Genomic DNA, 72089 nt, shown 5'->3' on the forward strand with positions numbered 1-72089 from the left:
AATATGTCACAATTCTAAGGACCTTACAAAATTGAATATCACATCACCAGATGGCGTCAAACTGACCTCAGATTCGGATTCAGCGACCCCAAAAACCCCCGGGTACCATGTTTTATTTGAATATGCTGAATTTTGAAATTTTTGTGTTCGGCATACATTTTTTGCTAAGATGCCTACATATAAACGCACCCCCTGTCCTAACGGTGCATGCGAAAAATTTGGCATGGAGCTCGTTAAAGATCACAAATCAGCCTTTCATTTCCATTTTGAATTAGGTTTGTAACACATCAGAATTTTGCGGTACGATTTTTCGAAAATGGCCAAAAACGGCGTTTTTCGACTATTCAACCGTTATTTTCTCGAAAACCTGACGTGATGGCGACCAACTGACCACGGATTCGGATTCAGCGACCCCAAATACATATAGGAGGTATGGTCTGATCTCTGAATTTTTTTTTTTTTTTTTTTTTGTGGAGCTGTGTAATAAAAACATTGCGAACTCCGACTTATAGGTAAACAAATTAAATGCATAACATTAAACTTAAAAATTACAATAATATTTTAAAATAATGTTTAGGCTGGCCATTTCTTCTCAAGGGCTACCCCAACCTCTACTGGATGTGCCAACAAGGTGGAACTCCACGTACACTATGTTGAAAAACGTATGCGTATTCAAGGAGTTTTCAGAAGAAAACCTAAGTGAAACGGTTAACGGAATCAAATTGGGAGGAAATTAACTTGCTGTTGGCGGCACTAGAACCGATTTTTATAGCCACTCAAAAATTGCAAAGCGAACAATTATATTTCGGCGATTTTTATAAGCTTTGGCTTGAAACGAAGTTATCCATTAAGTCTATGGAGAGCACTCACTCTAAGAACCTCGTCGAACACTTAGAGAACCGATTCCGCCATTTATTTGGATCCACGGATTCGACGGGTTTTAATTAAAAATCCAATTCAGTTGGTATGTGCTAAAAATCACTTAGCGGCATTAATGAGAAAAATACTAGCCCTAAATAAAAAGGTATTCGCGTATTGTAAAAGTAATGCAATAACACAGTGCGACAAAAAAAGAAAAGTTGGAGGAACTTTTGAAGAGACCTAGTACGAATTGTTCATTAGGTCGAGTATAGTATAAAACCATGTTTGAAATTTTTCCTACACCCTCAAATCTTGATTTATTTCGAAAAAACGGTTTTTCGAAAGTGTTTTGCTCTTAAAAATTCCTGAACGCGCATTTTTAGGCCGATTTTCAATTTTTTAGAAAAGTTAACAGAAAGATAGAAACTCAATGGAAGATTATTCTTGTCAGTCTTATTTTTATTGATTTCATAGCTTTTATCAATGTTTAAAAATGCTAAAAATGAAAAAATAAAAGCTATGAAATCAATAAAAATAAGACTGACAAGAATAATCTTCCATTGAGTTTCTATCTTTCTGTTAACTTACATACTGGTACTTACATACTGTTACGGTGCGCTCGAATTTGAATTGACTTGTTTTGGGAAAAGCGTAATAACTTCAACAATTTTCATAATTTCGTAATGAAATTGGTCTTGTTTTATTCAGGATTAATGAGACAATATTAATATGTGTTAAGAATGATACCATTTCTTGGAAGTTGTACCGAAAAAATGGCGTCAAAGTTTGAAAAACGTGACAAAAATTCAAAAAAGTCAGTTTCTTTTGTAGAATTTGTATCCTTGCTGTTTAAATAAATTGCAGATGTATTTTTTTTTTCAAAAGCTACAACATTTAACTATTGAAAAACATAAAAAAATTTAAAATCGGCCTAAAATTGCGCGTTCAGGAATTTTTAAGAGCAAAACACTTTCGAAAAACCGTTTTTACGAAATAAATCAAGATTTGACGGTGTGGGAAAAATTTCAAACATGGTTTTATACTATACTCGACCTAATGAACAATTCCTACTAGGTCTCTTCAAAAGTTCCAAATCACTGTCGCACTGTGTAATTATTCTAAAATAATTTATATTTATTTTTAGGAAAGCATAGTAAGAAAAGAACTGGAAGTTGCATCTGAAAGCCAAAGTTCGTCGTTAACTGAGATTGATGGAGCATCCCAGAGTTCTCTACTGAAGGATTTCCTTATCTCCATTGAGGTGAACTCGGAAAATGAGGAATCCGATGACGACGATGATCCTGAGTTAAAGTTGGCTATGACAGAGATCCATACATACTCTCCTAAGCAAATTGGACTGCAGGAGAATATAATGAAATACTGGGAAGGCAAAAAGTTTACTTATCCTCGGCTCTACCAACTAGCAAAAGTGTTGCATAGTGTGCCTGCTACCCAGGTTTCTGTAGAAAGAGCATTTTCTGTACTTAAATTGGTACTTTCGGATTTACGGTGCAACTTATCATCGGAGTCCATAAAGAAACTGTTGTTTTTAAAACTAAATAAATAGAAAATTAAAAAAAAAAACAACAAATATTTCAATATAATCGAAAGAATCTTAAGAAACTCGGTGTGTACTTGATAATGGGTGTGTACAAAGTTGTAAATTTCTAGTGGAAATATAACTAAATAAATTGAATAATTGAAAAATCCTTGATAATGTCCTTTGAAGACGTTCGATACATCATTTGAAAGGTACTGCGCCACAGATCATAAATATGTAAGCGGTTTTTTAATAGTCCACTCGGTTCAGAAGTTATTCGCATTAAATTTTTATTTTCAATTTTTATAATAAAAATTGAATCATAACACTTATTTTCAATTTTTTTTAATTAAAATTGAATCATAATTTTTATTTTTTTTTTTAAATAAAAATTGAAAAATAATTCTTATTCTTAATTATTATTATAAAAATTGAAAATAAGAGTTATATTTTAATTTTAGCAATAGAAATTGAAATAAAAGTTTATTGTGTTTCTGGATTCACCATTAAAAAATGGTATATGTGTCCTTTTCCCACTCCCCATAAAGGCTTTTTTGTCGTTAAATTTTTTTGAACTAATAAGTCTTATTTGCAGTCCCTGGTTAAAAGATTTCGACAATCCAGGAACTAATTTCATTAGGATTATTAGCACTATTGAGGTGAATAGGGAAAACACGAAAAATTGTTATTGTAATTACCCTTTGCCTAGGCTGAAAACCACACATGTATATGACCTTGTATTTCCCATATGAAGACCAATCCAACAAAAAAGTAGGAAGAGAGCAATGGGAGTGGCCACCCCTAATCTACATAGGCGTTGCAAATAAGGTTTGGAAATGCCGACAGTTGTTGATACCTCTATAGCTGATCGTTACCTATTCGTAAGGTGAAGGCATGCCAGAATATCCGACTAATCAAATGTATCAAAAAGGTTATAATGTATTAATAAGGATTGTGAATGTCAGCTCTACGGAAATAGAAACTTTAGTATAGGTAATTTTGGAGTGACAAGATAAAAATATTTAAATACGCAACTCTCCGTTTCATCCTGAACAGCACGAAATCCATTGCAAGAGTGGAGACCAGTTTGACTGGAAATGACATGAGAACAAGATTCAGAACAAGTCTAACTTAAATAAGAGGCGGAAGTTGAGACCAGCATATTGCACGAGTTTAACGAATAAGCGGCTGGAAAATCTATAACAAGTCAAAAATTACAGATAAAAATGAACCTTCAAACACTGTTCAACAAGGGTAAAAAAATAATTTACAGAGAGCCAGATTTATTTTATTTTATTTAAAAGAGAGACAGAGAGAGCTAAAAAAAAAGTAAAAAGTGTTTAAAGATGAAATTAAAACAAAGGCATTGCACTGTTGTGCAGCGAGATGGACATACATAACAAATTTATTAGCATAAAAAAACCAGGGACCGTAATTGTTATAATTTTTAAAATAAAAATTATAAAATAAAAATTATTTGTTGATTTTTATGACAAAAATTGAAATATAACTCTTATTTTCAATTTTTATAATAATAATAAAGAATAAGAATTATTTTTCAATTTTTATAAAAAAAATAAAAATAAAAACTATGATTCAATTTTTATTAAAAAAATTGAAAATAAGTGTTACGATTCAATTTTTATTATAAAAATTGAAAATAAAAATTGAATGCGAATAACTTCTGAACCGAGTGGACTATTAAAAAACCGCTTACATTTTTATGATCTGTGGCGCAGTACCTTTCAAATGATGTATCGAATGTCCTTAAAGGACATAAGGCATCATTTGAAAGGTACTGCGCCACAGATCATAAAAATGTAAGCGGTTTTTTAATAGTCCACTCGGTTCAGAAGTTATTCGCATTCAACTTTTATTTTCAATTTTTATAATAAAAATTGAATCGTAACACTTATTTTCAATTTTTTTAATAAAAATTGAATCATAATTTTTATTTTTATTTTTTTTATAAAAATTGAAAAATAATTCTTATTCTTTATTATTATTATAAAAATTGAAAATAAGAGTTATATTTCAATTTTAGCAATAGAAATTGAAATAAAAGTTTATTGTTTTTCTGGATTCACCGTTAAAAAATGGTATATGTGCCCTTTTCCCACTCCCCACAAAGGCTTTTTTGTCGTTCAATTTTTTTGAACTCATAAGTCTTATTTGCAGTCCCTGAAAAAAACTTAAAAAGTCCGAAGCTTGTATCTTTAAAAATACCAAGTTTGGGTAATTTCCGATCATTAAGTTATATTGATTCAAGAAGTGATCCTGATCAGGAATACAGTTACTTTATAGGGTCGGAGATATCTCATTCACTGCGTTGCACACTTTTGTTCAAAATAATAATACCCCCGCAAGGTTTGAAAAAAAAAACCGTTTGAAAAGAGGAGTGATGTTAATACATCAACATCAACTTCGCCTTAGCTTTTCTTTCTCATTTAATTTTATGTTAAACAAGAAAGGAAAGCTAACTTCGGACGGAGCCGAAGACGATATACCCTTTCAGTTAAAACCGGAAACATCGGATATAGTTCGTCGATCCTCATGAGAATATCAATATATAACCAATTAATTACAATCAAAAATCGAAAAAAAATTCCAAGCTTCTTTCTTCAAAAATACCATAGTTGGTATTTCTAACAAAAACCATTTCCGATCGTTTAGTTCAGTGGTGGGCACGAAATCTAACGGTCGGAGCCGCAGCTCGGCCAAACAACAAATTACAACAACAACCACCTCCGTCGCGATGCGTCGCTGCCACGAGCCAGGCAGAATGTGCGAGCAAAAAGAATACACTGACAAAAACAGTTTCAGTACATTTAATTTTTTATTATTTTTTAACTTATTTATTATTGTCTTGAATTCACTGCACAGAATGACTTCCAAACTTTTTTGGCTGTGCAGAAGTCGACGACAACTGCGCAGTTCGCTTTAAAATTGTTTTTGTTTTAAGTTGCTTGTGCGCAAACCCACCCTTATTTTTTGTTGTTGCAAACTCGGGACCGAGGAGTCGGGTCCGCACCTGCTTCGAAATTCGTGTAGCATTGTTTTTGTAAATCTCCACGACTCACTGGCCGCGCGACCCGACCGTCTGGACCGATTTGCTGACGCCAAAAATTACGAATAACGGAGGGAGCCTTGAGAGCCCGAGGAGCCATGGGCTTGCCCACCCCTGGTTTAGTTATATTGCAGCTATAAGATATAGTCGGCCGATCGTTATGAAATTTAGTAGGTCGGGTTATCTGACGAAAAATATAATCTTTCCCAAGTTCCAGCTTTCTATCTTAAAAAAAACACGAAAGTTGGGTCATTTCCGATTGTTCAGTTATCCTTATAAAATTTGGTAGGTCGTATTATTTTGCCAAACATAGCACTCATGCAAAATCCGAACTCTCTAACTTAAAAAAAACAACAAAGTTACAGCATATCCGATCAATCAGTTATATGGTAGCTATATAGGATATAGTATATAGGATATAGTCCCGGCAGTTTTGACTTATATACTGCGTGCAATACATTGAAGAATTTATTTTTGCAATTCATGTCGGCACACTGAAAAAAAATATTGTAACATTCACAATGAGTTGAAAAAAATATTATTAAAATAAAAAATAAATTTTAAACAGTTATCAATAAAAAAAATGCCCTCTATTTTTAATGGAAATAATGCATAGCTTCTTACTTAAAAATGTTCTGCGAAGAAGAAATTCATCGCTTCACGTCGACCATTCTGATAGAAGCATAAACAACAATGTATATCTTGCAGTTAAAAGCAGGGACCGTAATTGTTATAATTAAAAAAAAAAAAATTATTTGTTTATTTTTATGACAAAAATTGAAATATAACTCTTATTTTCAATTTTTATAATAATAATTAAGAATAAGAATTATTTTTCAATTTTTATTTAAAAAAAAAAATAAAAATTATGATTCAATTTTAATTAAAAAAATTGAAAATAAGTGTTATGATTCAATTTTTATTATAAAAATTGAAAATAAAAATTGAATGCGAATAACTTCTGAACCGAGTGGACTTTTAACAAGAAAGGAAAGCTAACTTCGGGCGTTGCCGAAGTTTATAGTATACCCTTGCAGTTAAAACCGGATATAAAATAATATAAATTGGGTTTGTGTAATTATGTTGTTGTTGGTTATCCCTCGCTGCAGTCGGTGATGCCGTAGATGCTGGAGATATGTTGCAAGGTAATTACCCCTGGCGGTTGCCGGGGGGTGTTGCTACTCCTAGAAGGTAGTGGTTGAGATCCCTGGCGGTTGCCGAGGGAAGATCGGCTCTGTGACGGGAGTTATGATGGGAGCACTTGCCCCGTTGTCACGGCCCTTGAGGCGCGGTGACCAATTCAACAAATGAATTTACAAGTTAACGGCAGTGCCGGAGATTGGTTTTATGGTGCTCTTTATTGTATGAGACTCTGACACAAACTGAAACTTAAAGCTAATAAAAAATATTTCATAGCGGCCACGCAAATGTGCAGTGCTTGCCGCTATGCATGGGCTTCCGGCCAGACGCTGTGTCAGCAGTTTGGCCAGAGCGAGCTCTTAAATAATCGGACATTGCCGCTGCTCGGTTAACTTCAGTTAACTACTCCCCCTTCAAGAATGAGGCCGCCCTCGGCCGACCCTATTTGGGCAATCATCTCCTTCAGCTGGGCCGCGGTTTTTCGGGCCTGAGTGACTCGCCGATAGGTCAAGCCGATGCCAATTAAAGCGCAGCATATTGCTCCCGCTATGAACACCAACTGATGTAACTGATGGTGGTTAATCTCCTTCCCGAACTCTTTGATGTGCTCCAGATTACGTTCACTCAGTCGTCGAAGGTAAGGAAGGCTAAGAACGTTACGTTCCATGGTGACGTTCAGGGAAGGTGAGCTGGCCACTCCTGGAGCCCTCTTCTGGGCTGTGTCATGATTGACCAATCGGGTTTCGTTGACAATGGCACTCTTTTCAAAAGTGATAAGATATGTGCCCTTTATATGAACACAGGTGCCATTATCCACACACACGTGAGCCGAGCGATCATTTACAATTACTATCCCTTCATAAACGTAAGTGATGGGGTGTAAATCGCTTTGTTAGATCTCGCAATGCGCCGTGCCTCCTGCTCTTGGGCGCATGATCTTCTGCGAACCACTCGGCAAAATGTAGCTCCTGATGTCGTTGAGCACTTTTCCACGGTGTGGATCTCACTGTCGCATTCGGCAATGACGTTGTCTTCCAGCCTGAGCATGGTGTTGTGATGTGACACTGGGAAAACGGTTATCTTGCTGCAGGCCGACTTTATCTTTGGAAACTTAATAATAAAATGTAATAAGTCATCGGACTGTAAGATCTTAACGGTGGGCTCTTCCATCCACACACCTTCCAGGTCTGCATGATCTAGGATGCTGGGGCCAACAATATTAACTTTGGCAAGTGCCACTGCTAGCATCAACCCTTGCAGCTCCATTGCTATCATTCTATTTCGAGTTAAAAGCATCTCGATCACTGGGCACCTACCAGTATCAATTTGGGACTTTTTTGCTGACCTCAGAAGTTGGTTGACGGTAGTGGAAATTTTATTGATTTGAATTTGTACTTTGTTGTTAATATTAACCTGCCTATTGTTTGCATTTGTTAATTGGAATTATTTAAATTTAATTCTTTCAAAATCTTTTGCGTCCGGCGTTCCTGTCACTACTTTTAGCGCAGTCCCTAAGAAGTCTAAACTTCTTGCTGCCCTATGATGGATGCTCAAAGAGTCGAGCACGTCGCGTAGGTGGGTGACATCAACAACTAGGAGTTTCTGCATGTGAGATTGCGGGAACATGACGGTCATCCCATTTGTTTCTTCGATGACGCGCCTATATTTCGAGTGATTCGCTAAGTGCTTTATGAAAGCGAATTCCTCCCATATCAGGATTCGACCATCAATGATGGGAATGTATTTGGCTTTGGAATGGTCCAAGACGCGACGCGTGTTGCGGCCAAAAGGAAAATTAGGAATATGGTTGAAAACCTGTAATTTGGATGTGTTGTGAATTCAATTGAAACTAGGTAGCACACCACTAAAGCATGATTAAAATAATAATGGAAGCAAAAGCTTATGCCAAGTGGCTAGGAAAAAGACAATAAAAAAAGATGAAAACTTATTAGGCGGGCGATAGTTGAGTCACGCTCAGTTGTCTTTTGTGGACCACCCTCCCCTTAATGAGGACTGTGGTCCCCATGTCCGCTTCCACGGGTTCTTTCTCGAACAAAGGTGACAGTTTGTTGCTCAGTCGCCTGCTAGACTACACTAGGATCTTTTCGCCAGCTTCGAAACCCCTGTTTTGCCGGGAAGCATTTCTCCTGTCGCGGAACTTATTCTGGGCGTGTTAATCGTATCCTGTATCGCGTATTGTGGGTCATTCGATTCCGTTTGAACCCCGTCGGCTTGTCGTTGGCCGACGTGTAGCAGGGATATTCCCTTAAAAAATTAATGACGTCCGAATCATAATCTTGATTGAAGTCGTCGTCAATTTCCTGAGCCGTGCTTGAAGCTGCGGCTGTATATTTCTTCCCGGTTCCGCCTGCGCTCTGCGCGACGTGGTTAACCTTCTGCTTGTTGTGTAGGCCCGATCGATCGGACACGGTTGGCTTCCTGTTTTGGAATGACGGGGCCTGAGATGGATTAAGAATCTTGGACCGCGATGGGTCGATGTCCATGGGTTCATGGGTATTTGCCCTGCGTGGAGCAGAGTGTACCTGCGCCTTGCGTTGTTTGGCGTAGTACGTAGGATTTTTGTCTTTGTCCTCCTGGCTTTTGGCAAATGAAGCCGCGAAGGAGTACCTCTCGTGGTTAGATTCCACTTCTTGTGCCAAAGCGAGAGCTGAAGGCATATCTTTCGGCTTTGCCGAGAAAAGGACATCCGTGAGGCTGCGCTTAAGCCCCGAGATAAATACTCGGAGTGCGTCATCCCGGAATTTGTCACACAAAACTTTTGCCGCCGAGGCTTCGTACGACATGGTAGCTTTGTTGGTGAGCAAGGTGAGTTTTTTCTCGACCTCGTCGTAGTATTGTAGGAGGGTTAGATTTCCCTGCCTGAGAGTACCCATTTCTTGCTCGATAACGTGAATCTGTCACTTATCATTGTACGTAAAGTCGAGTCGATTTATAATCGCGTCGAAATTTAGTACAGTGCTAAACAAAGACAGTACGGCATCGGCATGGGCCCCTTATTTTATTCATTATTCATTTCGTCTACGCTGGCTTTCTTGAAGAGCTAGGCGCATTTCGTTTTCCCTACGCTGGTGTTCGATATTGGCTTCCCGAAAGGCATGGTTAACGGCCGCCTGTATAGTGGCCGTCATTTGTTCCATGCTGAATGCCATATTTGCGGCCTCGGACTCAGAGTCGCTGGAGAATTGTCTTATACTCCTTTAGTGGTGAAAAGGGCTGCTCATGTGGAGCTGCACCCATAATAGCGCCCAAAAGAATTAATGCATGCTCGAATTGCATGTCTATAGAGACATTTGGGCTTGTGGGGGGGTCGCGGGGGCTGAGCCGCCGCTTCAGTTATGTGTGCGAGCTCGTCGAACTGCGCTGTTGCCTTGCCAAGTAGAGACAAGGTGAGGGATGCGCGGGGACTGACCCTCCGCTTATTATAAACAGAGAAAAAAAAAATTAAGACAACAAATTGCCACACACTGCATGTGCGGCCGTATCGTGATCTCGAAAATGGAGTGGGGAAACAAAGCGGAAAAGAAAAATAAGTAACCAAAACTGCGCGGCTAATACCAAGAAATCTTGTGTAACAAAAAAGACATATAAAAGCTGAATTAAATACACGCGATTATATAAATTATTTCCGATTGAAATTTAAATTTAAATTAAATTCGGATTAAATTTAATTTTCTGCCAGCGATTTTTTGGGTTTGGTTAGGAATTTTTATTCCGCACTTTTTGTGTTACGTAGAAATATTCATTTATTTATTCACAAAAAACAGAAATGCAAACAATATTGGGACAATAATTGGTTCACAAAATGAAATGGTTTAAACATTTTATAATAGATAAAAAATGTTAATGCTAAACCGTCAGCCAACTAATAAAGATTATTTAAATTTTAAAAATTTTATGGGGCTGCAGTTTTTTGTTAGCGTAAGGCACAATATTTCACTATTCTTGTCTTTCTTTCTTTTTTTTAGTACACAACAAAAAATTCATGCAGACTTAGAAGTACTGTGTAAATAAAAGTGCTCACTTACATGGTTTTTTACGTTGGGCGCCAAGTAATATAATTTGGTGTTGTATTATGATAATGTTGTTGTTGGTTATCCCTTGCTGCAGTCGGTGATGCCGCAGACGCTGGAGATATGTTGTAAGGTAATTACCCCTGGCGGTTGCCGGGGGGTGTTGCTACTCCTTGTAGGTAGTGGTTGAGATCCCTGGCGGTTGCCGAGGGGAGATCCGCTCTGTGACGGGAGTTATGATGGGAGCACTTGCCCCGTTTTCACGGCGCTTGAGGCGCGGTGACCAATTCAACAAATGAATTTACAAGTTAACGGCAGTGCCGGAGATTGGTTTTATGGTGCTCTTTATTGTATAAAACTCTGACACAAACTGAAACTTAAAGCTAAGAAAAAGTATTTCATAGCGGCCACGCAAATGTGCAGTGCTTGCCGCTATGCATGGGCTTCCGGCCAGACGCTGTGTCAGCAGTTTGGCCAGAGCGAGCTCTTAAATAATCGGACATTGCTGCTGCTCGGTTAACTTCAGTTAACTTATATGCAGATGCAATGGTGATTTTTCCCAAAGGAGTGGAGACGAAAATTCTGGCGCACTGGATCCAGTCTTCCTTAAGTATTGCTATGTCGTTGTAGTCAATGCTGGCCTTGACTATGATCGCCGCTCCTCCGTGTCCTCTTCCGCTAGGATGGTCTGCATGTATTACGTCATATCCGTGCAATTTCTGGAATGACTTATGGGTGAAATGGGTTTCTGCTAAAAGTAGTATGTCGATGCATTGAGTGTGTATAAAATGTTCCACCTCAAGCCTGTTTTGGACAAGTCCGTTAGCGTTCCAAAAGGCTACGTGCAGGCCTATTTGCTGCATACTTGAGAGAGGATGGAGTTCATCATAGCTGTCATTCGCTCGAATATTTTGTCCATTACTCTCTCAAGAAGGTTTTCCACCCTCGCCATAAATGCCGCCAGTTGGTCTGCCTGTGGCATCCCCTGTGCTGTCGCTGGTGTCTGTGAAGGCCAGGCTCCTCCTTTAACTATGTCAGCATAGCTTCTGGCTGTGGTGTCCGTAATTGGATATGGCTGAGGGGGTGGGTACGCTAAGCGGCGTGGTTGAGGTGGTCGTGGTTCCTTAGGAGCCATGCAGGCCTTGGCTTTCTTGTAAGCCGGACATCCTTTGTACGACGCAGGATAGGCCCCGTGACAGTGCACGCATTTAGCCACTTCCTCACGTGACTTCTTACACTCGCTTGTGCTGTAGCAAGACGTCGGTCTTGCTGTACGCTGCGCCGATATGGGCTGCGTCAGTCAGAAGACATCAGGGGCTTAAGAAAAAGCTAGGGGCATCGTACCGACTAGCGGCCCTACGAGTCATATCCGGATTTAGAACCATATCCGAGGAAGCCGCCCTCGTTCTAGCCGGAATGATTCCCATCGATATTCTGGCTAATGAAGCGGAAGAAATTTACGCAGCCAATCGGCAACGGGGAAGGAACTCATCCCGAGAGGCCATTAAGACGTCAGCCCGACAAGCGGCATTATCCTCATGGCAGGAGAGGTGGGACGCAACGACCAAAGGTAGATGGACGCACAGGCTAATACCAAACATCCAGGAGTGGATCGGAAGGAATAACGGTCAGGTTAGTTACCAGCTTACCCAGTTTCTTACAGGTCACGGGGGGTACAGAAAATATCTCTATAGATTCGGACACGACGAGAGTCCAATGTGCCCCAACTGCCCAGGAGCAGACGAGGACCCAGAGCACATATTATACAATTGTAGGAGATATCGTGCCACCGTCGGATCGCTACCAGATCCAGAGCAGCTCGTGGAATTCATGTGTACCTCACAGGAGCAATGGAACTGGGTAAGCAAGTTGATAGCTTATACACAGGGCGACTTTAGAAGACTCGAAAATGAACGTCGCTTAAGGGAGAATGCCTAGATTAGGCAACCCTTCCCCGCGAAGTAATACTTAGCAGTGGTACCGCGGGGTCTGTGGTGTGTGCGGGGGTGTCTTTAGTACGTAGGCGCCGGATAGACATGCCGGTGAATCGTGCATGCTATTGGTACGGGCCAATAGTATCTAGGATAGATTTTCACCTCAATGGCGCAATCCAAAAAAAAAAAACACTCGCTTGTGCTGTGATGATCGCCGCATTTAACATCGATGCTGCAGCTTGCAGTATCGCTGACTGTGCCCAAATCCTTGGCACCGGTAGCATTGCGGCACATCATGGAAATTGCGTGGAGGTTCGACAGTGTCCACAGAGTGGCAGAATCTCTTGACATTGAAGATCTCCTTATTGTTCCTGGATGGCTCCAGATTGACAAAGAAGATCGACATCGGCGTTTTGGAGATGTGCCCTACGACATTGCGCACATCTCGGACCACGTGTCCTTGTCGCCGGAAGTCCGCTTTAATGTCATCGATGTCAGTGGTATGATGCAAACCTTTCACAACAACTCGATAGGCTCTATCTTCCTTGTGCTGGAACGTATAATACCTTTTCCCGGCACTATCGAGGTGGGATTTGAGAGCAGAGTAGGACTCCTTATCCGGCATCATAATCCTCACCTGATTGCCTCTGGCGGCTTTGTAGGAGAAGTCCTTTTTTTTGCCAACGATGTCCTCGATGCAGAGCAGCAATGTTAGAGACATCTGGGATAAAAATCGGTGGTGGCTTGATTTCCTTCTTCTTGGGGGACTTAGAAGACATAAGTACCTCTTCATCATCGACCGCTTCCGTGCCGTTGTCTAAAACTTCATCTTCAAAATCAGATAGAATAGCATAATAATTACTTTCAATATTAGCCTTCAATGCCGCTCTTGCTGCTTTGCTGGTGGTTGGTTCGTCTTCCCTGACGGGTTTTTTAGCCGACTTCCGTTTCATTTCTCCAGGCTCGGAGTCGCTGGAGTCGACAACTTGAAGGTTAGAATAGGGCTTCTTTTTAGGAGGCGGCTTGATTTTGATGGAGTGGGGGGCGTCTTGCCAGCCCATCGTGTTGGTTTTGCCCGAGAATGGCCGCAAGATTAAGTAAATAACAGTGGTACAGTTTATATTTGTTTGGTTTTTGGAAAAAATATTTGATAAAAACGACAGATAAAAACGATACGTTAGGTTCAAAGCAAGCTAGAAAAAAGCTATTCCTTTTGGTTTTTTTGTGTTTCAAATATTACTTAAAAAAAAAACAATTTTTAGCACGATATTAAAGTACTTTTAATTTTTTATCCCTTGTAAAAATACTTTAATTTTTTTCCACTGGTAAAAATAACTTTATCACACTTTAAATTTGGCACTTTTAAAAAATACTTCTACTCTCTTTAAAATTTTTGCACTTGTAAAAATACTGACTGACAGAGTAACGTCATCACTCGATTAAAGGATTTCTAAATATATACCCAAGCTAGGTAATATCCAAACAAAGCCTCGAGAGGCATGCCTTTGCCACACATACTGCCAGGTCCGTAGAGGAGAAACATCTTATTCGGGACCAAAGTCGTCCATAACAAAGGGTACTCGATTCCAACCCCGAATAGATAATTAAAAAGGGGTGGAAAAATCCCTACTTTACCAGGGGTCAAGGTCAAAGAAAAGTTGCTGATAATCATTAAGAAGATGGACTTAGATCTAACATCGTCTAAAATTCATCAATCGACAAACTTCTAGCGCTCTCAAGGTTCTACCGCGCTGCAGGCACTCCATGCACAGAAACAGATTACATACAAGAGACCGATGAACTCTTAAATTTTGTCTGACTTTAGGCGTCAAAGAGTTAAGAGTTAATCTGTTTGAAGAAGATAAGGAGGGTCAAACCAAGGATTATTATAATCGGATTGCTAGTGATGAGGTAGATGACAGGTATATGGCGAAAAGTTAAATGGCGTGGAAAACATGGACTATAAAAGTGATGCCGTGAATGGCCGCAAGTCGCATCATGGGTCTGAAAAAATAGAACACAAATGCCAGTTTTATCTATTTGACGTAGAAAACCATTTCGTCTTATTACCCGGACTTTCAGCAGATGATATATAAATACTCGCGGGCCTTCGCTGACCCAAATAAGAAGTAACCGTTCAGCACAAATGTAGTTGCGACTATTTGGACAGAGGATAGAGAGCCAGTATATTCAAAGCTGTACCCGTTACCATTGAATGCTGACGATTTTGTCAAAGACCTACTAAAAGTCATTCGCATTCGCATTATCCAAGATGGCATTTTTCGACCATCTCGGTCTCCTTACTATAACGCCATATAGGTTGTAGGAAAAAAAGCCACCGACGCTATTTCGGCCACTTAGGGCTTATGACCGGGACTTTGGATTATGTAAACACTGCAACAAAGTGTTACAGTGCCCACCCTTTAAGTACTCTCGGTACAGTGGGTATTCAATATATGTGCATACTACATCTCCCTCCTTTTGAAAAATAACGTAATATAATGAAGTTATTCTTATAATAAAAATTTCTAATTAATACATATTTTTTTTTTTGTTGTTTGTTAGAATCATAGAAAATGAAATTATTAAAAGAATATGTGTATTTATTTATCTATGTATGTGTGTCTTTGTATGGCAATACTAAGTGCAATTTATGAAATAAAGATTTTTAATCAACCCTTATGAACTGTTTGTTTCTTATGTTTATTATTTGTTATTACTATGTTATCTCTATCTCCTATTTCCGTTACTATATACGGACCTGTATATTTAGGATCTAACTTATGACCTGTCTCGTTTTTTAATAAAAACTTTGTCACCTACTGATATATCTATACCCCTTACTTTATGATCATATAGTAGTTTATTTCTATTATTATTTGCTTCTAACATAACTCTAGCTCTTTTATAGGCTACTTCTAATCTATACTTACTTTCCTTAGCATAGTCATCTATATTATATAGTGCTTCTACACTGTCTATGCTATTAAAATGTTTTGGCAAATTACTTTTTTTTACCGAATACTAGCTTATATGGACAATATGTAAGTTAACTGAAGTTAACCAGGCAGCGGCAATGTCCGATTATTTAAGAGCTCGCTCTGGCCAAACTGCTAACATAGCGTCTGGCCGGAAGCCCATGCATAGCGGCAAGCACTGCACATTTGCGTGGCATCAATGAAATACTTTTTGTTAGCTTTAAGTTTCAGTTTGTGTCAGAGTTTCATACAATAAAGAGCACCATAAAACCAATCTCCGGCACTGCCGTTAACTTGTAAATTCATTTGTTGAATTGGTCACCGCGCCTCAAGCGCCGTGAAAACGGGGCAAGTGCTCCCATCATAACTCCCGTCACAGAGCGGATCTCCCCTCGGCAACCGCCAGGGATCTCAACCACTACCTACAAGGAGTAGCAACACCCCCCGGCAACCGCCAGGGGTAATTACCTTACAACATATCTCCAGCGTCTGCGGCATCACCGACTGCAGCAAGGGATAACCAACAACAACATTATCATAATACAACACCAAATTATATTACTTGGCGCCCAACGTAAAAAACCATGTAAGTGAGCACTTTTATTTACACAGTACTTCTAAGTCTGCATGAATTTTTTGTTGTGTACTAAAAAAAAAGAAAGAAAGACAAGAATAGTAAAATGTTGTGCCTTACGCTAACAAAAAACTGCAGCCCCATAAAATTTTTAAAATTTAAATAATCTTTATTAGTTGGCTGACGGTTTAGCATTAACATTTTTTATCTATTATAAAATGTTTAAACCATTTCATTTTGTGAACCAATTATTGTCCCAATATTGTTTGCATTTCTGTTTTTTGTGAATAAATAAACGAATATTTCTACATAACACAAAAAGTGCGGAATAAAAATTCCTAACCAAACCCAAAAAATCCCTGGCAGAAAATTTTAAATTTCAATCGGAAATAATTTATATAATCGCGTGTATTTAATTCAGCTTTTATATGTCTTTTTTGTTACACAAGATTTCTTGGTATTAGCCGCGCAGTTTTGGTTACTTATTTTTCTTTTCCGCTTTGTTTCCCCACTCCATTTTCAAGAACACGATACGGCCGCACATGCAGTGTGTGGCAATTTGTTGTTTTTATTTTTTTTCTCTGTTTATAATAAGCGGAGGCTCAGTCCCCGCGCACCCCTCACCTTGTCTCTACTTGGCAAGGCAACAGCGCAGTTCGACGAGCTCGCACACATAACTAAAGCGGCGGCTCAGCCCCCGCGATCCCCCCACAAGCCCAAATGTCTCTATAGACATGCAATTCGAGCATGCATTAATTCTTTTGGGCGCTATTATGGGTGCAGCTCCACATGAGCAGCCCTTTTCACCACTAAAGGAGTATAAGACAATTCTCCAGCGACTCTGAGTCCGAGGCCGCAAATATGGCATTCAGCATGGAACAAATGACGGCCACTATACAGGCGGCCGTTAACCATGCCTTTCGGGAAGCCAATATCGAACACCAGCGTAGGGAAAACGAAATGCGCCTAGCTCTTCAAGAGAGCCAGCGTAGACGAAATGAATAATGAATAAAATAAGGGGCCCATGCCGATGCCGTACTGTCTTTGTTTAGCACTGTACTAAATTTCGACGCGATTATAAATCGACTCGACTTTACGTACAATGATAAGTGACAGATTCACGTTATCGAGCAAGAAAAGGGTACTCTCAGGCAGGGAAATCTAACCCTCCTGCAATACTACGACGAGGTCGAGAAAAAACTCACCTTGCTCACCAACAAAGCTACCATGTCGTACGAAGCCTCGGCGGCAAAAGTTTTGTGTGACAAATTCCGGGATGACGCACTCCGAGTATTTATCTCGGGGCTTAAGCGCAGCCTCACGGATGTCCTTTTCTCGGCAAAGCCGAAAGATATGCCTTCAGCTCTCGCTTTGGCACAAGAAGTGGAATCTAACCACGAGAGGTACTCCTTCGCGGCTTCATTTGCCAAAAGCCAGGAGGACAAAGATAAAAATCCGTACTACGCTAAACAACGCAAGGCGCAGGTACACTCTGCTCCACGCAGGGCAAATACCCATGAACCCATGGACATCGACCCATCGCGGTCCAAGATTCTTAATCCATCTCAGGCCCCGTCATTCCAAAACAGGAAGCCAACCGTGTCCGATCGATCGGGCCTACACAACAAGCAGAAGGTTAACCACGTCGCGCAGAGCGCAGGCGGAACCGGGAAGAAATATACAGCCGCAGCTTCAAGCACGGCTCAGGAAATTGACGACGACTTCAATCAAGATTATGATTCGGACGTCATTAATTTTTTAAGGGAATATCCCTGCTACACGTCGGCCAACGACAAGCCGACGGGGTTCAAACGGAATCGAATGACCCATAATACGCGATACAGGATACGATTAACACGCCCAGAATAAGTTCCGCGACAGGAGAAATGCTTCCCGGCAAAACAGGGGTTTCGAAGCTGGCGAAAAGATCCTAGTCTAGTCTAGCAGGCGACTGAGCAACAAACTGTCACCTTTGTTCGAGAAAGAACCCGTGGAAGCGGACATGGGGACCACAGTCCTCATTAAGGGGAGGGTGGTCCACAAAAGACAACTGAGCGTGACTCAACTATCGCCCGCCTAATAAGTTTTCATCTTTTTTTATTGTCTTTTTCCTAGCCACTTGGCATAAGCTTTTGCTTCCATTATTATTTTAATCATGCTTTAGTGGTGTGCTACTTAGTTTCAATTGAATTCACAACACATCCAAATTACAGGTTTTCAACCATATTCCTAATTTTCCTTTTGGCCGCAACACGCGTCGCGTCTTGGACCATTCCAAAGCCAAATACATTCCCATCATTGATGGTCGAATCCTGATATGGGAGGAATTCGCTTTCATAAAGCACTTAGCGAATCACTCGAAATATAGGCGCGTCATCGAAGAAACAAATGGGATGACCGTCATGTTCCCGCAATCTCACATGCAGAAACTCCTAGTTGTTGATGTCACCCACCTACGCGACGTGCTCGACTCTTTGAGCATCCATCATAGGGCAGCAAGAAGTTTAGACTTCTTAGGGACTGCGCTAAAAGTAGTGACAGGAACGCCGGACGCAAAAGATTTTGAAAGAATTAAATTTAAATAATTCCAATTAACAAATGCAAACAATAGGCAGGTTAATATTAACAACAAAGTACAAATTCAAATCAATTAAATTTCCGCTACCGTCAACCAACTTCTGAGGTCAGCAAAAAAGTCCCAAATTGATACTGGTAGGTGCCCAGTGATCGAGATGCTTTTAACTCGAAATAGAATGATAGCAATGGAGCTGCAAGGGTTGATGCTAGCAGTGGCACTTGCCAAAGTTAATATTGTTGGCCCCAGCATCCTAGATCATGCAGACCTGGAAGGTGTGAGGATGGAAGAGCCCACCGAGACCGCTATTAGAGATGTTTTGTCCGTATCGTCCGTTAAGATCTTACAGTCCGATGACTTATTACATTTTATTATTAAGTTTCCAAAGATAAAGTCGGCCTGCAGCAAGATAACCGTTTTCCCAGTGTCACATCACGACACCATGCTCAGGCTGGAAGACAACGTCATTGCCGAATGCGACAGTAAGATCCACACCGTGGAAAAGTGTTCCCCGACATCAGGAGCTACATTTTGCCGAGTGGTTCGCAGAAGATCATGCGCCCAAGAGCTGGAGGCACGGCGCATTGCGAGATCTAACAAAGCGATTTACACCCCATCACTTACGTTGATGAAAGAATAGTAATTGTAAATGATCGCTCGGCTCACGTGTGTGTGGACAGTGGCACCTGTGTCCATATAAAAGGCACATATCTCATCACGTTTGAAAAGAGTGCCATGGTCAACGAAACCCAATTGGTCAATCATAACACAGCCCCGAAGAGGGCTCCAGGAGTGGCCAGCTCACCTTCCCTGAACGTCACCATGGAACGTGACGTTCTTAGCCTTCCTTACCTTCACCAACTGAGTGAACGTAATCTGGAGCACATCAAAGAGTTCGGGAAGGAGATTAACCACCATCGGTTACATCAGTTGGTGTTTATAGTGGGAGCAATATGCTGCGCTTTAATTTGCATCAGCTTGACCTATCGGCGAGTCACTCAGGCCCGAAAAACCGCGGCCCAGCTGAAGGAGATGATTGCCCAAATAGGGTCGGCCGAGGGCGGCCTCATTCTTGAAGGGGGAGTAGTTAACTGAAGTTAACCAGGCAGCGGCAATGTCCGATTATTTAAGAGCTCGCTCTGGCCAAACTGCTAACATAGCGTCTGGCCGGAAGCCCATGCATAGCGGCAAGCACTGCACATTTGCGTGGCATCTATGAAATACTTTTTGTTAGCTTTAAGTTTCAGTTTGTGTCAGAGTTTCATACAATAAAGAGCACCATAAAACCAATCTCCGGCACTGCCGTTAACTTGTAAATTCATTTGTTGAATTGGTCACCGCGCCTCAAGCGCCGTGAAAACGGGGCAAGTGCTCCCATCATAACTCCCGTCACAGAGCGGATCTCCCCTCGGCAACCGCCAGGGATCTCAACCACTACCTACAAGGAGTAGCAACACCCCCCGGCAACCGCCAGGGTTACAACATACCTTACAACATATCTCCACCTTACCTTACAACATATCTCCAGCGTCTGCGGCATCACCGACTGCAGCAAGGGATAACCAACAACAACATTATCATAATACAACACCAAATTATATTACTTGGCGCCCAACGTAAAAAACCATGTAAGTGAGCACTTTTATTTACGCAGTACTTCTAAGTCTGCATGAATTTTTTGTTGTGTACTAAAAAAAAAGAAAGAAAGACAAGAATAGTAAAATATTGTGCCTTACGCTAACAAAAAACTGCAGCCCCATAAAATTTTTAAAATTTAAATAATCTTTATTAGTTGGCTGACGGTTTACCATTAACATTTTTTATCTATTATAAAATGTTTAAACCATTTCATTTTGTGAACCAATTATTGTCCCAATATTGTTTGCATTTCTGTTTTTTGTGAATAAATAAACGAATATTTCTACATAACACAAAAAGTGCGGAATAAAAATTCCTAACCAAACCCAAAAAATCCCTGGCAGAAAATTTTAAATTTCAATCGGAAATAATTTATATAATCGCGTGTATTTAATTCAGCTTTTATATGTCTTTTTTGTTACACAAGAATTCTTGGTATTAGCCGCGCAGTTTTGGTTACTTATTTTTCTTTTCCGCTTTGTTTCCCCACTCCATTTTCAAGAACACGATACGGCCGCACATGCAGTGTGTGGCAATTTGTTGTTTTTATTTTTTTTCTTCGTTTATAATAACGGAGGCTCAGCCCCCGCGAACCCCTCACCTTGTCTCTACTTGGCAAGGCAACAGCGCAGTTCGACGAGGTCGCACACATAACTGAAGCGACGGCTCAGCCCCCGCGACCCCCCCACAAGCCCAAATGTCTCTATAGACATGCAATTCGAGCATGCATTAATTCTTTTGGGCGCTATTATGGGTGCAGTTCCACATGAGCAGCCCTTTTCACCACTAAAGGAGTATAAGACAATTCTCCAGCGACTCTGAGTCCGAGGCCGCAAATATGGCATTCAGCATGGAACAAATGACGGCCACTATACAGGCGGCCGTTAACCATGCCTTTCGGGAAGCCAATATCGAACACCAGCGTAGGGAAAACGAAATGCGCCTAGCTCTTCAAGAAAGCCAGCGTAGACGAAATGAATAATGAATAAAATAAGGGGCCCATGCCGATGCCGTACTGTCTTTTTTTAGCACTGTACTAAATTTCGACGCGATTATAAATCGACTCGACTTTACGTACAATGATAAGTGACAGATTCACGTTATCGAGCAAGAAATGGGTACTCTCAGGCAGGGAAATCTAACCCTCCTGCAATACTACGACGATGTCGAGAAAAAACTCACCTTGCTCACCAACAAAGCTACCATGTCGTACGAAGCCTCGGCGGCAAAAGTTTTGTGTGACAAATTCCGGGATGACGCACTCCGAGTATTTATCTCGGGGCTTAAGCGCAGCCTCACGGATGTCCTTTTCTCGGCAAAGCCGAAAGATATGCCTTCAGCTCTCGCTTTGGCACAAGAAGTGGAATCTAACCACGAGAGGTACTCCTTCGCGGCTTCATTTGCCAAAAGCCAGGAGGACAAAGACAAAAATCCGTGTCCGATCGATCGGGCCTACACAACAAGCAGAAGGTTAACCACGTCGCGCAGAGCGCAGGCGGAACCGGGAAGAAATATACAGCCGCAGCTTCAAGCACGGCTCAGGAAATTGACGACGACTTCAATCAAGATTATGATTCGGACGTCATTAATTTTTTAAGGGAATATCCCTGCTACACGTCGGCCAACGACAAGCCGACGGGGTTCAAACGGAATCGAATGACCCACAATACGCGATACAGGATACGATTAACACGCCCAGAATAAGTTCCGCGACAGGAGAAATGCTTCCCGGCAAAACAGGGGTTTCGAAGCTGGCGAAAAGATCCTAGTGTAGTCTAGCTGGCGACTGAGCAACAAACTGTCACCTTTGTTCGAGAAAGAACCCGTGGAAGCGGACATGGGGACCACAGTCCTCATTAAGGGGAGGGTGGTCCACAAAAGACAACTGAGCGTGACTCAACTATCGCCCGCCTAATAAGTTTTCATCTTTTTTTATTGTCTTTTTCCTAGCCACTTGGCATAAGCTTTTGCTTCCATTATTATTTTAATCATGCTTTAGTGGTGTGCTACTTAGTTTCAATTGAATTCACAACACATCCAAATTACAGGTTTTCAACCATATTCCTAATTTTCCTTTTGGCCGCAACATCGGCACGCGTCTTGGACCATTCCAAAGCCAAATACATTCCCATCATTGATGGTCGAATCCTGATATGGGAGGAATTCGCTTTCATAAAGCACTTAGCGAATCACTCGAAATATAGGCGCGTCATCGAAGAAACAAATGGGATGACCGTCATGTTCCCGCAATCTCACATGCAGAAACTCCTAGTTGTTGATGTCACCCACCTACGCGACGTGCTCGACTCTTTGAGCATCCATCATAGGGCAGCAAGAAGTTTAGACTTCTTAGGGACTGCGCTAAAAGTAGTGACAGGAACGCCGGACGCAAAAGATTTTGAAAGAATTAAATTTAAATAATTCCCATTATCAAATGCAAACAATAGGCAGGTTAATATTAACAACAAAGTACAAATTCAAATCAATAAAATTTCCGCTACCGTCAACCTACTTCTGAGGTCAGCAAAAAAGTCCCAAATTGATACTGGGCACCTATTCAAGATGCTTTTAACTCGAAATAGGATGATAGCAATGGAGCTGCAAGGGTTGATGCTAGCAGTGGCACTTGCCAAAGTTAATATTGTTGGCCCCAGCATCCTAGATCATGCAGACCTGGAAGGTGTGAGGATGGAAGAGCCCACCGAGACCGCTATTAGAGATGTTTTGTCCGTATCGTCCGTTAAGATCTTACAGTCCGATGACTTATTACATTTTATTATTAAGTTTCCAAAGATAAAGTCGGCCTGCAGCAAGATAACCGTTTTCCCAGTGTCACATCACGACACCATGCTCAGGCTGGAAGACAACGTCATTGCCGAATGCGACAGTAAGATCCACACCGTGGAAAAGTGTTCCCCGACATCAGGAGCTACATTTTGCCGAGTGGTTCGCAGAAGATCATGCGCCCAAGAGCTGGAGGCACGGCGCATTGCGAGATCTAACAAAGCGATTTACACCCCATCACTTACGTTGATGAAGGAATAGTAATTGTAAATGATCGCTCGGCTCACGTGTGTGTGGACAGTGGCACCTGTGTCCATATAAAAGGCACATATCTCATCACGTTTGAAAAGAGTGCCATGGTCAACTAAACCCAATTGGTCAATCATAACACAGCCCCGAAGAGGGCTCCAGGAGTGGCCAGCTCACCTTCCCTGAACGTCACCATGGAACGTGACGTTCTTAGCCTTCCTTACCTTCACCGACTGAGTGAACGTAATCTGGAGCACATCAAAGAGTTCGGGAAGGAGATTAACCACCATCGGTTACATCAGTTGGTGTTTATAGTGGGAGCAATATGCTGCGCTTTAATTTGCATCAGCTTGACCTATCGGCGAGTCACTCAGGCCCGAAAAACCGCGGCCCAGCTGAAGGAGATGATTGCCCAAATAGGGTCGGCCGAGGGCGGCCTCATTCTTGAAGGGGGAGTAGTTAACTGAAGTTAACCAGGCAGCGGCAATGTCCGATTATTTAAGAGCTCGCTCTGGCCAAACTACTGACACAGCGTCTGGCCGGAAGCCCATGCATAGCGGCAAGCACTGCACACTTGCGTGGCCGCTATGAAATACTTTTTGTTAGCTTTAAGTTTCAGTTTGTGTCAGAGTTTCATACAATAAAGAGCACCATAAAACCAATCTCCGGCACTGCCGTTAACTTGTAAATTCATTTGTAGAATTGTTCACCGCGCCTCAAGGGCCGTGACAACGGGGCAAGTGCTCCCATCATAACTCCCGTCACAGAACGGGTCTCCCCTCGGCAACCGCCAGGGATCTCAACCACTACCTACAAGGAGTAGCAACACCCCCCGGCAACCGCCAGGGGTAATTACCTTACTCCATATCTCCAGCGTCTGCGGCATCACCGACTGCAGCGAGGGATAACCAACAACAACATTATCATTACACAAACCCAATTTATATTATTTTGTATGTGCCATAGAGTATGTGCCTTTTTGGCCAAAGTTTTTGATATGCCAGTATGACCTCATTGAGTTGGATCATCATGAAATGTAGACAAAATTGCTTCTTTTTCTTTTAAATTTGTTATTTGGGTCACCGGGTTAAGTAGCGCTACTCTTAATGTTTTCAATATTTTATTGCCCATTAATTAAAATTTATCTATTGAAGTATACTCAAAGATATTTTCCCACGGTGCCACTTTGTGTTGGCTGATTTTATTTATACCGACTTTTATTTCAAGCCTTTGGAAAAATTGATCTAAATCAATAACTCCATTAGTATATAAATCGCGAACATCATATCTTGCAGTAATTTTTCTGCCTTGTTTCAATTAACATTACATATTTTTTATCTGCAAGGTCACTACTTTACGTACTTCATCATTGTTTATGACGTCGTATACGTTGGGCTTAGAAGCTTTATTTAAAGATGGTATTGGCATTTCTTGTTCTTCGTTTTCCGCGCGGACTTTTTGTCTACTTTGATATCTAGTAGTGACTTTTAATATATTTCTAGTTATATTTTGTAGATCTTTGATGGTTATCCTTGATAACGCATCAGCTACATGCGCTCATCTTTTCCCTTTAAATATTCGACTGTAAAGTCGTATTTTTCTAGTTCGAGCCTCATACTTGTCAGGGTAGAACTGGGATTGGTCATTGAGAAAAGATATATTAAAGGTCTATGGTCTGTTCTTATTAAGAAATGTATTCCATATATATATGGTCTGAAATGTAATATCGCCCAGTGAATTGCAGCTAATTCCTGCTCAGTAGTACATTTATTACTTTCACCTTTTGTAAATGCTCTTGATGCGTATGCAATGGGAAGTTGGAGACCATTATGATTTTGAGTTAAAACCGCTCCACATGCTTTCTTACTTGCATCTGTTATTATACCGAATTCTTTAGTGAAATCTGGATATTGTAGCAAGGTAGGATCCATAAGTTTTATTTTTAAGTATTGGAATGCATTTTCACACTCATCCGTCCATTTAAAAGGAACATTTTTATACCCTTGCAGAAGGTATTATAATTTTGTCCAAAAGTGTGCAAAGCAGTGAAGGAGACATCTCCGACCCTATAATGTATTATATTCTTGATCAGGATCACCTCCTAAGTTGATATGAGCATGTCCGTCTGTCCGTCTGTCTGTCCGTCTGTCTGTCCGTTTCTACGCGAACTAGTCTCTCAGTTTTAAAGCTATCGTCCTGAAACTTTGCACACACCGTTCTTTCCTTTGCACGCAGTATATAAGTCGGAACGGCCCGGATCGGCCGACTATATCCTATAGCTGCCATATAACTGATTGATCGGAAATGGTATAACTTTGACGTTTTTAAAGTTAGAGAGTTCAAATTTGACATGAGAGCATTTACGACATGCCAAATTTCATAAGGATCGGCCGACTATATCCTATAGCTGCTATATAACTAAACGATCGGAAATGACCCAACTTTCGTGTTTTTGAAGATAGAAAGCTGGAACTTGGTACAGATTATATTTTTGGTCAGTTAATTCGACCTACCAAATTTCATAACGATCGGCCGACTATATCTTACAGCTGCCATATAACTGAACGATCGGAAATGTTTTTTGGTAGAAATACCAACTTTCGTATTTTTGAAGATAGGAGTTTGAGACTTTTTTTTAGACTTTATATTATAATAAATTGGGTTATGTTATTACATTCTCATAAGGATCGGCCAACTATATCCGATGTTTGCGATATATATCCGGTTTTAACTGCAAGGGTATATAAACTTCGGCTCCGCCCGAAGTTAGCTTTCCTTTCTTGTTTTAACATAATCTTGTTATGTGCCGTGAATAACACAGTGCGACAGTGATTTAGAACTTTTCAAGAGACCTAGATGGAATTGTTCATTAGGTCGAGTATAGTATAAAACCATGTTTGAAATTTTTCATACACCCTCAAATCTTGATTTATTTCGAAAAAACGGTTTTTCGAAAGTGTTTTGCTCTTAAAAATTCCTGAAAGCGTAATTTTAAGCCGATTTTCAATTTTTTTACGTTTTTCAATAGTTAAATGTTGTAGCTTTTGAAAAAAAATACATCTTTAATTTATTTAAACAAAAAGGATACAAATTTTACAAAACAAACTGACATTTTTGAATGTTTGTTGTGTTTTTCGAACTTTGACGCCATTTTTTCGGTACAACTTCTAGGAAATGGTATCATTTTTGACACATATCAATATTGTCTCGTTAATTCTGAATAAAACGAGACCAATTTTATTTCGAAATTATGAAAATTGTTGAAGTTATAACGCTTTTCCCAAAACAAGTCAGTCCAATCTTCATAGCGTTCTGGAGTAATAGTGTGCCATTCCATTCCGCTTATTCCTTTCTTTCACACACTTTTACTCCGGAGCGCTAGTAAAATTGCACTGACTTTGTCGGTATTTGTTGTGTTTAATAGTCTAATGAAGGCATTATTGGATGTTGCTATGGTATTTGCAACGTAAATACCATGTTAAATTTCCTGATTTGGAATTAATACACTGTCTGCTGTTGAATTAAGTTCAATTTTCCGAATAACTTGGGATCTTGCTGGCAGAAGTATTGAAATATTGCCAGAACTATGAGCTATTGGTACTTTAAGGGGACCCCCCCCATTCTCGGTTTTAAAAAATCGATTTTTTTTTTTTAATTTAATTCGAACTTGTAACTATTCAAGAATGTTCCCTGAAAATTTCAAGTAAAAATTTCAAAAACTCTTAAAGATATAGCCGATTTATGGTGGAAGCCTCAGGCGACGGCGAGAGCCATCTCAAAACTTTAAACGCGTTTTTCTCCAAACAGTGTTTTTACGACTGGCGCATGAGGTTACTCAAAAACTATTAATCCAATCGTTTCCAAATTTTAACACGTTATTCTATACATATATAGCTCTCGTATGAACTAGGATAAATCGAATCGGTGAAGATCTTCCTTACTTTTCAACTCGATTTGTGGCTGAAAAAAATGGAAATTTCCAAAAAAAAATTTCAAAGGTCCACCATTTTGTTAATTTTTGAGCGAAGTTAATAATCCTAGTTCATACGAGAGCCAAACATGTACTTTTTCTAATCCCGTTGGAATTTTTGGATTCAGATGTTCCAGTGAGCGGAAATCACATGCGCCGCCGAAAAGAAGGACTTTTCTTTGATCACAAAAAACAACAACAAAAACAAAACAAAAAAAAATTCTGTGAAATGATTTTCTTCCTTTTTGTGTCTTAATATATGTAAGCACAGTTACAACCCTAAAAAATAATTTATGTTCATTTGCCAGCCCATTGAAAATCGTCAAAATTTAAAATCGAGAATGGGGGGGGTCCCCTTAATTGGGAATTTTAGATTATTGGGTCTAATTATAAGCCAATCTTCAGATGGCTTGAAGCCTAATTGACAGTTGTATTTTTTGATAAAGTCGATGCCTATTATTCCATCGCATGGAATTGGGAAATGTGAATTTAGGATATGAAAATGTATTTGGTTGTCTGTATCTCTATAGAAACTAAACCTTTGGATTTTATTATTTTTTGACTTATGCCTTTTATGTCTATAATGTAATCATCTTGGATGTTTTGGAAGTTATCCGAAGTTTCTTTTAAAATGGAAAAGTCTGCACCTGTGTCTATGAAAAATATAAGTTCTTTTCCAGTAGCTACATTGAACAAGAAAGGAAAGCTAACTTCGGGCGGAGCCGAAGTTTATATACCCTTGCAGTTAAAACCGGATATATATCGCAAACATCGGATATAGTTGACCGATCCTTATGGGAATAGGAATATATAATCCAATTTATTACAATACAAAATCTAAAAAAAGTCCCAAACTTCTATCTTCAAAAATACGAAAGTTGATATTTCTACCAAATACCATTTCCGATCGTTCAGTTATATGGCAGCTATGGGATATAGTCGGCCGATCCTAATGAAATTTGGTAGGTTGGATCAACTGACCAAGAATTAAATCTGTACTAAGTTCCAGCTTTCTATCTTCAAAAACACGAAAGTTGGGTCATTTCCGATCGTTCAGCTATATGGCAGCTATAGGATATAGTCGGCCGATCCTTATGAAATTTGGCATGTCGTATTATTTTGCCAAAAATAGCTCTCATGTAAAATTTGAACTCTCTAACTCTAAAAACACCAAAATTATACCATTTCCGATCAATCAGTTATATGGCAGCTATAGGATATAGTCGGCCGATCCGGGCCGTTCCGACTTATATACTGCGTGCAAAGGAAAGAAGGGTGTGTGCAAAGTTTCAAGACGATAGCTTTAAAACTGAGAGACTAGTTCGCGTAGAAACAGACAGACGGACAGACAGACGGACAGACAGACGGACAGACGGACAGACGGACAGACGGACATGCTCATATCAACTCAGGAGGTGATCCTGATCAAGAATATATATACTTTATAGGGTCGGAGATGTCTTCTTCACTGCGTTGCACACTTTTGACCAAAATTATAATACCCTCTGCAAGGGTATAAAAATGAAACGAATATATTTTGGCTGAGATTAATGGTGTGAGTTCTGACTTCATTTATTGTTAAGTATTTAAACGGTTTTGGGAGTTTTCTGATGTGTTTTGGTTATTATTTTGGGTCATTCTTACATTGCCATGGTTATTGCAATTGTGGCCTCGATTCGAGTTACCACTTCCTCTAAAGTTTCCTCTATATGGACCTCGCCCTCTATTTTTATTTTGATATTTTGTGTTACAATTATCGTTGTTGTAGTTATTGTGGTTGTAGTTATTGTGATTACCACGTAAACTACCTCTATAACTTTCACGTCCGCGATTTGAGCCGCGCTGTGAATAATTCTTATAATATAGGATAGTGTTTGACTGCCCAGTTGCTTCAGTGCAACTATTGACAAATTTGGAAACGGCTTCGTTCATAGTACTGAATATGCCAGCTTGCATGATAAGTTTTACCTTATCGATTGTGCAATTTTTAGTCATTGCTGTGACTGCATGCTGTATGGAATAACTCCTGGCTAGCTCTAAAGGTAAACCATCTGATATATATGCACCTTCTAAGGCTTTCGTCATCTGCTCAATTTCTTGTGTGTATTGGTAAGCAGTTTTATTGCGCTGCTATAGGTTCATCAGCTTCGCTGATAATACCTCAACAGTTTCGGCTAGCTCTAAAGGTAAACCATCTGATATATATGCACCTTCTAAGGCTTTTGTCATCTGCTTAATTTCTTGTGTGTATTGGTAAGCAGTTTTATTGCGCTGCTATAGGTTCATCAGCTTCGCTGATAATACCTCAACAGTTTCGGCTAGCTCTAAAGGTAAACCATCTGATATATATGCACCTTCTAAGGCTTTCGTCATCTGCTCAATTTCTTGTGTGTATTGGTTAGCAGTTTTATTGCGCTGCTATAGGCTCATCAGCTTCGCTGATAATACCTCAACAGTTTCGCCTTTGACGTTGCTTCTTAGTCTGGCAATCACCTCAGTAATTGTTGTTTCATTACCGATTAGATTCCTGGCGATACCTTTTAGCTTTGTTTTAATAATGGAAACAGCTAATTCTTCGTGCTCGCCTTTTATTGATTGTATTATTTGTAAAGCATCAATGAAACTTGTTAAATTTTCAGCCTTACCATCAAAAACTGGTATAAGTTTAGATGCTGTATTAATAAAATCAATATTTGATTGTGCCATTGTGATGGATTTACTTATTTTGTTTTCTATTACGATCTGTCAAAATTAGTTTTTATTATTGATAACTCCTCGTACAATTTGTTCCAATCCATTCCTTTAGTTTAGCCATACTTTGTAAAAAGAATTACGTAATATATTTTTATACCCTTGCAGAGGGTATTATAATTTTGGTCAAAAGTGTGCAACGCAGTGAAGGAGACATCTCCGACCCTATAAAGTATATATATTCTTGATCAGGATCACCTCCTGAGTTGATATGAGCATGTCCGTCTGTCCGTCTGTCCGTCTGTCTGTCCGTCTGTCTGTCCGTCTGTCTGTTTCTACGCGAACTAGTCTCTCAGTTTTAAAGCTATCGTCTTGAAACTTTGCACACACCCTTCTTTCCTTTGCACGCAGTATATAAGTCGGAACGGCCCGGATCGGCCGACTATATCCTATAGCTACCATATAACTGATTGATCGGAAATGGTATAACTTTGGTGTTTTTAGAGTTAGAGAGTTCAAATTTTACATGAGAGCTATTTTTGGCAAAATAATACGACATGCCAAATTTCATAAGGATCGGCCGACTATATCCTATAGCTGCCATATAGCTGAACGATCGGAAATGACCCAACTTTCGTGTTTTTGAAGATAGAAAGCTGGAACTTAGTACAGATTTAATTCTTGGTCAGTTGATCCAACCTACCAAATTTCATTAGGATCGGCCGACTATATCCCATAGCTGCCATATAACTGAACGATCGGAAATGGTATTTGGTAGAAATATCAACTTTCGTATTTTTGAAGATAGAAGTTTGGGACTTTTTTTAGATTTGGTATTGTAATAAATTGGATTATATATTCCTATTCCCATAAGGATCGGCCAACTATATCCGATGTTTGCGATATATATCCGGTTTTAACTGCAAGGGTATATAAACTTCGGCTCCGCCCGAAGTTAGCTTTCCTTTCTTGTTTATATTTATTTTCTGTTATTTCATTTTCTTAGATTTTAGGTTTTGACATTTATGTGTAATAATTTTTGTTTTTTCAGGTTTTTTTTTTAGATTTTGTCCAGGTCATTTGCTTGAATTTTAGTAATACGCTTGCCAACATTATAATAACGATTATCATTTACAATATTGTGATTGTTTGAAGATCGATTTTTTCGGATTCAATTTTATTAACGACATTTGCCGTGGAATCTACAACTTTTGTATCTACCAAACCCATTTTAAATATTGTATCTATTTTTCTTTTTTCAATTTCTATTTCATTTTCATTTGAGTCATATTTTGCAATGTTATATAATTTTTCTGGGAAGTAATAGTCAGAATCATTTATTTGATCTGTTTTACTTATGCTATTACTTCTCATTAGAAAGGAATTTAAAAAAATCTTAGTTTTTCTCTAACATCTTTTTCCTACCTATTATTTGTACAGCTATACGGGCCATACTTTCTAATTGGGCAAAATAAGCTCCTCTCAATTTTTCATAATATTATATTATATAAATAAAAATATGCATCGTAGTGCAATCAAAAAAATTATGCAACGCAGTGCATGGGTAAAAAAAAAATTTTCAGCCCGGTTGGTTTACCTTCTTTCTTCTACGTCAGCTGGTCGTCGCCGGTTTGGCAACGCTGACGTTCCCACGGTGGCGCAGGAGGTGGCGTATTCCCGCACTCTATTTGCTGCTGCTGCTGTCCGGGGCCTTTTGGGCTCAGGCGTTACCGGTGCCGGTCCTCGCACAGGTGTGGTTGCAGTGGGGGCTGTCCAGTGGTCCAGGGCAATCCTTCGGGCATGCCTTTTTAAGTTTCGGTAATGGCTTGGGTGATGGTAATGGCTTGGGTGATGGAGGTTTTGTTTTTATTATTTTTTCATTAATTTTCCTAATTAGAACTGAGTGAGTGGCGGCAATTTTTGGGCGTTTATTTTTGTTGCTTATTAATTGTTCTTTCAGAAAATCTATGTAGTTGTTTGAAGTTTTTGGGCCGTAGCCCACGCGGGAGGTGGAGTATTTACGTAGAGTAGCCACTTTAGGTGTGCTACTCTTTTTTTTATTTTTTTCGCAACTCCTCCGCGATTGCCCATTGCTTTCACTCTACTCACTCAGATTTTTTTTTTTCGTCGATTTATTTTGCATTTTCCAGTTTATCCAGTATGTTTTATTATATGTATCCTCCTGAATATATCTTTGTTGGAGTATCCTTTTTATCCCTCGATGTCCTCCGATGTCCTTCCATCGCTGTCACGGTCGCCATGTCATAGGATAACTGCAGGGTTTGAATTTTGTTGGGTTTTTATTTAGAAGGAGCAGCTGAGGTGCCGCTCCAACGATCAAAATGTCTCCGTTCTTTTACAATATTTCTTAAGTCTAAGTAAGGCTAAGTCTCGTAGCAGCGCTGCTCGCAGGCGGCGGCAGAGAGACGGCTATGTACTTATGTATAAAGGAATATAATAATATACGTTGTTATGCGCTCTCAAGTGGAGGCGCGAGGGGTATGCATATGCTGACCGTTTGTTACGATTGTGCTGACACTAGCACTTTCTGTGTGCGGGCTAAGCCATAACGATCGGTTCATATTTCGTCCACTTAGGGCTTATGACCGGGACTTTGGATTATGTAAACACTGCAACAAAGTGTTACAGTGCGCACCCTTTAAGTACTCTCGGTACAGTGGGTATTTAATATATGTGCATACTACAAGACACCCAAAGCCGAGTATAACTATGCTACTGTCGAATCTGAGAAGGCCCAAATTTTTTTGGACAGGGAAAAAACTTCTTTTGCCGCCTATCTTTCGGACTAAAGAATGTCTCAAGCATTTTTCGAAGGGCAATTTACGATGTTCTACGGGAGAAAATAGGAAGCATCGATTACATCTATGTGGATGTCGTTATTGTCTTTTAAGAAACTCTAATGATAACCATATTGCGGTGGTTTTAAAGAGCCTGCAGGACGCCAACATGCGAATGTCAAAGTAAATTTTTAAGGAAAGTGTCGATTTTATTACTTTTGTTTTTACAAAGGAGGGTACAAACACAAGCTAGGATAAGGTTCAAACAGCCAAGAATTTTTTTCGTGCTAAGATCGTTTTTGGGCATAGCACGTTACTATCGATGCTTCGTCAAAGATTTCGCATTAACAGCGAGATTTTTGACAGAGTTTCTGAAGGGTGAAGTTGGCAGGGTCAGCAAATATCGTTCAAAAGGCATTTCGGTGAGCTTTGATAAGCCCCAGTTAAAGGCATTTCACAAAAGCTAACAAATATCCTTGCTTCACAGGACGCTATCCTTCATTACCCAGACTTTTGGCGACCATTTGATTTAACAACTCATCTTTTTTTATAAATGCAGTCTTGTCTCAGAGAAATTGGCCTATAACGGTGAAAGATAGGGAATTAAATTATGCCACAAACGAAAGGGAGCGTCTAGCAATTGTATGAGTCTTGGATAGTCTTTGCCATTACCTCTATGGGAAAAGTGACATAAAGAGACTTTATATTTGCGGTCTCTGATATGAATCCTAATTCAAAACTCAACCGTTGGAAGGCTCTCATTGAAAAAAGTGGTGCAAAGGTTATAAGACAGAAAAAGAAAACTGTGGGGCCGATGCTTTGCCGCGACAAGGTATTTACGCTTCGCAAAGCTCTGTGAAGTCAGATCGAGCCACTATTCAATGTGAAAAGTCATCAACACTTGTCATTGAGGCCACGGAAAAGCTTCTTAACTGTTTTTAAAACCAAGTCATTTTGGCGAAGGCGTCCACGTCAAATAAGCGACTATTAATAGTGTTTGGTATTAAGACTCGCAATCAAATTGTTTTTTCTTATTGGGAGACATTAGTGGACTTAAGGAAAGATGTAATCACGCCCAACTTCGTGAATGCCATGCATTGTAAGCTTCCAGTCTTGGCCCGTGTTCAAGATCGTCAGGTTTGGCTCTTCCCGGCAATTAAATTTTGGTATTGTAAGTCATGGGTGGCGGACATTGTCAAACCGGACGAGCAAAAAAATAATATAATGTAAAGAAATAATAATAATGTGTAGCATAACAGGGCTCACAGAGCTGCTTTGGAAAATATTACACAAGTCCTGCTTGACTATTATTTCCAAAAATGGGTAAAATAGCGGCTGAAATCGTTCAAAACCGCAGGAATTGTCAGAAGGCAAAATAAAGGGTGTTTTTTTAGAGGTATAAAACTTTATGTTGGCATTACTTTTCAAGATACCGACTGACTTAACAGCTTTATAGTGATTTATGCTCAGTTTGGCTTGGAAATTCATCATGAAAAGATTTGCGCCTGAACAACGCTTGCAAAAAGTGCAATTTTATTTCGAAAATAATGGTTCTGTAGAATGACGTATCGCGCACTACGTCCATTTTATCGTCGACGAAATCGTTCATCAGAGCAATTTATTTGATTATCCATGGAACGTTTTCGCACCACGTTTAATCTTATTGATAATTTGCCTCACCAGAAACGCCGTACGGCGCGTACAGAAGAAGCTATTGTTACTGTAGAGAGTAAGAAGACGCCGAGGAAGACCCAAATGTGTTCATCCGCCATCGAGCACAGGAATTGAATCTGTGTCCATCTAGGGTGACCAGGCGTCCGTATTAATACGGACATGTCTGTATTTTCAGCTCTGTGTCCGTTAGTCCGTATTTTTTTGTAAAATGTCCGTATTTTTCGCGTTTTTGACGAAAAAACAGGTTGCACCTGCAATTTTTCCGAAATGAGTTTCTAGACTTAAAAATTCGAAAGCGCCCGCGCTCGCAGTTGACGTAGAGGACGCGCAATCAGTTTAGCACGCGTTATACGGTAGAATTCCCTAGAAATATGGAACGATTGCGTCTGGTTGTTCGGTTTGCTATGTATGCAAGTTAAATTGTTTGTAGTTCGGTGAATTAAAAAAATTTAAATTTTACTTTTTAATTATACAACTTAAAACTTAATTATTACAAGACACTTTTTATTCTTAATTATTTTCCGTCAACCGTTCGCGGTCTCGATCAAAATAGGACTGCCTTTTTAATTCTAAATCTGATCCAAAGAACCTCGGCCATCAGTTGTGTTTAGATTAGAGGCTTAAGATGAAACTGTCGCATCTTATTGTGAAATTCGATTAAGCTGATCGATGCAATTTGGTGGGTACTTGAAACGCAAAAGGTGTAATTGATTGGGCTTCGGAGGGAAGCTGATGTTTACTTTTGATTTTGATTTGTTTATGGGGAACCGAGATCGGACCTCAGAGCCAAAGACAAAGCCGAAGGCAAATGCAGAGTTTAAAAATATTGTTTATAAAATTCATAAGTGGAAAGCCATAAGTGGCCTGGATTTATGGGTTGGATAATTGAGCCAAAGATCAAGCCAAAGGCAAATGCAGAGATTGAAAATATTGTTTATAAAAGCCATAAGTGGCCTGTATTTAGGGGTTGGATAACTTGCATACTGTCGCGCACATACATTGCTTATAGCGTTGTTTTGTGTATTTCTGTAACAGCTGACTTTTTTATTCTCAATCAGTTAATCTGTAACAAAACAACCAATTCGTAAGTTTTCTGAATGTTTTATAAACAATAATTACGATTAGATTAGTTGAAAGATTTATTGTAAAAAAAAATTTACTTGTTGTTGCAGATCCTGGAAGTTCACACGCAAGTGTACATATACAGAGGAGTTGAGAAAAACTTATTCTCGTAGTTTTTAAAATAAATCTGCATATTTTGCTCATTGCATTGTTTGTGATTGTAAGGTGTCAGTTGCAAATAGTGGTTTGTATTTTTTCTTTTTTAATGAAATATCGCCTGATCGCTCTTGTGATCTGGTAAAACATCTCGCTACACCAAAACATTCAAAAAAAGTGCAAGATGCATTTACTTCGCGTTCCATTTTGCACTTATCATAAATCAGCAACAGAGGAACATGCAGTTTGGGCGGCTGAAGGAACTTTGGCATACCCCACCATAAAACTTCATCAAAGCTACATATCCATGGACTGCACAAGTCAACTCATTCGCTCACTCTTTGGCGATTCTCATGCAGGAAAAAATGTTTCTTGCGGACGTACAAAAACCGAAGCTATTGTAAATCAGGTTCTATCTGTTTGTTCTGTTTGTGAGAGGAGACAGATGCATTTTTTGGCTAGGCTTTTTTAAAGCTGAAGAACTTTCAGGCATCGTTTGCTGCGAGGCGCCACTCAAAGCCTATATAGCTGCTAGCCGAGCTGCATGAAGATGGATCGTGGTTTTACTTGTTTTGGCTGCCGTCTGTGCGGCCAGAGCATAGTCATTGTACAGCAGAGAACACTTTGACTTGTGTTTCATCCTGTCTGGGAATCTTTTGCGGATTACCAGCGCCCACTGACATTTGAGTCCTGGCCGAGGCCCAGGATAGTCTACTGGATTTTCTTCTGCACTGGCAGTTTCTTGCATAGCATTGTTCCGCCAAAAGACAATGTACATGTTTCCGTCTGCCCACTCCCTCATCTGCCGGTCTTCGGCAGTGATCGAGGCAGTAAGGCTCGTTCACTGCTGCTGCCTGATTGCCTTTACACCTCGAAGTAAGCCAACTCCCGAGTCGAGGTTTTCCCAGGCCCACAGCGGCGGGTTGAGATTGCGTACCAATGCCCCTATAACCTACAATCTTAAATTTCGGCAAATTTTTCTATCAGTCTCCGTTTTTGTGTGCGCATATGTCCATCGCCGTGCATAGTCGAGCCTTCTCCGTTAGTCGATTCAGCACTGGCAGTCGAGGAGCTTATGGCGCGTCACGCCGCTTACCTTCTGCCTGCCTTTTTTTGGGTGGGAATTAGTCACGAAAGAATCGCGAGTGACTAGTGAAGTGCCAGTGTGGTGACAAAAGAAGGCTGTTAATTCAAAATACCAAGCCCAGCCGCAGGTGGCAGAGATTGGTTCCAGAGTTCAAGTGCACCGAACAGTCCGCCACGCTGTCGTAATGTTTGTTTTCATCTTCCCTCAATCAGTGTCGTTTTGTACACCTTTTCATAACTTTCTGAGTCCCCAATTACACAGTCCACTTATCCAGAAGCTCCACTGAAGGCGCCCCAGCATGCCCACAGCTGCCATACGTATATCCAGTGCCTGCCTTGCATGTCCACCTACTTTCACGCCTACCAGTTGAGGAAGCTCTGTGACCGATGTCCAACATACACAGTCCACTTATCGAGCTCTACACTGCCTTTCCATGTTGCCTACATGCACTCTTACTGCATGCCATGTCATGATTTGGCCTCTAACACTCACAGCACTACAACTCCAGGAGGATATAGGGGCATGACATGATTAGACATGAAATATTTTGCATTTTCTAAAAACTGCAACTGGTCCTGCGCCGCCATTTCACCTACAAATCACCGAGCGTGTCAGCAAAGCGAAAAGATTCTCGACCTAGACCGCGTTGTGTTTGTGAACAGGTTCTGTTTATTTTTCTTTGAGGTACGTACAGGGTGCCGACGGCATAACCGGCTGCATAACAAAATAGATTAAAAAATCAATTAATTATGAATTTGTGTATTTATAATTATAACTACGAAAATTTATTTAATTCTTATTGTCCGTTCGAGCAAAGGGCCAGGTTTTTTTTTAATTCACCTTTCCGGCCACTCAATAATTAAAGTCGAAAATTTATTTATCGAAAAAGTATAATTATTTAATTTAATTATCCACCTTCTGTCCGAATAGAGCCGCGGTTTTTAATTCCATCTTCCCGGCTTCGTGTTAATTAAATTCAATTAATCAAATATTTAGGTTTCAATTCCACCGTTCCAGTTTCGTGATAATTAACCTCAATTGATTAAAAATTAAGATTTTCCACTCCACCCTTCTGGCTCCATCATATTTAAATCCGACAGTTAGCCAAAAATTAATTATTTATATCTTTGTGTGTTAAATTCAAGCCAAAGTTAAGTCCACCTTCCGGCTCCGCAAATTCGAAAATAGTTAAGAATTTAATCTCTCAGTATATATTAAATTCAGTACGAACCACACAAGGCGAAATATACATGTACATATATAGACCGTCATCATTTTTTTCCGAACAAGCACGAATTTTCCGGTACTTTTTCCATTTTTTCGTGCCTCCAACTCTGCTTCTACTCCGCATCAGGCAACATCCGCCTACAATCCGAACAAACCTCGCCGCACACGACTTTCCTTTCCACATCGGCGCCACTAGTTCGCACTTGCTCCTTGTAATTGCCTTTCATCCGCGATCTCACCGTTCTCATCACATTAGTGCGACCGGCCACCACTTCGTACGGGGCACCTGTTGCGCGAGTCAGTCGACAAGCGCTGATCAGCGAATTGGACTCTGAGAATGCCCACGGGAGACGCAAAAAGCCGCGTTCGATCCCAGCCATCCGTTTGGACAGATCTCAATCCGCATCTCCGCGGACGCCTCTTTTGAAGCCTAAGGCTACCAGTGTCAGTCCAAGGGCAAGGAGTGACGAATCCGTCAATACAACCCCCGGTCCTTCACAAAGGCAGACTCACTCCGTCGCAAAAATGGCTCCAAGTGCGGTCGAAGTGGCGTTGAAAAAGTTCATCGCCACAACAGATCGAATTATCCAATTTGAGGCTAACATAAGTACTCCGGGCGCCCCAGAAACGGAAATAGGCTCCCAATACATGTGCGAAGTTCATCGGGACCAAATTCAGGCACTATGGGAGAAGGTGGAGAAGAGCTATGAGAGCTGCTCCGATTTGCTAGCCGTGTCCGACGACAATGCGGCCGCCTCGACAGTGCTGGAAGCGAAGTACAGCTACTGTTACTCCGTCTATTCGAGATGTATTGCCCAGCTTCGGGAGAAAATTGCTTCCCAATCCACTCAGGCTCCCGTCAATGTCCACACGCCCGCGCCTACAGGCTGCCGGTTACCTCCGGTGGATACCGAGGTCTTCGCGGGTGATTATCTTCGGTGGCCCACCTTCAGAGACTTGTTTACGGCCATTTACATCCAAAACTCGCGGCTCACCCCGGTAGAGAAGTTGTTCCACTTATTGTCCAAGACAAGTGGTGACGCCCACGCCATTGTTTCTAAGGCTCCGCTTACCCATGAGGGCTTTGTCGCCGCATGGCAAAGCCTCACAGACCGCTTTGAGAACCGGCGGCTATTGGTCAACAGCCAGTTGAAGATCCTTTTCAACATCCAGGCTATTTCTCAAGAGTCCGGCGTCGCGCTGAAGGAGCCGCAAGCTACCATTCAGAGTTGTTTGACAGCCCTAGAAATGTCCTCCGTTAATGTTGAGGCTTGGGACTGTCTCCTTGTATTTATGATTTCGTCAAAGCTCCCCAAGGTCACACTTTCTATGTGGGAGCAATCCGTACATAATAAGGCCGAGATTCCAACATGGAAGGAATTAGATAACTTCCTGACAGAGCGCCATCGCACTCTGGAGGCCATCGACGACGTCAGGCCTAGTGGCTCCGTGCAATTTCCGCCAAGGTCGAGACTTCCTACTGCCCCTGCTCGGAGGCTCACTTCATACGAGACTCGAGTGGTTCCGGGCCAAAAGGGCTGCGATCTCTGTTCGAGGGAGGACCACCCCATTCGCTTATGTCCGCGTTTCCTAGAAATGGGCGCTCTGACTACATAAGGAGGAAGCAGTTATGTTTAAACTGTTTTGCCCGAGGGCACCAGCAGCGAGACTGCACGAGCGCCCATACCTGCTCCACATGCCACAGCAGACACCACACCCTCTTGCACCGCGGCAATCCATTCGCAACCACTCCAAGTCCGCCTACGCAGCTTACCGCTCCAAGTCCGCCTACGTCAACAAACGGCCCCGAGGATCAGTCGAATGTGCAGGTGTGTTTCGCTTCCGGGTCAGGAGCCGTCCTACTGGGCACGGCCCTTATCAACGTGTGCCATTTGGGGTGCACCGTCCAAGCACGAGCACTGATAGACTCAGGCTCCGAAGCGACGTTCATAACGGAACGACTGTTCAACCTCGTCAAGCCTCCCTTCAAGACGATTCAAGCCCAAGTTTCCGGCCTTAATCAAACCATTTCCGCGCAGTCTACTAAATTGTGCCATTTCTCTATTCGGTCGCCGTCAAGACCCGGGCTACAATTAGAGACTGCGGCTTACGTTCTTCCGCAGTTGGCAGGAAATCTGCCATCATATCCGATTTCGCGAGATCGTCTCAAGGGGCTGCCCAATATTACCCTGGCGGACCCCAACTTCTTTGAGAGCTCCCAAGTCGATGTGTTATTAGGAGCTGACATTCTTCCGTCCATTCTCCTCGGTAATTCCAAGGCTAATATCTGCAGGTCGCTTCTCGGTCAGGAGACCATTTTCGGATGGGTGCTGACAGGCCCATTATCTCCAGCCAACCCCCGCAGCGTGTCTGTTTTTTCCGCACGAGTTGCCCGCAGCCTCGGTGACTCACTGGTTCAGGGTTTCGATTCCGGATGCGAGCATAATTCTGTTACGACTCCTTCTTCGATTTACACATCGCATCACGCTGCACGGTGGCAATCAGCTGATGATCCGACTGATCCGGGTCTAATTCTAGATTCCAAGGTCATATTCAGCACGATGTCGCCACGCCCACGCAACGCCCCGTCACTGGAAAGCAGATGTACTCGAGGTACACTATCCTACCGATGCCGAGTCTGCAATGGGAGTCATCCGTTGAAGAAGTGTCGGCGCTTCCTACGCCTTAGTGCCGAGGAGCGGCTCCGAGTGGTTCTCGTGAACCGCTATTGCTCGAGCTGCCTGGTCCACGAGCACTCCGACGGATCCTGTCGGCGTGGGGACGGCTGTAAGACGTGTGGTCAGGATCACCACACGCTGCTGCACCCCGGGACCAAGGAGCACCGGTCACCGCCCACGGGAGACAGTACACCTGGTGTCTCGCTCTCTCGTCGGCCGTCATCCGCCAACTCCCGGCGCGGTTCGGGTGCTTCTCGCCCTGCGTCCGCCATTTTCCGGCACTCACAAGCCGATCCACGGCCATCGACTTCCCGGCGCTCGTCGGCAACTCCTCGGCATTCTTCCGCCACTGGCTGGCAGTCGTCAAGCGCTCCACTGCTTTCGTCCGCCACTCATCGGGTGCCGTCCACCGCTCTTCCGCCCGCGTCATCCGCGCCTAGGCAACTTTCCGCCTCTCCTCGAGGGCCCCCGCAGGACGCGCTCGCTGCGCCCACCCTATCGTCGCTGCTGAGACGGAACAGCGTCAACATCGGGACCCGGATTTTCGACACGGGGGCCTTCATCGACCATGTACGCCCTCTAGCTGCAGTGACGCATAGCTAGCGACGAGGGATATGTTGCAACCCGAGCGATTGCAAGGGGGGGAGGATGTTTACGTGAGGGGCCGGTGTGCCGCAACTTTAAGAGCGCACCCGCGCTGAAGAGCGCACCAGCACTGAAGAGCGCACTCGCGCTGAAGAGCGCATCCGCGCTCGCCCCTCTTTGCGCTCTCGCTCCTTCGCCGGCCGTCGTCGATCGTAGTTTTTCTATTACTTTTTGTACTAGTTTTTAAGCAATTAATCTCATGTAAGCAGCCGAATAAATCCGCGTTATACCATCCGAAAGACGCCCCCGACTTATCATTTCATCCCTAATCCTGGAATCTTTTGCGGAACCAACGCCCCCCTACAAACAATTCCATTGAAATGGTAGTGCAAGATTTGAAAAAGACACCTTTCTTTAGTATAGGCACTGATTCGAGTAATCATGGTAATTTGAAAATGTTCCCATTGATAGTCCAATATTTTTATCCTGCTGAAGAAGGGATAGTTGTCAAATTGTTAAATATCAAAGAAAAGTTTGATGAAAAACCTCAAACTATTGCTAACATAATAAAAAGGGAATTGGATAAACATGTTTTGACTGAGAAACAAAGAAGAAGAAAACGTATTGACTTATTTAAGGCGTGAAATCAACCAAAATATCATTGGCATTGGGTGTTCAGGCCATGTCATGAACAATTCAGCTCACCATGGTATAGATCGGTTCGGTTCTTTCGACATTGAATGTATTGTAATGAAAATTTTCAATCACTTCTCGATTTACACTGTTCGGACAAATCAATTGAAGGATTTTTGCGATTTCGTTGATGTGGAGTACAGGAAACTGCTATCTCACAGCAAAACACGATGGCTAACCCTCAAGCCAAGCGTTGATCGAATTTTACAAATTTTTCCAGCTCTGAAATCATTTTTTTTATCCACTGATCCGCCAATTATTTTAGAGAGTTTTTTCAAAGATAATTTTGCGGAATTGCAATTGCTGTTTATAAGTTCACTTATGAATGTCTTTCACAATAGAATCAAAAGAATCGAACGCGAAGACAATTCTGTTCTAGAAGTTTTGTAAATCATTGACGAAGTATGGGAGACTTTGACTGAAAGACTCAATTCGAAATTTATACCATTCACAGTCAAGCAGAAAATGCAAAAGCTAACAAATGCAGGTAAAGAAACTAAGTGTCAAAACTTTACAGAATCCATGCTTGTAGTGTATGAAAGATCTTGTGATTGCTGAAATGGAGCCAGTCATTGCGTTATTTGGAAGACTTCAAATGGTTAAATTTCAAGCCAGGAAAAGATTTGAGGTATGAATCTGTTGAAAAATCTGTTGCATTTCTCGCATCCAAAAATATTCTAATGGATGATTCAAAATTGTTCGACCAGTTTGTTAATTTAAAAAAATTTTTGGAAACGAGAAAACGGTGGTGTCCGTATTTTCCACTTCAGCTAATCTGATCACCCTATGTCCATCCACTCTATGGACGATTTTGTGGAAGGATCTTGGTTTGCAATGCAACTTTGCAAACTTTGCATGCTTACAAAATCCAACTCGTGCAAGAATTGAAATAAACGATCATCAAGCATAGCGTAGATTCGTCGAATAAGCCCAAAACGAGATTGCTATTGTTCCCGATTAAGTAAGTTTTGTGTGCGATGGAGCGCACTTCAGGTTGAATGGCTACGTCAACAAACCAAACTGCCGCATTTTAAGTGAAGCTAACCCTCAAGTGTATGTCATTGGTCCGGAATCATTGGTCCGTACTTCTTTAAAAATGATAATGGCCAGAACGCAACAGTCAATGGTAATCGGTACAGAGCCATTGTCGGGTCAGGCAGCAAGCAACTGTTAGGTTTAGATAATTAATTAATAACGTAAGCATTGTTGGTCGCAAGCCGACTTCCTTTCGGCCGCTCAGCTTCAACTAATTCATCATCTCAAACTAGCGAGCATCCGTCCAGGTTGGCGCCCCTCGTTCATTATCTTTTTGCGGTCGCACCCTAAATTGGCTTCCCTTTGTAAAATCCCAATTTAATATGCGGCCAAATAAAGATTTTTATAACGTTTAAAATGAAATACAATTTGCCTTTTTATTTAACGGCATTGAAAACTATCAATGACCAAACATTGGTGACCCCCGACGTGATAGTTAATATATTTAACAAATTACTAAAACATACAAAAAAAAAAACAACAAAATTTAGAAATATAGAAAATATAAATAAGAAAATAAAATAAAATAAGAAATTTAGAAATAAGAAAACATTTTGTTTATAATAACAAACAAATTGCCGGGGAATGGTTGTCGTTTTCTCTGTCATTTTGTATTTCACAACGCGCAGCGATTCGCAATGATCTTCTTTCACGTCCGTTCACTTCTGAGGGCTGTTCTTGATTGCCCTTCCTCTCCTCTTCCTCCTTTCTATCATTGCGCCATACTCAGCAGGGCTTTACTCTCCTTCCCCACCGCGCTCTTATTCAAAGCTTATCTCTCTTCATTCTTTCTTCAGTTGCAATGCCCATTTATTTCTTCTTAGACTATACACTTAACTTATAATTAATCAGTAAATACAGTATTTGAAATTAAATCTAACTTATCTCCGACATATATAATTAATTATACATAGACATAAACATAAACTGCAGTTCGCAAGTGCATATACATACATAATTACGTTCCACAACACAAGTGCATTCGCTCACACATAACTTCATATATATATACGTTCCACAATTCCGCTACGGTTCTGAGCGTGGGACAGATCGCCGCGAGCAACTTCATTTTGAGCGATAACATTTTTGCGGCGAAATTATTTACTTCGGGTTGGTTCCGATTATTAAGTTATATATATTAAGTTCCGACTTAATATAATCCAGCCCATAGTGCCATTTTAAAGTGCAAGGCGCTGGATATTCTCGATTCGTACAGAGGATCCAAGAAACTCTTCAGCCTGTTTCCAAAGTAGATGTTGCCATGCTCCACGTGCGACATGGCCAGATAGTCGCCATGTTCAGCGACTTCAAGAACATCCACGGGGAGCTTGAGGATTTGGACATTTCGCAGACCAGTAAAGACCTCCGATGGACTGTTTCGGAGCTCGTAGCGACGATGCAGGCCGAAATTGAGCACGAGACGACTCTCCGCTCTTCTCGAATTGCTGCCCACTCCATCCTTGCCAACGGAATGACCACCATGCAGGCTGACCCAGGGTTAGTCAATGTTTTCAAGAGTTGCCTCCTCTGCCTCTCCCTACCTTCAGCGGTGGATACTTGGAATGGACTGAATTTTACTCGATCTTCACTACAATCGTCGGCAGCAATCCTCGTATTAATAAGGTGGAAGAGCTGCAAAGGCTGCGATCTTGCCTTCAGTTCAATCCTTAGAAGTATCCGACGAGAATTATGATGTCGCACTAAATGTATTGGAGAAACGATTTAATAACCGTCGCTTAATATTTCAGATTCTCGGCCTCAATCTGTTGGAAAGTGGCTCAATAGCAGCTCTTCAAGGTATTTTAGACAAATTCAATGCCCATATGCGAGCCTTAAAAAATTTTGGTTCGTCAAATCAGATCGCCAGCTGCATCATCGTCCAGGTTCTGCTTCATAGTTTGGACCCAGCTACCCAGGCTAAGTGGGAGGAGAGTCAAAACTCCTCAGGTCAGACGCCATCCCTACTTTGGAGTCGATGGTGTCGGGTATTGGCGATACCGGCTTTGCCGACAGCCGGATGTTTTTTCTCTGTTGATGTTTTTCTGCGGTCCCACTGATCCAAATACTCGGCCCTTGTTAATGCCGCACTATGAAGAGTTTGACCAGTTTTTGTGACAAAGATTAATAACTAAAAATCGGAGCAAGACATTTGACTTCTGTTTTTTGCATGGGGTTATATTGACCAATATCTTTTACCATAGAAAAAAAAGGCCGTGGCACCGCCCCTTTTTTTTTCGCTTATGTAAATTTCTTCAGATTTTTAGAGTTCAGTGACAGTATTTGGTTTTGATTGATAGAAAATAGTGGGCGTGGCATGCCTTTAACAATGTATTACCATTTAATACAGTTTTAAGAATAAAGTCCATTTAAAGCATCGTGTGCCCCTGTAATGAAAGACAATTAATAACGTATAGAAGAAAAATATTTTCCCTACACACCTTTTAAAAAAAGTCCAGCTCTTCGTTCTCCAACTTAATATTATATTGATGGTCAAAATGCACAATATTAAAAGAGCTTTTATCCTCACCCGCCGTGGTGTCATCGGGATTTGATGAGCCCTCTAATAGGGCCAAAACCTCTAATGGAAGACACATTTTTTTCTGTCGCTTCCCTGCAGAACTGGAGGTGTCGATTGGCCATGGGTAAGTGCTTACCTCGTCGATCACTACATGGGTACTTACTAAAGTGACCCTATAGTAAACGACGATCGAACCACCTAGTCGACTCGAGTTTGCGATTGACCCTAGGTAAGTGCTTACCTCGTCGATCACTACATGGGTACTTACTAAAGTGACCCTATAGTAAACGAACGTCGAACTACCTAGTCGATTCGATTTAGCGATTAGCCCTGGGTAAGTGCTTACCTCGTCGATAACTACATGGGTACTTACTAGATTAACCCTATAGTAATCGAACGTCGAACCACCCAGTTAATAAATATATGCGCATTAGCGCATAAGTACAAAATAACGGCAAGCATCGCTTTTGCTTTTGTTTTTTTGTGGAAAGAGCATACACAAGATTAAAGACAAAACTTCGATTATGCTTTACAACGCTGTTTGTTTACGCGTCTTCGGTGCACTGCTTACAAAAACAATTTTCCAGAAAGAACAGTTTGTTTTATTTTGTTCTACTCTTTCGCTTAAACGCAGCTGTGTTTGCTGGCTGACGAAATTTTTGCAAGCATTTGAGTTAAGAAGTGCAAAGCGGATCAATCGATTATTAGGTGAGTGACTTAAAAAATAATATATGTTTGTAATATAAAATATGTGTGGCGGAACGGATTAGGCTATTGATAGTCAGGATTTATGAAGTCAGTATTATTTTGAAGTATTTAGTTAGGTTATTTGGTCGCACTAAAATCGGGTAAGAAGGAACACAATATTTGGCGGATAAACACATCGATTTGCGCCATCACAGAAAGGGGAAGAGAAACTGCGAATAAAACGCTCGTTACACATCACTTCAACAACTGTCCTATTTGCGAGTGTTATAAGGCATTCCCGTGATCGGCCAAGCGGTGACAAATTCTTTTATTCGCAACTCTGCAAGATGATGCCCACGAAGCACTCACCCAGGCGGAGCCCCAGGCTGGAAGCCTCGGGCGTTCCCGCAACTGCGACCACCACGGCCACAGCAACTGGCACCGCGACCAGCTCTGCGAGTGTGGCTGGTGATCGCCAGAGGCCACAGACTCCGAAGGAAAGTGGAACAGCCGCCAGGAAAGCGGCAAGTAACCTGCAGCCCGAAGCGACGGGGCAGATCACGGATCCCACAACTGTAGTGGCGGCCTTAATGGAAAGGATCGCACGTCTGGAGTCGGAGCTGGTGAAGGCAAGAGCAAGTGGAGGACAAGCAGAGGCCGCCAGAGATCCCGTTGGAATCGGGGCACGCGGCGTTGGAGTGAGCGGTGCAGCGAATACATCGCCATGTTCGAGTGGAACGCTGCCACATCATGGAGCAGCGCCACGGCAGAGTTTGAGCGAAAACCTGCCCAGGCAGATGAGGGACAATCTGCAAACGGATCTCGGAGTGACGCCATCGCTGCAGTTGCCGGGACAAGTGAGTACAAATTTGCCGCCACAATGGAGTGCGAATTTGGCGCCGACGCTTGGCGGCCATTGGGCAAACGGACAACCTGTGTCAACAACAACAATACTGCGCTACTCTCCGCCATCTTGTGTGACCGCCGCAGCACAGCCGGTGCTAGGTTATGTTGACCCAGAGGTACCTGCGCCATCGCCCATATCATATGGAGCGCCGACGACAAACATACAAGGATGGACGCCACGCAGACTACCTGATCTTCCCGATTTCGAGGGTCAGCCAGAGGAATGGCCAATATTCCTGTGTGCGTTTACGGAGACAACTGCAGCCTACCAGTGCACCGAGTTGGAAAACAACCAGAGGCTAGTGAAAGCCCTGAAGGGAGAGGCTCGCGAAACCGTGAAGTCGTTGCTCATCCATCCCAGCAACGTACAAGCTGTTATGGAGCAGCTACGATTCCGGTATGGACGCCCGGAGCAACTGATCCGCAGCCAATTGGAGAGAGTGCGCGAAGTGCAGCCGATTCAGGAGGCCAACATTGCGAGGATCGTGCCGTTCGCGACGAAGGTTAGCAACCTGTCAGCGTTCCTGCAGTCGACCGCGACCGGCAGCCAGCACCTAGCCAACCCAACCCTAATGGAGGAGCTGATAGCCAAGTTGCCGCTAAGCAAGAGGTTGGACTGGGCAAGGCACGCGGCCACGATACAGCCGTATCCGACGGTGGCGCACCTGAGCGAGTGGCTCCATGAATTCGCCAAACTGGTGTGCACTGTCACGGACGCCGGAGCCAGGGAACAACCGAAGCGAAGGATTCTGCACGCGAATAGTGTTCGCGAGGAGGAGCGATATGTCGACCGCCCCAGATGCTGCCCTATATGCGAGGGACAGCACCAGGTCAGGGACTGCAAGGACTTCATCAGCGCCTCTACAACGACACGGATCGAGTCCGCGATGAAGCGGCGACTGTGCTTCTCGTGCCTGGAGCCCGGACACATGTCCCGGTTCTGCAGGAAGAGCCGCGGATGCAACGTCCTCGGATGCCAGATGAGGCATCACCACCTGCTCCACGAAGTACCTGAACGATCCAAACGGCCGCCAGTCGCAGATGGGGGCCACAGGAGGGATCAGGACCGACAGCCGTACAGAGACGGCAACAATCGGAGAGGAGTGCCACGGTCAGTGGATTCCAGCGATAGGAACCATCCTACGTCGGCCGCAGTTGTAGACGCGCGACGTGAGCGGGATGAAGGGCGATCGGCGTACGATCGCCAGGAGTTGCCGCACCGAAACCTCAACATCGACTCAACCTCAACATCGGATGCACCCTGCTGTTCAGGATTCTACCCGTGACGCTGTACGGCGAGAATGCGAAGGTCGACACGTACGCACTGCTGGACGAAGGATCGTCTGTCACACTCATCGATGACGAACTCATCCGCAGCCTGAACCTGAAAGGCGAGAGTCGACAGCTGAATGTGCAATGGTTTGGTGGAAAATCCGCCAAAGAGCACACGAAGGTGGTCAGCCTGCAGATCAGCGCAGCGGGCAAACCAAAGCGCCATGGGCTGAAAAATGTGTTCGGAGTGGCCAATCTGAACCTTCCGATGCAGAGCCTGCGTCAGGAGGATGTACAAGCAGTGAAGGCGAACACGCGTCTGCCGGTGATGCCGTACAACAACGCGACGCCGAGGATCCTAATTGGACTGGATCATGCGCATTTAGGAGTACCCTTCAGAACCAAAAGTTATGGATCTGGAGGGCCGTTTGCAGCAGACACCGCACTTGGATGGGTGGTATATGGACCGGTGAACGGAAAGCCGAGCTCGCCGCTTCTGAGTTCGTGCCTCCTAGCCGTGCCCCAGGATGATCTTCTGGAGAAGATGGTCAGCGACTACTTCGAGACTGAGAATTTCGGAGCGAAGCCGGTGCAGCCAGTCGCAGCTGGCAGAGTGGACCTGGAGCCGTCAGTCGGAGATAGCGGCGACGCACGGGCCTTGAGCACCCTGGAGAAGACGACCAAACGTGTAGGCCAGAGATACGGGACCGGGCTGCTATGGAAGGACGACGAAGTGAGATTGCCGGAGAGCTACAGCATGGCCCTCAGGAGGCTCGTCAACATAGAGCGTAAAATGAAGCGCGATGTGGATTTCGCGTCGGCTTACATCCGGATAATGGACGATTATGTCAAGAAAGGATACGCACGACGACTGGAGGCCCAGGAAGTCCAGAGGTTTCAGGAGGGCAAAGTGTGGTACCTGCCGCACTTCGGAGTAGAAAACCCGAACAAGCCTGGGAAAATCCGGCTGGTTTTCGATGCGGCTGCCAAGGTGGACGGTGTGTCCTTGAATTCAGCGCTACTGAAAGGCCCACAGCGCTACAAGCCCCTGCCAGCAGTGCTCTTCCGTTTTCGGGAAGGAGCGGTTGGAGTTTGTGTAGACATCAAGGAGATGTTTCATCAGGTACTGATGCAGCCGAAGGACAGATGCGCCCAGAGGTTTCTGTGGAGAGACGGAGACGACCAGCGAGAGCCGGACGTATACGAGATGGCAGTGATGACGTTCGAAGCGGCCTGCTCACCATGTTCGGCGGACTACGTGAAGACCGTGAATGCTTTGCGGTATAGCAGCACGGACCCGCGAGCAGCCCTGGCCATCAACGAATACCACTACGTGGATGACTACGTCGACAGTTTCGCCAGCGAGGACGAAGCTATCGCCATCTCGACACGGGTGAGAGAAATTCACGCTGAAGCAGGTTTTGATTTGTGCCGATTCACCTCCAGTTCGGCAAGTGTGGTCAAAGCGCTGAACCCACTTGAGCCCATCGCCAGCGTCGGATGGACCGAAGCTGAGGAGAAGGTGCTTGGGATGTACTGGCAGCCGGCTACCGATGAGTTCAAGTTCGGCGTCAAGTACCATCGAGTCCCGAGGAACGTGATGACGGGGGAACGAGTCCCTACCAAGAGGGAGTTCCTAAGCCTGGTGATGTCTACGTTTGATTGGGTTCCTGAGCTGCTGCATGGTGACTGCCAAACTGCTGCTGAGGGAGATTTGGCGGAGAGGAGTCAACTGGGACGAGCCGCTACCGGATGAATTGATGCCCGCGCCACTACTTTGGCGGCGGACAAGTGCGGACGCTACAGTTGCACATCTTCGTGGACTCCAGTCAATCGGCGTTTGCAGCAGCGGCCTACTGGCGGGCCACGTACGAGAACGGAGACGTGCAGGCGCACTTCATAAGCTCCAAAACGAAATACGCCCCGATGAGAACCATGTCGATCCCGCGTCTGGAACTCCAAGCAGCGGTATTGGGCACGAGATTGATGGACACCGTCAAGCAGGAGCACGGTGTGGCGATCAGCAACTGTGCGCTATGGACGGACTCCAAGACTGTGTTGCACTGGATAAGCAACACCCACCGGAGATACAAACAGTTCGTCGGAAACCGGGTGGCGGAGATTTTGGAATCGACAGAGGCGTCCCAGTGGAGATCACTCCCGTCCGCCGAAAATGTGGCGGATGACGAGACAAGGCTGCGCAAGGCCGTGGACCTGAGCATCGGTTCGCGATGGCTAAACGGACCGCCGTTTTTACGAGGACCAGAGGAGAGCTGGCCGAGATCGAGCGAGGACTGGATTCCTCCGACGACCGACGACGAGGAAATGAAATGTAAGTTTGCCTTGGTCACGGTAAACTTTATATCCCTGCAGAGGTTCTCCAGCTATAATCGGTGAGGACGACTGCGTGGGCGCTCAGATTTGTTCGACGATGCCGTGGTATACGTCGCGATGAAGAGGTCTACGGATTGACCGCGATGGAGTGCGCTGAAGCAGAACGCGCATTGATACGGCAGTCGCAGCGAGAAACGTTTGCTGAGGACAGCCAAGGAAACGTCGCCAAGGACAGCCGACTGCACGGACTGTCCCCATACCTTGACGAGGACGGAGTATTGAGAGCCAGTGGATGGATCGACGACGCGACGTGTGTGCCATACAACGCACGTCGGCCGATCATACTGTCTCACGAGGAGGCGCTGGCAGAGATGATCGTGCAGCAACACCACGAAAAGATGTGCCACCAAAACACGGAGGCGACGATCGGATCGATCCGGAGCAAGTTCTGGATAACGAACTTGCGGAGACTGCTAGGGAGGGTGGTGAGCAAATGCAACGTTTGCAAGCTGCGGAAGGCACGACCCACACAGCCCGAGATGGGCCCCCTGCCTGCGGATCGGCTAGAGGCCAACGGATGGCCATTTAAGTCTGCTGGCCTGGACTACTTTGTGACAATTGGACGTCGCACAGAGAAGAGGTGGGTGGCACTGTTTACGTGCCTGACCACGAGGGCTATCCACTTGGAGATGGCTCACGATTTGTCCACCGACTCCTGCATAATCGCCATGAGGAACTTCATGAGCCGCCGTGGACCAGTGGTCAGGATAAGGAGCGACAATGGGAAGAACTTCGTTGGAGCCGACCGCGAGGACAAGAGGTTCAGCGAAGTATTCGAGCCTGCACAGATCCAAGGCGAGCTGTCGTCTAAGGGAGTCGAATGGATCTTCAACTGCCCGGCGAACCCAGCTGAAGGCGGTGCCTGGGAGAGGATGGTGCAGTCCGTGAAGAAGGTGCTAGCGCACACAATGAAGGAGCTCGCGCCCAAGGAGCATGTACTGCAGAACCTGCTGATTGAGGCGGAGAGCATCGTAAACTCGTAAACTCATCGATATCCCAGATCTCCCCAAGGAGGATGGACAGGAGCCCGTGAGATCCGCTACTAGGAAGCAGTGGCGCATAGCAAGGATGATGCGCGATCGCTTCTGGAAGCGTTGGGTGCATGAGTACCTGCCAACTCTTGTGCGCAGGGAGAAATGGTGCAAGCGCGTCGAGCCCATCCGTCGAGGAGACCAGGTATTCATCTGCGATCCAGCCATACCACGAAGGGAATGGAAACGAGGCGTCGTGGAGGAGGTGTTCACCGGGAAGGATGGAGTACCTCGTCGAGCAGCGGTGCGGACTACCGATCGAGCTCAGACGACTATGCGTCCCGCTTCGAAGCTAGCTGTCCTGGACGTGGTGAATGCGGCTGCTTCACGGGGGTGGGGATGTCGCGGAACGGATTAGGCTATCGATAGTCAGGATTTATGAAGTCAGTATTATTTTGAAGTATTTAGTTAGGTTATTTGGTCGCACTAAAATCGGGTAAGAAGGAACACAATATTTGGCGGATAAACACATCGATTTGCGCCATCACAGAAAGGGGAAGAGAAACTGCGAATAAAACGCTCGTTACACATCACTTCAACAACTGTCCTATTTGCGAGTGTTATAAAGCATTCCCGTGATCGGCCAAGCGGTGACAATATGTTTATGTATATTTTATGTATAAATAAGTCTGGGCGTATAATGTGGATGGCGTTCAGGGGAAAGGTGCCCTAAGAAAAGAAGAAAATTTTTTTGGCGTTATAATCGGTGAGTATTTTAAAAGATAATTGTTTAATAATCATTATACACTTTAATCTATTAAAACTGGTTTAAACTGGTCTATTAAACTGGCCCAGCTGAGGAACAAATGAGAAAAACCCTGCAGCTTCAAAAAAAGAGATTTTAAAAACTCAAGCAGCCTAAAAGTAATAGAAGAACAGACCCCATTATAAAAAAAAAAAAATTTAAACAAAATAAAAACTGTAATTGCAATTGTACATGTTTTTTAATTTTTAATGGCAGGCCCCTCCATGGGGTCCAATGTAAGTACTTACTTCACCAACCTCTTCATGGGGTCCGATGTAAGAGCTTATTTTACCGGCCGTTCCATGGGGTCCCATGTAAGCACTTATTTGACCGGTCGTTCCATGGGGTCTAATGTAAGTAGTTTCTTTAAAGACCCTAATATGTTGCACTATTTTACAAGTTCGTGGGTAATCGAGGCGGTGGCGATTGACCCTATTTGCGGACATTTCATACAAAAATGGAAATTAAAAAACGCATGGCTAGACGCCACTTTGTAAGTAGTGGTGGTCTGCTGGTAAGTGCTTATTTCACCAGCTACGAACTAGTGCTCAGAACTGCAGGGTTTATTCTTCTATCTAACTCCACTGGCGAAATTATCGGATCACAAGTATCTGTGTCTCGAAGAAATACGTCTGGACTACAAGTTTGGAGGCACTGCAGCGTGCTTTCTGACCTACTGGCTTCTTGGTTTTCGGAAAATTTATAAGTGTTTTTTAATTCAGCCAAACTGCATGATTCCGACGCTTCTGACTTAAGATAGAAGAGCACCTCTTCCACATTTGCGTCAAGCGGTAGCAAAATTTTTTACTCGCTTAGTTAACAATACCGCTGTAAAATTTACTTCTGAGATGGAATCTTTAATAAAATGAAAGACAGCATTCTCCTTTGCGACTTTTCCCTTTGCTTCGAAACACTTCGCAAAAAAATCTGTGTTTGCCAAATTAAGGTTATGTTCTAAAAATTACAAATTCTCGCAAAATGGGAAAAAGTGGTATTTAATATTACATTCATTCGAACAAGAATTTAATACTCTACAACATACAATAGGTTTCGTGGATGGACTCTTCTAGACTCACTTTAAATCCCTTATGGAACATGAGACTTCATCCAAAATATGCAGTGACAAGGCTACTTACATTATTCTACAAATGACGATCACAAACATATAATACAAACCACACAGATTGGTATTCATTTCAAAAAACGTTTTTATATTGTTTAGATTTTTAATTCTACCCTCTCAAACTTTGTTAACAAAACTTAATATTTCAGTCGCCTGTGCTTTGCAATTGTAAAAGCTGTGTTTGTCAGCTGATTCCTTTGTTGTGGCGCCCTCTATCAAAATTTCTGTTATGCACCACTTAAGATTGGTGAATTTGGAATGCGTTACACTGAAACTTATTTTAATTTTCCGACTTTCAGAAAATGGGTTTTTGTCACAAAAACTGGTCAAATTCCCCATAGTGCGCCGTCATCGCCGCCAATATCACGGACCTGCAGCCTGGCTTCATTTCGGATCTTTCCAGTTTAAATATTCCAGGCAATCTTTCTTTGGCTGATTCTGAATTTTTCCGTCCACAGCGCATCTATCTTCTTATCGGAGCCAGTCTTTTTCATGAGGTGCATGATGTGTTGGGCAAATTAAGTTTCAGCCAGCCTGCCGTTGCTGCAGAAAACCCGACTTGGATGGGTCGTGTGTAGGGCGGTTCACTTGTCCAGAGAAGATCACTTGATTCCACTGCACACAAGGATGTTCTGAAGAACGCAACTATGCTGGATGTTTAGTTAGATTCTCGGCTCTGCCGGTTTTGGGAACTCGAAGACTGCGCCGAGCCTATTGTAAAGCGGACAAAGGAGGAGTAGGATTGCGATGCGCATTTCGTTGCAACATGTTGCTCTGCTGGATTCCGGCGTTTACGCTGTAAGGCTTCCGTTGAAATGCAGTTTTATGTTGCTGGGAGAATCTTACTCCCAAGCCGTTCCACGATTTCTCCTCCTTGAAAGGAAGTTTTGTCGCCGTTCTTAATTGAAAGATTAGAACGCAGTCCCTGCTGATGCGAGCATCACTGACTAGTACTTTCTGCCACACCATTATGTTTTAAAGGAGGACAGTTCAACAACCAAGCTCAGGGTTTTTTTTGATGGATCTGCTGTCACCACTTCTGGATATTCATTGAATGACGTGTTGATGTCTGGCCCAGTTATTCAGCCAAAGTTGCTGCATTTTCTGTTAAGGCTCTGATGCCATCGGGTGGCCATTACTGGAGATATTTGTAGAATGTATCGTTGCGTCAGGGTTTTTCCTGAGGACAGCTATCTTCACTGCATTCTTTGGCGGGATTCCACTCAGTATGAGCTGCAGGTTTTTAAGATGGATGCTGTCACCTATAGAGCGAAGCCTGCGGAAGTGGTGCTCCAATGTTGCTGACGTGCTGGATAAGGTGCCTGAAGCAATTTCACAAAGACCCTGGATCTTGTTGGGGCACGACCATTGGGAACTGACCATTTGTGTTTGAAGGCATTCAGTCAACCTCAAAGCCCACTAGGCGCATCGTTCTTTTTTCAGTCGCTCGTCTTTATAAATTATAAGGCCTTGTCGCTTATGTAGTTGCAAAAGCTCTTCACTGCGACTGGAATATGATATTCCCATCCCCAGATGGGCGCTAACATCAAAATCCGACGTGGAGATCCATGGATTCAGTAACGCCAGCAATTAACCGTATGGGGCTTTCGTTTATGTCGTGTCCAAGGGCGCAGGATCTGCAAGCTAGTTACTCTGCTCGAAGTCCCGAGATGCGCCTTTAAAGGTGCCTACGGCACCAAAGCTAAAATTATCGGCAGCCGAGTTGTTGGCTCGACTTATGTCGGAAGTAGCACAGTTGAAGGTCTACGTTGGAAAATATTTTTGCTGGTCGATTCTGCCGTGGCTCTGTCTTGAATTCGAGAAGAACCCTCTCGGTGTAATATTTTCGTCGCCAATCGAATTTTAACCACTCAGAAACTAACTAGAGAAATAGCGGTATGTTCACACTTTTTTGAACCCAGCAGATATCCTATCACGTGGTGCTCTTCTCAATAAATTGATTGGAAATAACCTGAGTCTCACGGTCCTCCGTTTCTCCTTGGAGCCCAAGAGGAGTGGCCCACCGCGGTCCCATCTGAGAGATTGACCCTGGAGTTACGTGCAAGGTTCCTGCTCATTCAGTCTCCATACGTGGATATAAGTACGCTAATTCGTTTCCAGCACTGTAGAGGGTATTCGCTTACGTTTACAAGTTTTCTCAACGAATTCGCCTCAACGGTGTCATGGCTAGCGATATCAAATCTAAAACACAGTTTCTATTGCGACTTGTGCAGCGTGTGCATTTTTGGGAGGACATAAAGGCGCTTCAAAATGGAAAGGAGATAGCGGTATCCAGTGCACTTGCCTCATCCTCTCCCTTCTAAGATAACTGTGGTCCGTTGCGCGTAGACGGTCGAATAAAAAAGTCATTGGATTTTGATAGTCAACATCCAATTATACTTCCTAAAAGCCAACAAGTTACCTCGCGCGCTGCTGTCAATCATTCGGTCCCAATATTGGCCAATTGGGGGCAGAAAATCGGTGACAAAGGCAATACGCAAATGCATCCGATGCTTCCGGGCTATGCCTCAGTTGCTGGAGCACTTTATGGCTGATCTCGCGGAGCGAAGAGTTAGCGGCTTCCGTGTCTTTGGAGTCACGGGGGTGGATTTTTGTGGGCCTTTTTATTATAAGCCGGAAGTGCATAATAAGGCTCCAGTAGAATGTTACGTCTGCGTTTTCATTTGTATTGCTATCAAAGCCGTTCATCTGGAGCTTGTAAGGGATCTGTCCACAATGTCTTTTTTGCAGGCTTTGAAGCGTTTTGTATGCACCCGCCGAAGGCCTCAACATATTTGGTCTGACAATGCAACCAACTTTGTGGGAGCCAAAAACGAGCTATAAAGCTGCTCTGATTACTTCTAATCGATGAGCATCAAAGGGCACTGCTGCAATTTTTCTCTATGGAGTCAATCGAATGGCATTTTATTCCTCCTCGATCTCCGCATTCGGTGGTCTGTGGGAAGCGGCTTTTAAAACCACCAAGCACCATTTTACCGAGCTGTTAGATCTGCAGTTCTTTGATTCGAGGAGCTGCGAACGCTGCTGTGCCATATTGGGGCTGTCATAAATTCACGACCTTTATTGTCTCTTTCAGAGAATCCTGCAGATCTTGGTGTTTTACCCCGGCTCGTTTATTAACTGGTGTTCCGTCAGTCAGCTTTATCGAGCCCGATATCATAAAGCTGAAACTTCGTATAGTGAAAAAAATTATAGTACCATATTCAAATTCAAACAAAACCAAGAAAGGAAAGCTAACTTCGGGCGGAGCCGAAGTTTATATACCCTTGCAGCTAAAACCGGATATATATCGCAAACATCGGATATAGTTGGCCGATCCTTAAGAAATTTGGTAGGATGGATCAAAATATAATCTGTACCAAGTTCCAGCTTTCTATCTTCAAAAACACAAAAGTTGGGTCATTTCCGATCGTTCAGTTATATGGCAGCTATAGAATATAGTCGGCCGATCCTAATGAAATTTGGTAGGTTGGATGAACTAACCAAAAATAGAGTCTGTACTAAATTCCAGCTTTCTATCTTCAAAAACACGAAAGTTGGGTCATTTCCGATCGTTGAGTTATATGGCAGCTAAAGGATATAGTCGGCCGATCCTTATGAAATTTGGCATGTCGTATTATTTTGCCAAAAATAGCTCTCATGTCAATGTAGAACTCTCTAACTCTAAAAACACCAAAGTTATACCATTTCCGATCAATCAGTTATATGGCAGCTATAAGATATAGTCGGCCGATCCGGGCCGTTCCGACTTATATACTGCGTGCAAAGGAATGAAGGGTGTGTGCAAAGTTTCAAGACGATAGCTTTAAAACTGAGAGACTAGTTTGCGTAGAAACAGACAGACGGACAGACGGACAGACGGACAGACGGACATGCTCATATCAACTCAGGAGGTGATCCTGATCAAGAATATATATACTTTATAGGGTCGGAGATGTCTCCTTCACTGCGTTGCACACTTTTGGACAAAATTATAATACCCTCTGCAAGGGTATAATAAGAAATTTTCAATAAAAGAAATTCATAGCTCCGATGTCAACCATTTTGTTTGAGATCTTAACCAAAAGTGATTTTTTGCAGCGAAAAGTTTTCGGCAATACAAAAACGAAGTGCCTTCGTATTAGTACGAAAAACTGAGAGACTATGCAAATGTTGTTGCTTAACTGGGCAACGGAGGCAACGAACAAAGAGAGTAGGCAAAAACGAAAAATTGTTTTCGTATTTGGCCTTTACTTATGCTGGGAGCAACACACGTATATTAAATTTCGTTTCCCATATGAAAGAGCAATTCCAAAAACAAAAGAGCATCGAGATCAATGGGGCTGGGCACCCCTGGGCACACCCCGGCATCTCAAGCCAGCGAGCATCCGCTCAGCCTATTATCTAAGGTTGTCGCACTCTCGTTCATTATCTTATTGCGCTCGAACCCTAAATTGGCTTTCCTTTGTAAAATCCCAAATTCAGATGCGGCCAAATTATATTTATCGATTTATAAGATTTTTATAACGTTTAAAATTAAATACAATTTGCTTTTTTATTTACCAACATTGAAAACAATCAACGACCAAACAGCCATGATTACTAGCTTTTACATTCCTGAATTGAACAGCTATGATTTTCTATGTACTTCCAACAAGACGGCGCAATATGTCACACAGCACGTGCCAAAATCGATTTATTGAAAGACACGTTTTGGCGACCGCCTAATTTCACGTTTTAAGCCTGTGAATTGGTATCCAAGATCTTGTGATTTAATACCGATCTTGTGATCTTGTGATTTAAGGTTTTCCTCAAGAAAGAAAAGGTAACTTAAAGCGGTGCCGAGGACATACCCTTGCAGTTAAAACCAGATATATATGGCAATAATCGGATGGCTGATCTTTATAACAAGAAAGGAAAGCTAACTTCGGGCGGAGCCGAAGTTGATATACCCTTGCAGTTAAAACCGGATATATATCGCAAACATCGGATATAGTTGGCCGATTTTTATGGGAATAGGAATATATAATCCAATTTATTACAATACAAAATCTAAAAAAAGTCCCAAACTTCTATCTTCAAAAATACGAAAGTTGATATTTCTACCAAATACCATTTCCGATCGTTCAGTTATATGGCAGCTATGGGATATAGTCGGCCCATCCTAATGAAATTTGGTAGGTTGGATCAACTGACTAAAAATAGAATCTGTATTAAATTCCAGCTTTCTATCTTCTAAAACACGAAAGTTGGGTCATTTCCGATCGTTCAATTATATGGCAGCTATAGGATATAGTCGGCCGATCCTTATGAAATTTGGCATGACGTAATGTTTTGCCAAAAATAGCTCTCATGTCAAATTTGAACTCTCTTACTCTAAAAACACCAAAGTTATACCATTTCCGATCAATCAGTTATATGGCAGCTATAGGATATAGTCGGCCGATCCGGGCCGTTCCGACTTATATACTGCGTGCAAAGGAAAGAAGGGTGTGTGCAAAGTTTCAAGACGATAGCTTCAAAACTGAGAGACTAGTTTGCGTAGAAACAGACAGACAGACGGACAGACAGACGGACAGACGGACAGACGGACAGACGGACAGACGGACAGACGGACATGCTCATATCAACTCAGGAGGTGATCCTGATCAAGAATATATATACTTTATAGGGTCGGAGATGTCTCCTTCACTGCGTTGCACACTTTTGACCAAAATTATAATACCCTCTGCAAGGGTATAAAAACATCCCTAAGAAATTTGGTACGTTGTATTTTTTTTCCATATCCGACTTTCTAGCCGACTTTCTTACTCAAGAAGTAAGAAATACAATAGGTGATTGTACAATAGGTCATATCACTCTTTGAGAAATAGAAAACCTTTTGAGATCATCCATGCTAGTGTTTATTTTACTCCCGATATTATTATGCCTTTTTAAGGCACAGCAGGAGCAGTTTACTTGGAACAATTCAGCTCGACAGAATAGGGTGTTTGACGTAAGTGAGAAAGTTTTAGTAAAAACCAACAAAAGATTGGGAGATAAGCTTACGGCTCTATAAGCCTTATAAATGGGGGGGTGGTCCAAGGACAATATTCGACAAAGACCACCTTCAAAATTGTAACATAGGCTTACTGTACCAAGTTTTGTTAGGTACAATTTGGTAGAGTCTTACAATCGATTTTGAAATGCAGGCTCAGAAGAACGCTCACACAACCGTAATCAATAGAAGTATAAAGGAAACAACAACTTCAAGGACTGAATCTGGTTATTTATACCGTCTCTTTTCCACGAAAGCGTTAAATGTTAAATTTAAAATAACTTATTTGCCCTCACCCTTTTAAAAGGAAATATTGTAAATCATTTAAAGTCAAGGCCAATGTCCCAAAGGCGGTCCTGGAAGAGAGTTGCACAAAAGTTAACTTAGACAGCTGCTTAACGTGGACAAGACGAAAGTAATAAGATACTATCTAGAAATAAATTATTGCATTTTGTAGAATTAATATTTAGTTTCTATTGTAGATAATACGAATCTTTTACGGACACAAACGCAAGATATCACACGCTGTCACGTTATAAGCTACGATTAAAAATGCGCAGAGAATCAACGATGCATGCTCGCCACCGCAATGAAACGCTCTTAGACTCCACTTCCTTTTATGCCTGTCTTTTTTCACTTACTGAAAATAGCCTGCAGCATATAACGGAAGCGCAATCGCTTACAACCAAATTTCAGTTGCAGCAGCTTCTCGTTTTGCGTAATGATAAAGTTACGATTAAGCCCTTCCTATTTTATGGTAATCAGTTCTGAGCTGACAGCCAAAGCCACGATAATAAATCATGTGCATTATTTTGTTATTCACCGTAATAGTAGTAGCTGGAGCCACGACCCGGCTACCATCTTACTAGGCGAAGCTCAGCAGCATCATCGTCACTGATCGTGGCCACCACCTGGTTTCAATCATTGCTCCGCATCTCTACACGACTGCAAAGGCAGTCGTCAGAATCAACAATTCCGTGAGCAGCACGTGCCGCGATGGTAACTTCTTGCAATAGCTATCCAGGTGGAGAATATTGTGGGCGAACTCGCTTCTACAATATTCTATAACAGTGGTCGGCACCCCAATACATTGATATAATTTTACCGCATTAGTGTTAGTAACGAATACCAGAAAGTAGGCTGTGAGCATGACGTTTCACACATTTATACTGTTTATGTGTGGCAGAGCTTGGGTAGAGAAATTTCCTATGCCTCCGAGATAGGGCCGTGCCGACCTCTGTTCTATAACCTTATCTTGTACGCGATAAGAATTGAAATAAGGTTGCCATAATTCAGCATAAGACGGATATAATTTGACTTCTTTCGACTTTAAATTTGTTATATTTGTTGTTTCAATCTGCCTTAGGATCCTTTGTTCCTGCTGCCACTTTCTTTTTGCAGTTGATGCAAGTTCGGGACATGGGGGTTTCGATGATCCTTCCTTGAATTTCACAAGGCGGTGAATTTTAAATTGGTTGTGTTTTACAAATCACAAATACACGTAGCGAGCAACTTTTTGTTTGTTCAAACACCGTGTCTGTTGAGTTACCTAGCCGAGCCAATAAAATAATCAATGCGATCTATTTATATGCCTTTATTTTGGTTATATTTACCCGAGATGAGCTTTAGACAAGTGCAGCATCCCCAAGCTTAGCGGTCAAATGCATTTAACGGGTTCGCACACTATGGGCGAAAGAATGAAATCGAAGAAGAATGAAAAATGATGGGGACAGCTCTTGTCGCATAAACGAAGAACGCCCGGATGAGATAAGGCCAGACGCCCATGCGCAAAGTTCAAGAATGGACAATGCATACCGCGATTACGGTCCGGTCCTATATTTAATTCTAGCTTCAAAGACCCTTATTTCGATCTGGCATACTTTCTACCAAATTTTTTATGATTTCTTTTGGGAGAGCTCTCTATTTTTGATGGACTTGTTTCCAAAACTCGTGCTGGTTTGGTACCAATTCGTAGAATCCCAATCATCTTTTTAAACTGTTGTTTTGCGATTCATTCTTTGACTATTTTGGAAGTGTGTATTGGATCCCCATCTTGTTGGAATGTGATGTCTCTTCCTTATATGAACTTTTGTTAACCAAATCGTAGTAATGGGTGTGCCGAATATCTAGATAGTCTTTCTTCTTCTTAGTTCTTTCTATTTTCTTGATTGGTCCAACGGTCCACCAAGTAAAACCGCTCCAGATCATGAAATTTCCTCCTCCATAGAAACTGGACTGGAAAAGTGTTATATGGTCAAATTAATCTAAATTCCATCGATATCACTCCAATATTGTTGGAATTACTTTACTGATAACTTTTTTAAACGGGCCCAAAGTCAATAGTTCCAAACATGTACTCAGAATTGCACGCTACTGTACATTGACACGAGTACAATAAACCCTTTTACTCTACGAGTAGCGTGTAACTTTCATAAAAAATTGTTAGAGAAAAATCATAAAAGCACACAAATAAATGTACAAAATAGGAGATTGCAACTTTGAATGAGTATTCAAAAGATATAGTACCTGCTAGATGCCATTGTTTAATTTCACTGAGAACATATATGACAGAGATTAATATGAATTGTTAGTTTTAAGATTCAATGTATTGTCTATTGAAATAATGCATGACATAAAGAAAGAAAGAAGAGAGTGAAGCTTATGGTGAGAAAGCGGTGGGAAGGAGAGCAAAGTAATACAAAAAAAGATAACATGAAGATAAGAAAAGCCCTCTAAAGTGAACGGACGTGACGGAGATCATTGCGACTCGCTGCGCGTTAAGTAACATGAAATGGCGGAAAGTAATATGAATCGAACCTCCCTTCCCACGAAATCAGATGTGGGATCACCACCCCTGCAAAACAACTCGAAAATACCTAGCACATGCTAGAAACGCAAAATAAGCATGGTAGCACGGTACAAAACGGCAAACATGATTCTCAGTAAACATCCGCAAGAAGGTGCATCCTTCTCAGCAAATCGCTACTCGGCAGTGCCGAGTATTGTTTATTTTGTTTTCCTGAAATGAGCTGAGCGTTCAATATGCTCAAGAGACAACCCAATGCAAACGAATGCCTTTCAGTATATTCCAGCCGATTATTTACATCTTTATTGACCAAGTGGAAATCATGAGTACCCGTGAGAAGTAGAGTTATTTTCGATATTTAAAAACAAAACATCGATTAAATTAAATTAAATAATTTAAATTCTTATTAAATAATTAAATAATTAAAAAAATATTTTTTTGTATATTTATTGAGACCAACCAATCTTATTTATTTAGAAAACAAAACAACAATACTTTTCTATAAAATCAAAATTACAAGTTTCAACGAAATAAAAATGAAAAATACATATCATAACATAAAGAAAATTAAGTTTCTGTAATGCATAGGTTCTTACTGGAAAAAATAAGCTTTTTACTGTTTTAAGCATAGTACTGAGTTGACGAAAATCCGCTGTCCAACGAGTGACAGCTGTCAAACTCCATATAAAAAAAACGGTGTAAAAAAGGGAAGAGGAAGAAATTTTTGCCTTCTAGATTTTGCGGGTACTGAGTTGACGAAAATTTTTGTTATCGATTTTAATCGTGTTGCCGGATCAAAAAAAATAAACAGCTGCTCTCGGGGAGTTAAAAGAAATATTTTCATTTATTTCTATAGGTGTGACATGGAGGGTCAATTGATCAAACAAAAAAATAGTCGGTCCGAAAAATTTTCGACGCGCCAGGACAAATTAAAATTAATTTCTGCGGTCAAGGCGAAGCCCATAATATGGGATTTGACCCACAAGGGGCATTTTAATTCCATAAAATGGCATTGAAATGATTTGTGATTGATTTTGATTTTGACCCAGTTTTCTATTTCTTAATCAGCTCCTTAGCGGCGAAATACATAAACAAAACACCAACATCCAATTGATTTGAATTCATTTTGATTATTAGTTTTTTGTTTACAAACAACAACTGTTCAGTATTACCTTATTTCTTCATTTTTTTGGTCACACTACCTCGGTAGTTGAATAACGTGCAAAATCGCTATCGGAATTTCAACAGCGGATTTTCGTCAACTCAGTACTATGCATTAGGCTTGAGAGCGGGGCGTCTATCGGAAACTATGGATCCGGCCCTAATGAACATGCGCTCCAATTTGTTGACCGACCAACACACTAAAATCCTAAGAAAATCGCCTTAAAATATATTTTTTTAAATTACCCTTGATTTATTCCTCTTTTTTAAAGTGGTGAGACTTTTTTAATGGATTCGATGCATCGATATTTTTAAAACGAATCGATGCATTGACCCAAAAGAAAAGAATCAATATAGTCGACGTTGACATTGATTTTATCCCTGCTCTAACAAGGAGATCGCCGTAACGCTAGTCTTGGCTCATGCGTCAAAAATTGACCCTAGTGGGCTAAGCTGCAAAAACTAATCATAGCGCACACGTTCAGCAGAAATTTAGAACTTTCTGGAATGAAGGGCACCGAAAAAAAGAAGTTCGAAATGCAGTAGCTGATTAGATGCCATAAGTGTCGCTGGAGAATAACAGAAGAGCAAAATGAGACTATACCAGGCTATAGAAACAACAGAACGACGACGGCGCGAAAAAGATCAACGGTGACTTGTTTCGAGTGTGGCGGTGTTAGACATATTTTTTTCGCGGTCCTTTAGAATTTTGAAAATGGCTCGTGCACTTATTAATGCACCAGCTAGCATTCCTGCATTCATCATAAAGCTAAAGAGAAACGATTTATTAGTAATTTGTTATTAATTAAGCTTAAAGGAGCAAGATTGCACTGACTTGTTTTAGGGAAAACGTTATAACTTCAACAATTTTCATTATTTTGTAATAAAATTGGTCTCGTTTTATTTAAGATTCATGAGGCAATAAAGGTGTGTGTCAAAAATGGTGTCAAAATCAAAAAATCAAATGTGTGTCAAAAATGGTGTCCGATAATCACGACAAAAATTCTAAAATATCAGTTTCTTGTGTACAATTTTAATCGTTTCAATTAATTGAAGATCCATTTTTTTCAAAAGATACAATATTTAAATGTTGAAAAACGTCAGAAAAATTATGCGTTTAGGAATATTTAAAAGCCAAAATGTCATGAAAACCCGGTTTTCTAAATAAATCCGGTAAAGATTTTGAGGGTGTTAGAATCATTTCAATCACGGTTTTGTACTATATTTAACCTACTATCAATTTCAACTATGTCTCTTAAAAAGTTCCTGAGTAAATTTAATCAGGCAGCGGCGAATATATTTTTGTATAACATTCAGCTTTATGCACGGTAAAATTTTACCGAGCTAGTAGATAGAATGAAAAATCTATACAACTGCATGTTTTTTTATTTTGAGTTAAAAGCCTGTAATTTCATGTCGTAACTGTTTCCACCGCTGGTAGTGCGAGTATTCTCTCCACGTGATGGCGGCTGGATGCTGTCTACTTGTAGTCGGGCGGGAAGAAGAACACTCCCTTTCTTATATCACCCCAATCCAAGATGGAAAAGCATATGCCGAAGGATGCGTATCCGAGGGGGGATCGGATGCTAATATACAGACTCTGGGGGACCGGCCGACCTCCCAGTTTTAACCAGGTTTATTATGACAAGCGGGCTATGCCATGATGGACGAACCCCTTGCCGCCTACTCGTGGGTCCAAATATGAACAACTCAAATCAAACAAAAAACAAGGAAGGAAAGCTAACTTCGGGCGGAGCCGAAGTTGATATACCCTTGCAGTTAAAACCTAAAAAAAAGTCCCAAGCTCCTATTTTCAAAAATACGAAAGTTGATATTCCTACCAAAAACCATTTCCGATCGTTCAGTTATATGGCAGCTATGGGATATAGTCGGCCGATTCTAATGAAATTTTGTAGGTTGGATTAACTGACTTAAAATAGAACTATGTACTAAGTTTCAGTTTTCTATCTTCAAAAACAAGAAAGTTGGGTCAATTTCGATCATTCAGTTATATGGCAGCTATAAGATATAGCCGGCCGATCCTTATGAAATTTGGCATGTCGTATTATTTTGTGCTATTATGCTATTATATATAGTGCTATTATAAAAATAGCACTTCTGTAAAATTTGAACTCTTTTACTCTAAAAACACCAAAGTTATACCATTTCCGATCAATCAGTTATATGGCAGCTATATGATATAGTCGGCCGATCCGAGCCGTTCCGACTTATATACTGCGTGCAAAGGAAAAAAGGGTGTGTGCAAAGTTTCAAGACGATAGCTTTAAAACGATACGATAGCTGAGAGACTAGTTCGCGTAGAAACGGACAGACAGACAGACGGACAGACGGACATGCTCATATCAACTCAGAAGGTGATTCTGATCAAGAATATATATACTTTGTAGGGTCGGAGATGTCTTCTTCACTGCGTTTCACACTTTTGGACAAAATTATAATACCCTCTGCAAGGGTATAAAACGGGTAGAACGGAATTCCCTAATAAAGTCCGGAAATGGGGTCAAAGTCCCGTCGAACTCCAAAGCCCTCAAAAGCCAAGGAATTGCTGGGATGGAGAAGCTCCCTACAGAGAGGCAACATCCGGCGGCGGAAGACCCCAGAATCAACCTCTAAACCAACCAGCGGGGCCCCTAAGACAAATCCTGGTCCGGTAGCGTCTTAGTCGACGCAGTGGAAAGACTCCTATGAAGACAGGAGAAGAACAGTCTTTACCCTCATGAGGACGGACTCATCGGCAGAAGCCAACCCGGACCAAGCTGAGATCATAAGGTTGGCAAGGGAGATCCTGCGACTTTCAACCGGCAAAGGCGGGTGTAAGGCTGGAGCCGAAGAAGCAAGCTGGCTCAGATACTGCCAATGAGATCGTGCAGAGTGCGAAAAAGCAAAGATGAACTGAAGGGGGAGCCCCCCAAGGAAGGCCCAGCAGTAGCCGTCCAACCCCTCGTTGACCGCTCGAAGGGAAGAACACTCATTGGAGTCCTGGAAAAGGAGTCCAAGGTTGGGCTCATCCCCATGGATCGTCGCCAGAGACGGGTGGTAAACGAGTTGCATAGACGCTTCATGGAGGAGATGCTAAAGAGCGGAGGACCCCCACCAGAATGCGAAGATGCAGGTAACGGGTAGCGTCAAGGTAATTGCCTGCCAAGACGCGCAATCGGTAGGTACATACAACCTAACGATAGCATCGCTTGGAGAGATCTACCCCGGGGAAAAGCTGGTGGCGGTTGACTGGGAGCTCATCCCAGGCTCACAGAAAAGCCAGCCGACCCTAAGACCTTCCTGGCGATGCTGAGGATGTGCAATTCGACACTTCGGACTGCTCAGTCCACGGCGGACTGGAGAGTCGTCAAGGTCGAGGAGGCGGTACGTGGAGACCGAGAAGATCCTGGAAGCATCGGAGCACCGGATTAAATACGGATTCGAGTACGTGACGGTCCGTATCTCCAAATTCTATGCGAAGGGCAAAGCAGGGGGCATTGAGCTGGAGGCAGACGCGCGAGAGCCAGACTTAAAGGAGCCGACCGAAAATGTGTACCCGGAAAGAATGTCGGACGAGGAGGAGGGCATCCTGGAAGGGTACACCTCAGAGGAGAGCGACTTGACAAGGGCACTTACCAGGCGTCGGGATGGAGGAGAGCTCTCTGCTGAGCTCCGAGCCGGAGGCAGAAGTTACTGTGGTGGAGAATCTCAAGAATGTCTCTGGAAATTTTGCAGATAAACCTCCACCACAGTAAGGCGGCCCCCCAACTTCACCTCGCCGAGAATGGAGCTGATGTGTGTTTTTCTTTTGTTGGGGGCGTCGGATTTTAGGCTCTGAAAAGCCGATACATAAGTTAAAGGCGAGCATGCATCCTCGCAAAAAAGAACGTTAATCTCTTTTTTCCACCTTATTTAAGTAATGAAAACCACGTAGCGGCAGCAAAAGAGAGCCCAAAGGGTCCTCTAAGGGTGTGCTCGGCGTATATGGACCACGACCAGGATGCCCTCCCCCCGCACCCGCTACTCAAACAGCTGGTGGACAGCGGGCAAAAGATCGACCTAATCATAGGTTGGGATGCCAACGCCCATCATCATCAGTGGGGAAGCACTGACACAAACGAGAAGGGTGAGTCAATCTTCGATTTTATCCTAGGCTCCAATCTTAAGGTGGGTAACAGGGGTACAGAACCCACCTTCATAGTCAAAAACAGAAACGAAATACTTGACATTACTCTCTACTCCGACTCTCTAGCTGACAGGATTGTAAGATGGGGAGTACTAGAGAAACAATCTTTCTCGGACCATCGATACATAAAATTAGTGGTCAATTTCGAGAACTTCAATCGACAGTACGCACACGAGTAAAACGAACTGGGAGTTATAATAAACAAACTGAACTGGGAGCGAACTGGGAACAAATACAATAATTATACAAGATACAAAAAATTAGAAAGATCCTTGGAGAAACATCCAACAAGAGACGTTGATAGCAGGGAAGACCTGGATGCCATAGTGGACACGCTCGTGGACACCCTGGATCGTGGTCCCAAAGCAGATCGGGCAGTAGCAAGTCAAAGAAACCACCATGGTGGTAGCAAACACTTGCGCCTTTTAAGACCAGGGCCCGAAAAGCCTTTAATCTCGCCAGTAAGGCAAGCATAGGGACAGCCTGAGTTGCGTATAAAACGGACCTCAGGCAGTACAACAAAGAACAGCGTAGGGCAAAGAGGAATCCCTGGACCAAGTTCTGCACGAAAATTCAACAGACATCGGAGCCCTCTCGACTCAGGAAGGTCCTCGTAAGAACTGTACCAAATTTAGGATGCATTAAGACCTCGGAAAGTAGCTGGAACACGTCCAGTAAAGAAAATCTAGAGGCTCTCACAAATGCCCATTTCCCAGAGTGCTTTCCCTCCAAAACCAACTCGAATGTCTATTAAGTAATAGGTATCTCAGCTGGGCGATAAACAGCTTCAAGCCCTCCAAGTCCCCAGGCCCGGATGGCATTTTCCCGGCACAATCAAAGACGGACCCCAATCTGAAGTCAGGAAAGCTTTCTCAGCAATTTTCAGAATAGGCATCGTGCCCGCAACGTGGTTGCGGACGATGGTCGTATTCATACCCAAAACCATCCCACTGCACCCCTATGGACTTCAGACCTATACGCCTTTCGTCTTTCCTCAAGCCAATGGATAGACTAATCAGCCTCTAGACATAGAAGGTACGTTCCACAACGAGACTAGGAGTAGACAAATAATCCGTACGCCTTATAAAGCAGATCTTAGTAAACAGGACGGTTGAGACGACATTCGGAGAAGAATCTATTCAAAGATACGTCAGAAGAGGCACTCCGCAAGGAGGTGCTGTGGAACGTGGCGGCTAACAACCTACTACGATCCCTAGAAGGTGGTGGATGCAAAGTTTTCGCTTATGCGGATGATGTCACAATTGCCTTCCCTATAAAATTTCCCCAAACTCTATGCGACCGCATGAAGGACAAACTGAGGGTTTCCTCAGCATGGGCAGTCAGGAACGGGCTAGGAGTAAATCCATCCAAGACCGAACTTGTCCTCTTTAATAGGAAGTAAAAAATACCTTAAGGCTTCCAAAACTATTAGGGGAAGCCGATAGTTTTACCTTCAGTGGTAACGCCAAGAACCTTAATTTTATGGATAGAGCAAACAGGGGGACTACTGTGCTCTATACCTGCCGCAAGGCCATAAGATTCAGATGGGGGTTTAGGAAAACGCAGGAGTTGGCGGAGGTCTGCATTACAGGCAGTCTCCGTACCACACCAACAGACTGTTGATTATCCCAACTTTAAATATAAGGTATCCATTCCAACGAGGGAGGAATGGGCCACCAAAATCCCGGGACCAGCCGGTTTCCTTCATATTTACACAAACGGTTCAAACTTGAATGGCCAGGTGGGAGGCGGTTTCCACTGCAATCGGCTGTATCTAAATGAGTCTTTCAGACTCCCTGATCACTGTAGTGTGCTCCAAGCAAATGTAATAGCTATCGGAGAAGCACTTAGATATCCAGCACTTACTAGCAATCAAGTAACCATTTTTATCTTCTCAGATAGCCAAGCGGCAATTAGTCCTTGTCCTTGTCAGTTTTTCATCCAACTCCAGAACAACGAGTGACTGTCGCAGATCTCTGAAAGAGATGGCGGGGCAGCATGAAATCCACCTTATATGGGTGCCCGAGGAAAATTGCGCCTCTGATGAACTAGCAAGGGCAGGTACTACCAACTCTCTCCTCTCGGACAAAGAACTAATAGGCATTCCCTTACAAACGTGTATGCATAGTAGTATCTTGGCTTCCACATTTGCATTGCAAGAGTATCTGGACACATTTCACCAATGGGCCATGAACTTAAACACGATATACGATATTTTTTAAGTTTCGACAGGACTAATGGAATGTCAAAATATGTACGAAAATTTATAGAAAACTGCTTCACATGTAAATTGTCGAAATCAGTGTCAGGTAAAATACAATCGGAGCTACACCCCATACCCAAGGTAGATACCGTGGCATAAGGTACACATAGACATTAGTGGGAAATTGAGCAGTAAAAAGGACGAGAAAAAATATATCATTTGTACAATCGGAGCTACACCTCATACCCAAGGTAGATGCCGTGGCATAAGGTACACATAGACATTAGTGGGAAATTGAGCAGTAAAAACGACGAGAAAAAATATATCATTTGTTCAAATATCATCTGAACAATATAATATATCATTTGTTCAATCATTGCACTATGGTCCAAGAGTCGGATTTTTTGGCATAAAGTCGAAATTTTTATGTTAATGTTTTGTATTTTTTGTTTTAAATTCTTAAAGTTAATACATCATACTTCTAAAAACTTAAATAATAAATATTTAAAAGCTTCACTGAAGCTTTGTATGAGCTTTCAAAATCATGCAATCGATCAGCTGTTTAGAATATGGTAATTGGCGGCAAATTCTTTTGTTTACGTTTGTGGGTGCAATTAAAAATTATCTGTCCAAACAAAATCGGGTTAATAATGGAAATTGAAGATCAAGGTGTGTAGTATTCACTGTATATTGTACATTTATGTTTAGTTTTACTATTTGAGCTGTGTTTAATGTCCAATTTATGTGTATTTTTGTAGAAAATTAACATGCGTCCCCTGTGTTTCGTGGATAAAAAAAAACGACCCCAGGTCTGCCGACAAAAACTAACAACGTCAGTTTGTTCACATAAATGTCGTTTTTCAACGCTAATTAACACATTTTCCCCGTTCGTCCCCCTTTTCTTACAAATCCACAATATTCAGGGACGTTCGAGTTTAGCCATAGCGATCTTTTCGATATTTGGCGCAGCAACAATCGCAAAATATCCATTGTGTCTGATTGGATTTACGAAAAACTGAGCAAATATCACATAGAAGATAGGAAAAGATTAGATATAAATAAAAAAATAAGTCATTTTGAATCCGATATAAAAGAAAAACTTCACAAATGTATTTTTTGTAAGAAAACGTTTGACTTATATATGCATAAATACCCGTGGTACCCAATGTCACCAACAATTCACAAGGTTTTAGTCCACGGTTTTCAAATAAATAATTCGACGTTGGTTCCACTAGGGTGCTTAGGCGAAAATGCTTCAGAGGCACGGAATAAAATCTACAAAAAAGACAGACTCTCACACGCAAGGAAAAATAGTCGAATCAATACTATGACTGACCTTTTCCATAGGGCAATAGATTCTTCGGATTCTTTACTATCTAGTATTTGTTTAAAGGAAAGAGAAAGGAAAAACATAAAAAAACCTCTTCCTAAAGAAGTATTAAGTCTTCTGGAGTTGCCATCTGCCGAAAACAAAAACCCAAATGAAAAAGAATTGGATGTGCAATCTGATTCTGATTCTGATGAGGACCTAAACGAAGGATGCTCTCTAGAACTAGAAGAAGAAGAAGAAGCAGAAGAAGAAGAAGAAGACTATGTTTAAAACAAAAACCAATTTATTTATTAAAATTTATTACACATACATAAATGTAAGTAACTTATCTGAATCTTAATTTTTAAAAATAATACTAGGAATTATTTAGTATGGGAGGCAAAAGAAGGCGTGGTCGCATAGACTCAAAATTTATTTTGCTTACTTTTCTTAAAAAGAAAAAATAGTGTGCAAAATTTGAGGTCTGTAAGTCAATTTTCAGAGTTTATGCCAAAAAATCCGACTTTTGGACCATAGTGCATTGTTCAAATTGATGTTTTAACCAAACATGTTAATCTATACCAGTTGGGTGCATGATTAAAATTTGAGTGTATGCGTAGCAGAGATAAAAAATGAGAGTCACGTGTTATAGTCAGGAAGGCCGTGTCGGAGGTTAATATGAAT

The 72089-nt window shown here is 42.3% G+C and overlaps 2 protein-coding genes across 2 annotated transcripts; both read left to right on the top strand.

Annotated features, from left to right (window-relative positions):
- Positions 1-23185: 23185 nt before the first annotated feature.
- LOC122321424 (uncharacterized) lies at positions 23186-50807 on the top strand. Its single transcript, XM_043211311.2, has 8 exons — positions 23186-23225; positions 23516-23685; positions 44244-44576; positions 44776-44974; positions 45645-45669; positions 46546-48333; positions 48411-50095; positions 50203-50807. The coding sequence occupies exons 1-8, from the start codon at positions 23186-23188 to the stop codon at positions 50805-50807; spliced, it is 4845 nt and encodes a 1614-aa protein (XP_043067246.2).
- An 80-nt stretch (positions 50808-50887) lies between these two features.
- LOC122321423 (uncharacterized) lies at positions 50888-51787 on the top strand. The gene has a single exon (XM_043211310.2). It carries the CDS (start codon positions 50888-50890, stop codon positions 51785-51787), a length of 900 nt encoding a protein of 299 aa, XP_043067245.2.
- Positions 51788-72089: the final 20302 nt, after the last annotated feature.

The sequence above is a fragment of the Drosophila bipectinata genome, chromosome XR (genome assembly GCF_030179905.1).
Source record: "Drosophila bipectinata strain 14024-0381.07 chromosome XR, DbipHiC1v2, whole genome shotgun sequence".
Taxonomy (NCBI): domain Eukaryota; kingdom Metazoa; phylum Arthropoda; class Insecta; order Diptera; family Drosophilidae; genus Drosophila; species Drosophila bipectinata.

Excerpts from the sequence above, each read along its gene's own strand:
- LOC122321424 (XM_043211311.2), top strand. The coding sequence starts at position 23,186 with ATGCTCAGGCTGGAAGACAACGTCATTGCCGAATGCGACA. Across the intron at positions 44,975-45,644 it reads GGAGAGTCAAAACTCCTCAG|AACTGGAGGTGTCGATTGGC; the intron begins GTCAGACGCCAT and ends GCTTCCCTGCAG. Across the intron at positions 50,096-50,202 it reads GGTTCCTGAGCTGCTGCATG|TGCGGACGCTACAGTTGCAC; the intron begins GTGACTGCCAAA and ends GCGGCGGACAAG.
- LOC122321423 (XM_043211310.2), top strand. The coding sequence starts at position 50,888 with ATGGAGTGCGCTGAAGCAGAACGCGCATTGATACGGCAGTCGCAGCGA.